At 44.1% G+C, this 72089-nt stretch overlaps 2 protein-coding genes across 2 annotated transcripts; one reads left to right on the top strand and one right to left on the bottom strand.

Annotated features, from left to right (window-relative positions):
* Positions 1–43776: 43776 nt before the first annotated feature.
* LOC136692866 (carbohydrate sulfotransferase 3-like) lies at positions 43777–59734 on the bottom strand. Its single transcript, XM_066666583.1, has 3 exons — positions 59613–59734; positions 46698–46879; positions 43777–45001 (listed from the first exon to the last, which is right to left on the bottom strand). The coding sequence occupies exons 2-3, from the start codon at positions 46781–46783 to the stop codon at positions 43777–43779; spliced, it is 1311 nt and encodes a 436-aa protein (XP_066522680.1). The 5' UTR covers positions 46784–46879; positions 59613–59734.
* A 776-nt stretch (positions 59735–60510) lies between these two features.
* On the top strand, positions 60511–71423 carry ghitm (growth hormone inducible transmembrane protein). The gene is made up of 9 exons (XM_066664532.1): positions 60511–60624; positions 62755–62912; positions 63378–63480; positions 64480–64591; positions 66387–66528; positions 66820–66928; positions 67781–67969; positions 68841–69012; positions 70838–71423. The coding sequence occupies exons 2-9, from the start codon at positions 62784–62786 to the stop codon at positions 70923–70925; spliced, it is 1044 nt and encodes a 347-aa protein (XP_066520629.1). The 5' UTR covers positions 60511–60624; positions 62755–62783; the 3' UTR covers positions 70926–71423.
* Positions 71424–72089: the final 666 nt, after the last annotated feature.

Genomic DNA, 72089 nt, shown 5'->3' with positions numbered 1-72089 from the left:
CGTGGAAACGACGAGAAACCACCCCAGAACACGGAGGTTAAACAGCAGGACGCAACGGCTCGGTGAAACGGCAAACGAGTAAGCTAGCAAATCTCGCACTTTTCCAGGAGCTGATGTCTAATTAAATCCCTTCATAATTTGCCATTAATTAAACCTTAGTTAGCAACAATTTAGTCACAAGCCAGAAGTGCCTAGCTCACCTTAAGGTCAAATTGGTTTCTCCTGCGGTGAGGCCGTGAGATTACAAGGTTATGCTATGTTAATCAAATTTCTTTCTTCTTGTTAATAAAACTTTCATTATTTGAAATCACAGTGTATGCAGTTTGTTCATTAATTTTCCTGAAAATCCTGACGTACTCACTTAGCTTGATTATTATTCATTCTCAAACTAATTATTAACGTTTTAATTGCTTAAGCCAATTATAAACTTTAATTAATATCAGATTAATAATTAAATATCAGAGATTATAGGAGTTTGAATAAGGTCAACGCTATAAACACAAACTATAAATATAAATATAGAAATATATTTATATTTTTCGGCGTATGATTAAAAACCCAACATACGCTACATATAGCATTTCTCAAAGTTTGGCTGTAACTTCCTCCAGTAATTTTTTTCTTTTCTTTAACAGAACCCAGTGCCAAATTAGAGGCTTCATAGAGCAAGGTAAACACAACTTCATTACTATTGAATTTTAATGACTTAGCCCAGCCTCCTTTCTCTCTCTCTCTCTCTCTCTCTCTCTCTCTCGCTCTCTCTCACATACATTTGTGTGCTCCTGTGAATTTCTTTCCAACGGTGCTTAATTAATATGTTTATGTCTTAAAAAGTGTCTAAAGCTGGAACATGGAGGTGTTAATTATGTGGTGCAGTAGCGTTCATTTTCTCCGATAGAGTTCTGTGACATCAGCTTTATGTTTGATGCTAAAATTCTCCCTGAAACATTTACTCAGCAAATCAAGTGATTCTAATGATCAAAACTACAAGTAAAATTAATGTAACAAGAATGATCTCACCAGTTCGTCATGCATATCACACTACACATTGTGTTATTGTCTCCCTCCCAAAAGTACAAGGACGTGTCAGCATTTTAAATGAATATACAGACACTGCTAATATAAAGCTAAATCCATTGCAGTCATCAGGTAAGTAAACTTGGGGAAATAGAGCAGAACATACCCATGTTACAAAAATGTTCTTCTACCTGTTTCTTGCCATTACACAGTTCTAGCCGAAAGAAAACTAATTATGTAGTTAATTTAATGTCAAAATGTGTCAATAAACAGAACTAGCGGCACAGTGGCGCAGCAGGTAGTGTCGCAGTCACACAGCTCCAGGGGCCTGGAGGTTGTGGGTTCGATTCCTGCTCCGGGTGACTGTCTGTGAGGAGTTGGTGTGTTCTCCCGGTGTCAGCGTGGGTTTCCTCCGGGTGCTCCGGTTTCCTCCCACAGTCCAAAAAAACACACGTTGCAGGTGGATTGGCGACTCGAAAGTGTCCGTAGGTGTGAGTGTGTGAGTGAATGTGTGTGTGTCTGTGTTGCCCTGTGAAGGACTGGCGTCCCCTCCAGGGTGTATTCCCGCCTTGCGCCCAATGATTCCAGGTAGGCTCTGGACCCCCCGCGACCCTAAATTGGATAAGCGGTTACAGATAATGGATGGATGGATGGATAAACAGAACTACCAGCTCCTCCACAAATTGGCCTACATAGTGCATTTTCTGCCATGCTGAGCCTGGAGTTGCCACGACAGACGCTCTGTTCTCCCCATTTAAGTTCAGTGCAGAATAAAAATGATTCTGAAGCTAAAATTTTAAGATTTAAAAAATACACTTGATATGCAGATTTGTGCATCTCTTTTACCAAGCAAAAAAATGTGTGTATACTTATAAATAAACCAAAACTGATTCTTACAAATACTTTACCCTCCAACAGTGTATGGCGCTGTGGATACACCTTAGAAGATGTTGTGCAGACTGCTGCTCTTTGCCAAAATCCACCCCGCCACCTTTGCGTGCATGGGGTGTGGGGAAAGAGTACTTTCCTGATATATGTTGTTTCTGTTTATAAACAAGTGATACACTCGGATTTTCCTTCACTTCAGGCACTAGATCAAAAGACGTTTTTCAGCTGAAACGTCTCTAACACACGTCAGGAACCAAGATGTGACCGGATTTTCAGAGATGGAGAATTCATTCTAAGACAGTTTTTAAACATGAAAATCTGGACCTGGCTCCGAATCAAAGTTCGTGTTTTTGTTACATTGTAGGCCACGTTTGATCCAGTAAGTGTTGGTTTCACACTGCAGTTTAGAGAACGGACTAAAGAATCTTGTTTTAAAACAGCTTCGTATTTGCATTTTCGAATCCACCATAAATGGAGGAACCCATTGTATTGGTTCCACCTTAAATGGACCAATGAGAACCTTCTAACAAAAATGAAGTATTTTAAACAGAAGTAACGTAGTGAGAATCGCAGCTGTGTTACTTTTAGTTGTTAGTTATGTTTACTACAGTAACGCGATATAAACCCAGGCCAGTGTCTGTGGTCTGTGTGAGACTGGAGACAGGTGTGATATTATTCTTCCTCCTGTGAACAACTCTGGACCTTAAATCACACAGAACACTGAGAAAAGTCTTATATCTGGCGATGTCCATTGTTCACTGAATAGAAGTTAAATCAATGTTCAAGTGGCTGCATTCATTCCATGAATCAATGTTGTAGTCAAATCAAATCAGGTTTAGTGTCACATCTCATTAGAGCACAAGTGTGTGTGAGAAAAACTTAAATGCAGTCCCTCACGGTAATAAATGCACAAAAATACAACATAATCTAAATAAAATGACAGTTTGCAGCTTGACTTACTGTTTACATACACACATTAACTATACACTAGTATTGGTTCATCATCACCTTTGCACCTTAAATTAATATTGAAACATGTAAATTTTAAGAAATAAACAGAAATCCAATTCTTTTAAAAATCCTTTTATTCTGGTAAAATATGTTTAAATCAAAACTGTTTTATGAGCAGCGAGGATCCTTTTAAACACAGAATTAGGAGAGAAAGGTTAAAGAGACTTTGTAAAATATGGCAGGTAGATATGAGAAGTGTAATGTCAGTAGATATCAGAAGTATAATTTAATATGCATTGCTATTGTCACGCCCTCGTCCTGCCTGGTCTGTTTTCCCCGACATGTGCTCTCTCAGCACATGGCTCTGTTTGGTATTGTTTTTGTCTCCGCCTTTGTTACACTTCCTTGTCCGTCACCCTCGTTATCCGTTTCAGGTGTGTCTCGTCAGTTCATGTATTTAAGTTCCCTGGTGTCACTTGCTTGTATCGGTGATTTGTTCTTGTTTTGTTTCCTAGCTCTAGTCATGTTGTGTCATGTTTGAATACCTAGTCCTCTTGTTTTGTTTTGTTCGAATTCTTACGCATGTTGCTTCTCATTCCTATTCCTAGTCATGTTGTTTCCTCGCTGCGTGTTTGTCCTCGAGTCTTGGTTCCCGTGTCTGTCCCTGTCCTGGTTCCGGTTTCTGTCCACGTCCCTGTGCCTGTGTCTGCTTTCGTTTTTGTTCCTGTCCCTGTCACTGTGTTCGTGTCTGTCTCTGTAAACGTCCTGGTCCCTGTTCCACTGCCAAGTCCGGTCCAGTCCCCGTTTCAACCCTCTGTCCTGCCTCATGTCCATTCCCAGTTCTCAATTCCGTCACCTGTCTTGTCTCCTGTTTGGTTCCAGCACCCAGCCCCAGTCCAGTCACCTGTCCTGTCTCAAGTTTAGTCACTTACCCAGTTTCCTGTCTCTTATCCTGCCCTGTCTCTAACTCAGTCCCAGTACCCGGCCTCAGTCCCGCTATCTGTTCCCACTCCAGTCCAGTCTCATGTGACCACTCCCATCCAGTCTAGTCCTTTCCAGTCCCAGGTCCCATCTCCTGTTAGTGTAGTCAATCAGTCGTCGGTCTTGTCCCCAGTTCAGTCTTCTGTCCCTGCTCAGGTTTTGTCTTCAGTCCGTTCTCCTCTTCATTCCAGTGCTTTGCCACCCGTCTATAGTTCTTTCTTGTCTCCGTTTCTAGATCCTTCACCGGTTTCTCCCCTTTGTCAGTCTTCTGTTCTTTCCAGAGTCTAGTCTCTTGTTTCTAGTCTTATGTCTCCAGTCTCATTTCCTGTGTCTGTTCCTGTCTTGTCCTGAGTCTTGTCTCCAGCTGGTTTCCGTGCTCCCTCCTGCGCCAGCTCCTGGGGGGTCTAGGTTATGCGCCCCGGGAGTTGCGCGTTCAGGAGGGGGCATCTGTCACGCCATCGTCCTGTCTGGTCTGTTTTCCCTGCCATGTGCTCTCTCAGCACATGGCTCTGTTTGGTATTGTTTTTGTCTCCGCCTTTGTTCCGCCTCCATGTCTGTCACCCTCGTTATCTGTTTCAGGTGTGTATCGTCAGTTCATGTATTTAAGTTCCCTGGTGTCACTTGCTTGTATAGGTCATTTGTTCTCGTTTTGTTTCCTAGCTCTAGTCATGTTGTGTCATGTTTGAATTCCTAGTCCTCTTGTTTTGTTTTGTTCGAATTCTTACGCATGTTGCTTCTCGTTCCTATTCCTAGTCATGTTGTTTCCTCACTGCGTGTTTGCCCTCGAGTCCGTTTGTGTTTGTTTTGTTATTTTCTTGTAAATAAAAGTCTGTGTTGTAGCGTGTGCGTCTGCCTCCGTCAGTCCGACTCAGCGTTCCTGATAGCTATAAATAAACATGTGCAGACACGCATGTCCAAAAACTATTTTAATTTGAAATGGGAAGGTATAACATTCTTTGAGGCTTGAATGCAATTGTGGAGAAGTTAAATCACAAGAAATGGACAGAAGCACCTTCCCATAATGCAGGCGATATGTCTCACTTCAAAAGGCCAGGTTCACCTTGAACATTATTGTATGTAAAGCCCATTTATATTTCCTGAGCACCACTCGGAAACCTTTGACCACAACATGCAGTAGATTTCAGCACTGAACTGAACTGGGATGGAGGCAAGAGCGCAGTACTGCCTTACATCATCTACGCTTATTTTCTCTTCATCATGTCTGAGATAAAGAATGTTGGGTAATTAGCTCAGTTTGTGCAAGTGTAGTGTCAATTTCATATTTGTAATTTTATCTAATATTTGTGTTACTTTACCAATGTTGATAAACCTTACTTTCTTTTACATTTTTCTCTTCCAAAACAGAAAAACATCCCTTTGCAAGTCTTTCCTGCTCCTTGTGTTTCAAAGAGCTCTACTGTTTTTCCAAAAGCACATCCAGAATCATCACCAAGTGAATTATATCACAATGCAGAAAGCAGGAACGATTAAATCTGGGGATACACTGTGTAGAAGATCCAGATTTCAGGAAACATCCTCAGCTGCTCCAAATGGAAATACATCTGGAGGAGAAACACAAAAACATAGCATGTTCACACAGGAGAGAAACCGTATTGCTGTTCAGACTGTGGAAAATATTTTACAGAAAAAGGTGCAGTAAAACAACACCAGTGCATTCACACAGGAGAGAAACCATATTACTGTTAAGAGTGTGGAAAATGTTTTACAAAAGAAGGTGCTGTCAAAAAACACCAGCGCATTCACACAGGAGAAAAACCGTATAGGTGTTTAGAATGTGGAAAGAGTTTCACTCAACAAAGTGCTCTCAAAATGCACCAGCACATTCACACAGAAGAGAAACACTATTCCTGCTCATAGTGTGGGAAGAGTTTCATTCAACAAATACATCTCTGGAGACATTGTCGTATTAACACAGGAGAGAAACCTTAATACTTTTCAGACTGTGGAATGAGTTTTACTCAATGAAGTCATCTCCAAATCCACCAGCGCATTCACACAGGAGAGAAACCGTATCAGTGTTCAGAGTGTGGGAAGAGATTTACTCAACAGAGTACTCTCAAAATCCACCAGCACGTTCACACTGGAGCGAAACCGTTTATGGAGTTATGAAATAAAAGTTTGGGAGAAGGACCACGCCCAGACCCCTCCTCTTCACCATTAGGTACCCTATAGAAACCACTCCTCTCTCCTCACCTTCTCGTGACGAAATTCGCACCGACGAACCTGTCTCCCGTTCAGCAGCATTTTCTCTTCCGCCATGGACCTAGACATCACCGCTTCAGATACCGAACTCTTCTCGGATAGCCAACCTATTCCTCCTCCTGTCCCCCCTTGTTCTACTCCGTGTCTGAGATCAGTCGTCTCTGTCCCTGCTACTCCCGCCTCGTCAGGATCCTCTTCCCCCCGTTCCCGTCTACCTCACTCCGGGTCTCAGCGCTCCCGCTGATCTTCACCTGCCTCCCCGGCTTCCCACGGCCGAACTGCCCGCCCGAGACGTTCTTCCTGCCTGCTCGACAGCGCCTCGCCTGCCTCCCAAGCCTCCTTGTGCTTCCTCCTCCAAATCTCGCTCCCCTCACATCACGGACTGGACGGTGGCTAAACTACAAAAGTTTCTGAGGGAACACAATGTTCCCTTCGCTCGCACCACCCTCAAGGCCGAACATTTTTCCTTTTTTTTCCTTGGAGGTAAACAACCCTTGCGCGCCGCAGTCCCAGTCGCGCAACCCAATGACATCACACCTCCCGCTCACTCTGGCGCAGTCAATACCTCTGGGCTCTTTTCGGGTGTTGTTTCGCTGCCCCCCCACTGCTGCGTCTGCGTTAGCACGGCCTGAATCTACCTCTATTACCATTCCTACCCGCACCATGCCTGCCTCTTCTGGCCCTCTGCCTGGTTCTGATGTCTTTTCTCTACTCTCTCCCCATCCCCTCTGTTCTCAATCATCCCAAGTCCCCTTCTCTCAATCATCCCAAGTCCCCTTCCATCAATCATCCTTCCCCTTCCCTCAATCATCCCTTGACCGCTTCCTTCAATCATCCCAGCCCCTTCCCTCTGTCTCTCTTCCAAGTCCTCCTGCTGCCATGCCTCCTGCTCCACCCCGGACTTCTTCCGCACATACTACATTCACCCTCTCCACTGCTTCTCCAGCCGTGCCACCCAGTAACGCCCGCATATTCAACCCACCCCTCGTCTCACCTTCATTACCGCAATGCATTATCCAAGGTGCAGATGTTGCTCTCCCCTCCTTGTTGCTCCCATCTTCCACCCCTTCTGCTCCCCGCACCATAGATGCCGGTGATGTTTCCTTCACTTTACAGCCTTCCGAACCATGAGTTTCCAAATCCCTCACAGTCCCAGAATTTGCTCTTGCCTTCTCCATCTACCGCGACATCTTGTGCTCCATCTTCCCTTCTTGTCGCCAGGAGTTGGATGATTACCTGGCCATAATTCTGTATCTGGCTGTTCGCTTCGGTTTTATGATAAACACAGTCTTTTCTCTGCTCAGGCCGCTGCGTGGCTCCAACAATGGAACCAACCTACTGGGATGCCTTGGACCTGGAACTCTATTGTCGTGTTTTCACAGGTCGCACTGCTCTCATGCGACATGTGCGGCTGCCCTTCCCATCCTGAGACTCCCTGCTCACTCAAACAGTCCTCTTTGTATCGACCCCCCACTCCGTCTGTACGTCCTGCCTGGTTTGCTATTCGTCTATCGTCTATCCACCAGTGCCCGCGATAGCCGTGGATGACCCGTTTATTTCCTGGATGGTCAAATGATCTGCAACAACTTTAATTCCACCAGGTGTTTTGCTTCTTCCTGCAATCTACTCCATGTGTGCTCTTACTGTGGCCAAGCGCATTCCCACTCCTGCCCCCAGCAGCCTCCTAAATTTGACTTCTTCAGTTTCTCTCTACCCCAGTTAATGTGTTCGCTTTAGCCTCTGACCTAGCCATGCATGCCGATTCCACTTTCGTATGTTACCTCTTGGATGGTCTACTTTTAGTTTTTTCTCCAGGCCTTGTAACACTGCCTACTTCCTCCTTCACCTGCCGAAACCTTCTCTCCGCTTTGTCTGAACCTGACGTCATTTCATCCCTTCTGGCTAAAGAAGTTTCTGACGGTTTCATGATCGGGCCTTTCTCTTCTCCCCCCTTCTCAACATGCAGGATCAACCTCATCGGCATCGCTACCCGCAAATATTCAGGCAAGAAGCAGATCATCATCGACCTTTCAGCTCCACGTGGAGCCTCCGAACCTTCCAGAAACTCATTCCCTTCTCATTCCCAGTTCTGAGTTCTCGCTCCACTATGCGACCGTGAACCATGCCATCACCTTAATCAAACTTGCCGGTTGTGGCGCCTGGCTCACTAAGGCTGACATTTTTTCTGCCTTCAAGATTCTGCCTCTCCACCCAGATTTTTTGGCATCTTTTCGGAATCTGCTGGAACAATAAATATTACTTTGCTGTCTGTCTTACGTTTGGCTGCAAAAGCAGTCCAAATATATTCGGTACCATCGCAGAAGCCCTCTGTTGGATTCTGCTCAATGTACAAAATCTGCCTTTCGTTCTCCACCTTCTCTGCGATTTTCTTGTTATTGATCCCCCTTCTTCACCTCCAGCTCGAGGCCTCACTACCCTATCCAGCACCTTTCACCGTCTTGGGATTCCTCTCTCCAGGGAAAAGACTGAGGGCCCTTCAACCTCTCTCGAGTTTCTTGGTATCACTTTAAACTCTGTCTCCTTCCAAGCTTCCCTTCCCCAGGATAAATTCGAACGTATCCCCCATGCTCTCTCTGCATTTATTGGCAATCCTATCTGTACAAAACAGTAACTTCTCTTCTCACCTCAACTATGCCATTCGAATCATCCCTCAGGGACACTCATTTATCTCCCATCTCCTTCATCTTGCCTCTTCAGTCTGCTCACTGCACCATTCACTCACCTTAGACGACTCTTGCCTCTCTGAGCTGAAATTCTGGCTCACCCTTCTTCGCCACTGGAATGGCATCTCCTTTTTTACAATGATACTATTTCCAACCCCTTGGATGTCCAGCTTTTTACAGACGCTGCTCCTTCCATCAGCTTCGGTGGTTACTACAGAGGCGATTGGTTCGCTTCTCCGAGGCCTGGACAATTCGTCAGCTTTGATGCCAAAACCAACAACTCTTCTGCTCTTTGGGAACTTTACCCCATTGTCATTGCAGCACTTGTCTGGGGCCACGAGTGGACAAGAAACACAATTCTAGTTCACTCAGACAATTCCGCAACTGTTCAAATAATCAAAAAAGTTGTTCCACATCCCTATCAATCATGCCCTTCATACGTTGCCTCACCTGGCACTCCATACTCCACCAATTCATTCTTTAGGCAGTTCATATTCCAGGCCACTCAAATGCAATAGCTGACTCACTTTCTCGTTTTCATTTTCAGAAATTCAGAACCTTAGCACCTCAAGCGGACCATCAACCCACTCCAGTGCCACCATTTTCGGAAACCATACACTACCTAACTCCCATCTGCAACTACTGATATCTCAAGCCCAGGAAACAATACTTTCAGCTATCTCACCACAAACACTCTCCACCTACTGGTCAGGAAGGAATCTCTTCCAGAATTTCCATACCCTGCATAACATCATCTTTCCTTCTAACAACCTCTCCATAACTGCGGCCTTCCTTACCTCAGCTAACACACAACACTCCATCCATTCCCAAATCAATGATCTCAGACTAGCACATGAGAAACTTGCTTCTCTCTGAACTGGAGCTTTTGGGGTCTGGCTTCACTCTCCACTAGCAGAAGCCGCCCAAAACTCCAGCCCAAGTCCTTCTGAGTTGCCCTGCGTACATCAGGCATGGTCCTCACCTTGCAAACAGTGCTTAAAGTGTGGGAAGAGTTTTACTAAACAGAATAATCTCAAAATACACCAATGCAGTCACACAGGAAAGAAACCGTATCAATGTGTGGCAAGAGATTTACAACAAATAATACTCTAAAAATCCACCATTGCATTCACACTGGAGAGAAGCCAAATTCCTGTTCAGAGTGTGGGAAAAGATTCACCACACAGAGTGATCTCCAAAGACACCAGCGTGTTCACAAAGGACAGAAAGTGTATTCCTATTGAGAGGGTGGGAAGAGGTTTACTAGTATTTTTCAGATACGTGTTTTTCAGTATAAAGTGTATATCATTTTATAAATGACCCAAATACAACCACCCCCCCACCACCACCACGACCAAAATGAGACCACATTCCTTTGCATTGAAATATCATGTGTAACTAGAGGTCTGCATTTCCAGGAGGAAACACGAGATGTTGCGCCGCCGAAAGCCCCGTCCCCCGATCCGCGTCTTTCCCGCTTAAAGCGAGGTCGGCGGTACGGAAAACCCGCGTGGGTCACTAGACCACGCTATGGTGAAGGAGTTGACTGCTAAGCTGTGGGTAGTGGGATGTTAAGAGAGCACTCTCCCACAGCAGTTTACATTGGACTTTATGGAGCTCCATATGTTGTGAAAGGAAAATGATACTGTAGGCGCCAGATGCCTATTTTGTGCCTAGTTTTGAATTTGCCCCATATTATGTGTATTTCATATTTTATAGTATAATGTCATATTGATAAGATATTTGATTTAAATTCATGCTTGATATATTTAATAATTTAAGTTAAAAACATGTAAAAGGTTAAAAATGTGGATTTAGAATAATTACAGGAAGTTACATAGTTGACCTTTAATCACGCAAGGTGCGCAGTGCACAGGAGACAGTATGGTTAGATTGACACGGGAGAAGGAAGGTTGGTGCCTCACGGTTTTCTGACCGTGCCATGTCGTGTTGTGTCCGTAGTCATGCTATGGAGTGATTATAATTTACATTAGTGGAAGCTTAAGAGGCACAATTTCGTTTGTATTCGTTTTTTTTGTTATCTTTTTTGTTTTATATAAAAATACAAAACGTGACTTTGGTTGAGGATATCGTTTTGTTTTCTTTTTGGATCCTGAAACACGCGTCAGCCACAAAGCTCCAACCTAGAAAGATTTTGTTTAGAATACCCTACAACTTTAGTCAGAAAACCTTCTGCTTCGTGTGGAGAAGGAATTGGAAAGGACAACGGACTCGTGGAAACTGTGGAAACGTTGGACAACGTTTTATCAAAGCGAGAAGAGTAGCTGTGAACACTGGATGGACAGTAACTAATCACGAGACGAGTGGATGATCATGCTGGTAAGCTGCAACTTGTGTGTTATTTCGGAAGTTTGCCATTATGCATGAAGTTACTGAACAGTTAACTAGTGGAAAAAGAGAATCGAAAATGACAGAGAAAGCCGTTGAAGACAAGCTACACCGCTTAACACAGTCAAGGAAAGCTAAGCTAGGCCATCTAACTAGCCAAATTAACCGGATTGAAACGCTAATGGAATTCGATGGTAACGTGGACACAGTTAAACAGAAATTTCGCGTGGACTTTAAAGATTCATTCGGTGAGTTGTGTAAGATAAACGATGGTCTGCAACAATTAATGAATGAGGAAGAGTTTAAGAGGGACCAAAATTCGTGGTTTAACCCAAATGCGAGCCGAATGCAGGGGTTCATTGAACATGCGGAAGTGTGGATTAAAGCAGCTGCGGCTCGCGCTGAGCAAGCAAGACGCTGTGACGCCGAAATTCGTCCTTCTGACAGCGCGTCTGCTGTATCGGTTGCCTCGAGCAAGAGGAGTAAAGGGCGCGAGACAATAGCTGGAAGCAGAGTATCCACCACTTCTTCAAAACTTAAGCTTAAAGCAGAGATGGAGAAAGCTACATTGCTCGCAGAGGCAACAACTTTGCAACAAAAACAAGATTTACAGTTGCAAGAAGCTGAATTAAAAGCAAAAAGGGAACAAATAGAAGCTGAATTAAAACGCCAAGAAGCTGAAATAAAAGTTAAAAAGGAACAATTAGATCTGCAAACACTTATTGCAGCAATGGATGCAAAAATAAAAGTTTTAGAAAATTATGAAAATGAACGCTTTTCACAAGTGAGCCATGCATCACGCCATTCATCACGTCATTCATTAACAATTGAGTCTGGATATATTCAACTGCCCGTAAGTCGAAATCCAGTCACTGACAATACAAGTGCACATGATCAGTTCATCCCACTGCAGCCTCAGCCTATTGCTGCACAGCACATTCAGTCCATTGGTGCACAGCAGCCACAGCTTATTGGCACACGGCAGCCTACAGCTACACCTGTAGCAGATGACCATGCAGTTGAAACACTCTGCAGTGTTATGACTCGTCAGAATACAATAACTGAGTTGATGGTGAAGCAACAGAAAATGATGACCCTGCCACCATTAGACATTCCCACCTTTAGTGGTGACCCCCTTGAGTACAACGCATTTGTAAGGGCATTTGAACATGGTGTAGAATCACGCACTGAAAGCCCTAAGGATCGTCTCTATTTTTTAGAGCAGTTTACGTGTGGTCAACCTAAAGAGTTGATAAAGAGCTGCCTTCATATGAAGCCAGACGAAGGCTACCCGAAAGCAAAGAGGTTACTGAAGGAACACTTCGGCAACGATTACAAGATTGCTGTAGCCTACATGAACAAGGTAGTAAACTAGACGCCTATCAAGCCGGAGGATGTTGACTCACTGAACGCCTTTTCACTCTTTCTGACAGCATGCCTCAACACCATGACTGAAGTGAGTTACATGGAGGAGCTTGATAATGTTGCGAATTTAAAGGCCATTGTTTTGAAGCTTCCTTATAAGCTAAGGGAAAGGTGGAGGGGTGTTGTATTTGGTGTGCAAGAGCAAGCTGACAAGAGAATCAAGTTCAAGGATTTGGTGGAGTTTATTAACAAACAAGCCAAGATCGCACTGCACCCAGTCTTCGGAGACATAAGAGATAGCACAACATTTAAAGCACCTACACCTAAGCAAAACAATAACAAAGAGCAGAAGAAAGGCATAATTAAGAAGTCATTCACTATAAGTGCTAAACAGTTGGACAAACAGGAGGAAAACACAAAGTCAAAGGAAAACATGGATTCAGAGATGACTGCCACAAATACGTGTCTCTTTTGTGCTGGTGAACACAACTTGGACTCGTGTACTAAGCTTAAAAGCAAGCCACACAACGAGAAGATAGACTTCCTGAAGAACAAAGGATGTTGTTTTGGCTGCTTAAAGCAAGGCCACATGAGTAAATCCTGCAAGGCAAAAGTCAGCTGTCAGGTGTGTTCGCTAACGCATCCAACGTTGCTGCACATAAAGAAAAGGGGCATCGGTGCTGAAACAAAAAAGGAGACACAGAGTTGTGAAACACAAACTATCCTCAGTGCCTTCATTGCTGCAGAGTATGAAGGTGGTGAGCTGATTGGGGCCGGGGAAGACGACTGTACGCTGGCTATCGTTCCTGTCCAGGTCAAAGCCAAGAGGAGAAACGCAGTGGTGCGGACGTACGCCTTCTTGGACCCAGGAAGCTCCGCCACATTCTGTACCGAAGCATTGATGAAGAAGTTGAAGCTCACTGGAAGAAAGACCAACATACTGCTGAGAACTATGAACGAAGAGAAACCTGTTTGTACTCACATAGTGTCAGGCTTGGAAGTCAGCAGTTTGTCCGGTGAGGAGTTCATCGATCTTCCAGAGGCTTTCTCGCGGAAAGCCATACCTGTTGGAAAAGAAAACATACCGAAACAAAAGGATCTTGAAAGGTGGACCTACCTTAAAGGAATACACTTACCTCATATCGAAGCCGACATTGGATTGCTCATAGGAGCAAATGTGCCCAAAGCTATGGAGCCATGGGAGTTGGTGAACAGTGTCGGTGAAGGGCCATACGCCGTGCGAACCAAGCTAGGCTGGACTGTAAACGGGCCTTTGAGGGAAACATGTAGCGGTGAAAACAAAGGAAGGCTAAAGAGGACAACAGCAAACCGCATATCAGTCAGCAGTTTGGAGAACCTGTGGCTACAACAGTTCAAGGTGGATTTTCCGGAATGTGGAAAACATGAAGAAGTGGAGATGTCCAGGGAAGACCATCAGTTCATGGACATGGTCACGGAATCTGCTGCACTGATTGATGGTCACTACTCCTTATGTCTACCACTCAAGAACAGATTGGTTCACATGCCAAACAATCGACCAATAGCTGAACAGCGAGCACAAAACCTAAAGCGGAAGTTTCTCCGAAACGACAGCTACAGACAGGAGTATACAGACTTTATGGAAGACCTGATAAAAAAGGGCTATGCAGTGCAACTTTCAGAGGACGAACTGATACACAAAGAAGGGAAGGTGTGGTATATACCACATCACGCCGTATACCACCCTGTGAAACAGACACTAAGGGTTGTGTTCGATTGTGCAGCATCGTATCAAGGCACATCCCTGAACAACCAACTCCTTCAGGGTCCAGACTTGACCAGCAGTCTGATTGGTGTTGTGATACGATTCAGACAAGAGCATGTTGCGATTATGGCAGACGTGGAAGCAATGTTCCACCAAGTTAAGGTGTCTGAGGAAGACTCTGACCTGCTCAGGTTCCTTTGGTGGACAGACGGTGACTGCAACCGGACGTTGACGGAGCACAAGATGACTGTACATCTATTTGGGGCCACATCCTCACCGAGTTGCGCCAGCTTCGCTTTGAGGAGGTGTGCTGAAGATCAGAGTGGGCAGTTCAGACCCGAAGTAGTTCAAACTGTCTTACAGAACTTTTACGTAGATGACTGCCTCAAGTCTGTCGCTACAGAGGAGGCAGCTGTATCCATATGTCAAGACCTCATGAAGATCTGTGCCAAAGGAGGCTTCCGTCTCACCAAATGGGTGAGCAACCGACGGAAAGTGCTTGACTCCATTCCCAAGTCTGAATTGGCGACAGAAATAAAAACGTTGGATCTGGATCATGACGAACTACCTATGGAGAGGGCTCTCGGTCTCAACTGGTGTGTTGAGTCAGACGTATTCAAATTCAAGATCAACATAAGAGATCGCCCATTCACTAGGAGAGGACTTCTCTCAGTCATTGGTTCAGTTTATGATCCATTAGGCTTTTTGACACCCGTAGTCTTGTCAGCGAAAGCTATCCTGCAAGAATTATGCAGATTGAAGATTGGATGGGACGACGACTTACCTGAGCATGTGAAGAAGCAGTGGACGGACTGGCTAGCTAGTCTTCCTGCCTTGGAGGATTTCTCAGTGGCCAGATGTCTCAAGCCCGAAGAGTTTGGAAGTTGCGTATTCGCGCAATTACATCACTTTGCGGACGCGAGTGAGGATGCGTACGGGTCGGTTAGTTACCTTCTCCTGCGCAATGCAGACAATAAGACGCACTGCACATTCATGATGGGCAAGTCCAGAGTAGCGCCTCTTAGGCCTCCTACCATTCCCAGGATGGAATTGATTGCGGCTATGTTGGCCATTAAGATGGATGGTGTTCTAAGAAGAGAGCTTCAACTGGATCTTGCAGAATCAATATTTTGGACTGACAGTACGGTGGTACTCCGGTATCTGCAGAATGAGAACACACGTTTCCGCACATTTGTGGCAAACAGAGTTTCGGCTACCCTAAAAAACTCTGATGTGGAGCAGTGGAGACATGTCAGCACTGACGTGAATCCAGCCGACTGCGCCTCTAGAGGGCAAAGAGTGGATCAATTCTTGAAGAACACCACATGGGTGTTTGGTCCTGAGTTTCTCCATGGTCCCGAAGAGAATTGGCCCAACACTCCATTGAGCCACACACAACTTCCATCAGATGATCCTGAGATCAAAAAGGTCATAGTGAATCGAGTGGAAGTGGAAGAGAATGTAACTCCATTCAAAAGACTAATCAACCACTTCTCATCCTGGATCAAATTGAAAAGAATCATGGCGTGGTTCCTAAAGTTGAAGGTCATGCTGCGAAGCCTCTGTCAAAAATGCAAAGAGCTGCGTGCAGTTGACACCGAGAACAGTACAGTTCAATGTGAACAGCTGATCCGAAGCCAGATTGACCGCTTTAAGGTGAGCATTAGACCTACTCAGCTTTTAGTGGAAGACTTGGAGCAAGCAGAACTTGACATAATCAAATTCTGTCAGAAAGAGAAATACTCAGAGGAGATTGCGGCTTTGCACAAAGGACAGAGCGTGAAGCGCAGTAGTCACGTGTACAAGCTAAACCCAGTACTTCAAGATGACCTGTTGCGAGTTGGCGGAAGATTGCGTCGGGCAGCTATGCCAGAAAGTAGCAAGCAGCCAGTCATCCTGTCCAGAGACTTTCACATAACAGACTTACTCCTTCAACAGATTCACTTGAAGACTGGACATGGAGGGCGCAATCATATGCTCTCTGAGCTGCGTCAAAGATTTTGGATTCCAAGCACCAACATGGCCATTAGGAAAGTGATTGGGAAGTGTGTGATGTGCCGCCGCTTGCATGGGAAAGTTGGACACCAACTTATGGCTGATCTTCCACAAGAGCGAGTGATCCCTGATGACCCACCTTTCACGCGTGTTGGCGTGGATTATTTTGGACCACTGGAGGTCAAGCGTGGAAGAACCATCTTGAAGAAGTATGGAGTCATATTCACTTGTTTAGCCATTCGCGCAGTGCACATTGAGTTGGCCTCGTCATTGGACACTGATTCGTGCATTAACGCGATTCGGCGCTTTATAGCGCGCAGAGGACAAGTGAAAGAGATTCGCTCGGATAATGGGACGAATTTTGTAGCTGCCAATTGTGAGCTGAAGGCAGCCATTGCTGATTGGAACTCCTCAGATTTTCAGCATCTGTTCCACCAGCATGGGATCAAGTGGACGTTCAACCCTCCCACCGCATCGCATCACGGTGGAGCATGGGAGAGGTTGATACGATCAATACGAAAAGTGCTAAATTCAACTGTGAGAGAACAGATCCTTGATGAGGAAGGCCTTCTTACGGTCCTGTGTGAGGCAGAGTCGATCATCAACAGCCGTCCGATCACCAAGGCATCCAACGATCCGAATGATTTAGAGGCTTTGACGCCTAATCATTTGTTGTTGCTGAAGACAACGCCCTCATTGCCTCCAGGATTGTTTGACCAGGACGACCTCTACTCTAGGCGCAGGTGGAAACAGGTGCAATATCTGTCCAACTTGTTTTGGAAGAGATGGACTAAGGAGTACCTACCTCAACTACAGGAGCGCCAGCGCTGGGCCACAGCATCCAAGAACTTTGAGGAAGGAGACGTTGTACTTCTTGTGAATGACTGTGCGCCTAGAAACTCCTGGATTATGGGCAAGATCATCGAAGCAATACCAGACAAGAATGGTCTGGTCCGCAGAGTCAAGATAAAGACAAAGACTAACATCTTGGACAGACCCATTACGAAGATCTGTCTGCTTGTGGAGTCTGACTAGGCCAGTGGTAAAGACTAAGCCCCTACGATGAGCCATGTGCTAGCAACCTCTGGCTCTACTTTCTCTGTTTATTTCTCTACCTTTCTCTCTCTTTCTTTTCTTTCTTTATTGCAGATGGAATGATTATGGACTTTATATCCTTGAAAGTTTTGACAATAGAACAATAGACATTTAGTGTACATTATTAATAGTATCTTGGTTATGGGACAGAAATTTGCATATTTTTTATACGTGGATATGATTCATATTTTACTTAGTAAGAAGAAGTTTGGTAATTGTTCTATGTTACTTTGTTATTAGAACAATTAGGGGCCGGTAATATAGGCGCCAGATGCCTATTTTGTGCCTAGTTTTGAATTTGCCCCATATTATGTGTATTTCATATTTTATAGTATAATGTCATATTGATAAGATATTTGATTTAAATTCATGCTTGATATATTTAATAATTTAAGTTAAAAACATGTAAAAGGTTAAAAATGTGGATTTAGAATAATTACAGGAAGTTACATAGTTGACCTTTAATCACGCAAGGTGCGCAGTGCACAGGAGACAGTATGGTTAGATTGACACGGGAGAAGGAAGGTTGGTGCCTCACGGTTTTCTGACCGTGCCATGTCGTGTTGTGTCCGTAGTCATGCTATGGAGTGATTATAATTTACATTAGTGGAAGCTTAAGAGGCACAATTTCGTTTGTATTCGTTTTTTTTGTTATCTTTTTTGTTTTAAATAAAAATACAAAACGTGACTTTGGTTGAGGATATCGTTTTGTTTTCTTTTTGGATCCTGAAACACGCGTCAGCCACAAAGCTCCAACCTAGAAAGATTTTGTTTAGAATACCCTACAGATACATTTTGAATTCCACCTTTAAAAACAATTCCACCTTAAGAAACCCAGAATTGTATTCAGATGTCCACATCGCAGGCCAAAAGAGTCTTAAAATCAAAAAAAGATGGCCAATACATTTTAAATACCACCTTAAGGAAAATTCCACCTTAACAAACCCACAATTGTATTGTGACGTCCACCTTTAAAAATGACCACTTGAAATAAAGCTTAAAATGTTGAAAAGACAGCCAGTATATTGTGAATGAGATATTCTAAAAAAATTCCACCTTAAGAAACCCTGGATAATTAAGACGTCCCCCTTAAAAATGACCTTTAAAGTGTTAGAGACTGCCTGTGTATTTCTGTGGCCCTCACACCTCGCCCCCTCAGTCTCTGCCTCTGCCACTGCCCCTCCCACCCCTCTCTCTGTTAGACGCACGCTCACAGAATACAACTAACAGACTCACGATTCAAAGAATTTCCACCCGGAGGACCCTCCAAAAAACCTCAAATATCTCAAAAACTTTTCCAGGTCCAAAAATGAACGAAACATACCGTAGCGAAAAGGAGAGTCTGGCGCTCGAGATGATGTAAAAGTTTTTGCACTTTGAGCGAGAATTGATGGTGTAATGATGAGTTAAAAACAGGCAAAGTTTTGAAAATCTGCGTGCCAAGCCGCTCTTAAAATACACTGAGCTCTATGGGAGTAAAACCCTCCCAAGTGTCAAACAAAAATTCATAACTCAAAAACGGTATTCTCAAACGGTCTGATACCTACAAGTTTAAGAAAGGGGAAATTTCTCTACCATTTAAAATTTAAATGAAGTCTGTAGGTGAAAGTATAAGGAAGTTATGTTGAAATGTTCGGCAGAAAATTGAAAAGGAAAAAAAAATCATTTCAATGGGTTCCTATGGGAGCGTACCCACCCTCTGAACAAAAGCTTATAGCTCGTAAAGATTTCCCCACATCACTTAACCGTATATACCGTTGCGACAAGGAGAGTCTGGGGATCAATATGTTATAAAAAATATGCAGATTAAGTGAGAATTGAGCATGTTATGACGAGTTAAAAACAGGACAAAAATTTAGAAACCGCACTCTGAGCCGCTCTAAAAATACATTGAACTCTATGGGAGCCAAAACCGTCCCTAGTGCCGAACAAAAATTCATAACTCAAAAACTGTATTTTCAATAATGTTCACAGTTACAGGTGCTAGAAAGGACAAGTGTCTCTACCATTTAAAATTTAAATGAAGTTTCTAGGTGAAAGTATGAGGAAGTTATGGTGAATTGTTCGGCTGAAAAGTGAAAAAACGGCTTTTGGCCAAAAATCCTAGAGTGTGGTGATGTCACGCACTGTATCCGTCCTCCATTCAAATGAATGGGGGGATTTTGAAGGAGGGATAGAAAGAGAAGGATGAGTGCAAGAGGTCCGAAAACGGACGTGATGGGACCCAGTACGCCCGGGTCCGATCGTCTGAAATCTCGTGTCCGTAGTTTGAAAAACGACCGAGTTAGAGCGCTTTGAAAATTAATTCCATAGAAATGACTGGGGAAAAACGGAGCGAAAAACGAGTGTAGCGGATGAACGAGTGCAGGTATCGGAAAGCTGTATACAAGCCCACATTGTCGCTATAGGACGCATGATTTCCAGGTGGAACGGAGTCGATAGCTCGAAAACTGCGGGACTAGTTACGCGGACAAGGAAACGCGAAATAATTTGAAAAAAAAACAAATCGGATAACAATATATTGCGCGCGCTGCTACTTAAAGCAGCAGGCGCAACATAATTATTTGCCAGAATAATTTACCCCATAATATTTTCTGACATCCCTTATTTAAAATAATGTTGTGACAAATTTTCCTCTGTTTTTAAGCAACATCTTCACTCGTGTTCATTCCTTATTTACACGCTACATCCACGTTTTTATAGACTAAAACTTATATATTATAAATTATATAATATATAAATTGTATATAATTAAATTATAAATAAACTAGGATTTGAAAGCTTTTTGTCTACAGCGTTTTTTCTGTTAATTTATTTTTCTAGGTTTCTATCAGTTTTTGTATTTTGATGTTAGATAAAGAGTGCCTGCAGGTTTATTATATTAAGTGCATTGTGTAAACTAACAATAATTCTGTTAGCACATTTTTCTTTGGTTATTTAAAAATTTCCTTTTAGAATGAAAAACTATGTCTCATCACCACTCAGTTTATTTTTAGATATTGCTTTTTGCATTTTTTCTTTTTATCTTGCAGGAGACTGTGCTTCTAAAAGAACCCTTGACTTGGCAGAGGGCTCACGGTTGGTCATTCTTGGTATGGTCGACTCGCTATCTTCCAAGACATACTACAAATTTATGTTTGAGTTAATGAATGAATAAAATGTTTTATTTTTTTAATCTGGATCTGAAATGGATCTTTGGAACTGAAGACCAGCTAATACAACGTTAACCTCCAGAATCAAGAGGGTGCTGCCTGTATTGCTGAAGTCATTTAAATGTAAAAATATGGTAATTACCATCCAAATTATTTGGTATACAAATACGTTTTATAACTTTTTGTGTGTGTAACATTTAATTGTAATTAATAATACAAACATACTCCCACTCTTTTGTCATTTTATGGTAACTTGTATATTATTGAAAATTACTATTGTCATTTTATTTATTTAAAAAAAAAAATTTATTTAAAAAATAAACTATTAATATGCTATGTTCACAGAGTATCATCCCCACAGACAGACCAAATCTATACACATGCTTTTTCAGCCCTTTTTCCTTGATGGAACAAATGCAGTAATGAATAAATTCTTATCACTCACCAACTCCTTAAATTTAGGCTAATATATGTAAATAAAATCACAGTATATACCATAAAATGAAAAAAGGCCATATTACATTTATAGGTTACACCTAAAATGCATTGAAACTTATTTGTACACCTAAAATCTACATAAACCCATCAGCCCTAACATTATGACCACTTTCTTTTTTCTACACTCTCTGTCCACTCACGATACTGGAATGCTGTCTAGTTCTACAGTTTCAGTGTATAGTCCATTTGTTGCTCTGCATACATTCTTTCTCCCTTTCAAACTGTTTTTTAATGGTCAGGACCACCACAGAGCACCTGATATGGGTGATGGGTCACTCTCAGTGCTGCAGTGACATTCCCATGTTGGTGTGTTAGTGTGTGTTGTGCTGGTGTAGAGTGGATCAGACACAGCAGTGCTGCTGGAGTTTAAACCCTGTGTCCACTCTCTGTCCACTCTGTGAGACACTCCTCCCTCGTTGGTCCACCTTGTAGATGTAAAGTCAGAGACAGTAGCTCATCTGTCGCTGCACAGTGTGTGTCGGTCGTCCTCTAGTCCTTCATCAGTGACACAGGACGCTGTCGGCTGGATGTTTTTGGTCGGTGGACTGTTCTCGGTCCAGACACTGAGGGGTTTAAAAACTCCAGCAGCACTGCTGTGTCTGATCCACTCTACACCAGCACAACACACACTAACACACCACCACCACGTCAGTGCCACTGCAGCGCTGAGAATGATCCACCACCACATCACACCTGCTCTGTGGGGGTCCTGAGCGCTGAAGAAAAGGGTGAGATAGGGATAAAGTATACAGGGAAACAGATGGACTACAGTCTGTAATTGTAGAACTACGAATTGCTCCTGTATTGACATTGGAGCTGATAAAATGGACGACGAGTGTAGATACAAGATAATCCAGTGAACATTCAGTGTACACTTAACCATCCTGTTTTGTGTTTACAGTTTCCTTTTTTATTTACACTTTTCTCTGCATTTAAACTGGAGCTGGGCGATATGATCAAAACGTATTTCTATATTGCTCGATATTTATCACAATATTATGTGACAATACTATTATATTGTCACATTGTGACAAAGGACATCCTTCTAAAAACATAGACTGAATGCACCAGATGTTCATTACTATACGGTCATTTCTAATTGACCGATACTGACGCTGAGTCTCGGCTGATATCGATACTGAATATTGAGTAATCACTGGCTGTGACTAAGCTTTTAAATTATCTGTTTTTAACGAATCTTACTCACACTAACCACCTGTGTTTCTACCCCCTAGCATCCAAAATTATGGTTCTACCAGGGTTCTTTATCAGTGGAAATGGTTCTGTATTGAGCCCTAAACACTTGTGCATGACTGAGTGGCCTTGTATCATGAAAGGTTTCTTCAGACTGATAGAGAATGTGCTGTTCATGGTTCTATACAGAACCCTTGGAGAACCATAATTTTTAAGTGTGCACCTTTAATACCATGGTCTCCAGCTAATAACCACTTCACAATCAGAGCTGTTAGCCTCTACTCTTCTGTACATGCTGAAACGTCACAGAATGACCCATAGTAATTTCAGTATCTGAGGAATGTTATCTGGACACAGCGAGTACTGGAGGCCCCACACACATCCTAAACACCAAATACCAGAGATCTGGTGGAATCTAGTGAGTGCTCTTTACGTGTTATTGTCTTTACTCACTCAGGGGCCGGACCTTCTGTGGGCGGAGCTCTTCCAGAAGTATGTCCAGGAGCTCACTGGCCACTTTCATCTGGACCTCCTTGTCCTTCACTGGATTATGACAAAGATATTAATTAATTAATTCAGGTCAATGCTAATATTGAACAGAATTCCCACTTTTACATGAATGTTATTGAAATAATGTCTTCTGCTACTTACCCAGGGGCTGGCACTGAATCTCCGCCTCCATCTGTTCCCTGAACAGTTTGGTAATGTCACGAATGACATCCGTTGCCATTACCATTATCATCACCCCCAGCTTCGCCATTGTCTTACCCGCTCCGAAATTTAAATATGAAAAAGTCTAAAACTGCTGTACACTACACATATGTCCAAAGGTGTGCAGACGCCCAGTGTAAAACACCATCTCAGTTGATTTAAGGTGCACCCATCATTCCAGTCGTAATCTCCATAGACCACCATGCATTACAATGACACACTCTGGAGCAGTTGCACATGAGCCTAACTGCACAATGTCCAATGGCAAACATAAGCAGTAGTAGAGGGGTACAGAGAATCCCAGTGTTGTGGAACTGTTTTCTCTGGAGCAATGGACCTCCCTCCAGTCCCTCTAGGATGAGTTAGACAATAGGCACCTGACCTCACTAATGTTTACGTGGCTGACTGCAATCATACCCTCAAAGCAAGGCCCCAAAAAACTAGTGTAAGGCCTTCACTGAAGAGCATAGGGTGATACGGCAGCAAACAGGGAACAAGCCCACTGTTTATCTCCTTAATTTCAGAGGAAACGATGGAAGGAGGTCTAAGGGCTTTTGACCATGTGGTGTAGCTTCTTTAAGGGTTGCTTTGGATGAAGAAGGTGGGCAAAGACACAGGGAGAACATCTGAGAGCTTCCAGTGTCTGATTAAAAAAGGTCCAATCCATAGATGCTTCACGGACAGTATACGTTTGAAGGAGGTACTTTTAAAGAAACACTATATGTAAACATCTGTATTTGTTCTCCGGAGTGCAGAATGTAATTCACTTTTACAGCACTGTCTGGAAATTAACTCAGTCACCCCCCCACCCTCCACCATCACCATCACACATTTAGCAGAAGCCAATGAGTCAAACCAGTCCAATATTTAATACTATTAATAAAAATAGCTTTATTTTTACCTGATAGTCTTTTCATCACTGTCCTCTGCTGAGTAAAGAGACCAGAGCTCATCTGCCGATGGCTGATGCTGACTCTCAACTTATCGAGAAGCTTCGGTCTATAACTGCACACCTGTGTTGGGTGAGTGGGTGACGATGAACCTGGAGGTGTCTCAGGGTCTCAATTGGGGGAAAATGCTGAAAAAAATATTGATTTTTAAAGAATTAGTTCTTCATTTGGATTCAGTTTGTTTCATTAAATGCGGTGCTTTTTGGTTTTATTTGTTTATTTGGATTGAATGCAAGGAATAAAATAATAAAGCTGATAACTCTCAAGAAATCTGATTTCACCTGACCCACGTGTGTGTGTGTGTGTGTGTGAGAGAGAGAGAGAGAGAGAGAGAGAAAGAGACAGAAATTAGACACACATTTGCATATATCCCAATGTGTTCTCCCGCAGTGTGTTGCAGAGGGACCACTCTCCAGTCTGTTTATGTTTGTGTGTGTGTGTGTGTGTGTGTGTGTGTGTGTTGAGGGGTCTGTGGTGGACACTGTGGTGGTGCTTTGCCAGTGAGAGCAGAGAGAATTAGAATGGATTAGAGAAGTCTTTTCTCCTGACTCATTTCCACTCGCCCCCACGGGACCATGAGTTGTTTGTGAGTGAGAATACCACCGCTCGATCTCCTCAGGGAGCTGTTTTCTTTCACATTTCTCCAGCTGTGTCCAGACTGGTCAGCTAAGTTTTAGCAAAACACTGCGCGGCTTCAAATCCTGGCATAGTTCTGTGGGAATGGTCATTCGTGAATGGTCAGAGTCCGGATAACACAGTGGTTTCCATGGAGTTTGCTCTATTTATACGTACAGACCCTCCACACCACACACACACACACACACACTCCCTCGTCTAGGGACAATGACAGGGCTCTTAGGGGCAGCACAGGCCTGAGGCCTGAGGGGCAGCGCAGAAAGACCACTCTGACAGGGTCACACTACTGAGGATAACTGGGGATTTGAGTTTTCAAAATGGAGAAGTATGAGAGGATCATTAGATTAAGATCTGAAAGCTGCTGTTATAATCTGAGCTGTTTGGGGATGAGTGTGTAAAACACACGGAGCTTATGTCCACTGCATGGTGATATTTTATGGTATAATATAAGCCTAAGGTGTATTATTTCATTCATAATCTTCGCTAGGGATCCAGTAGCACAGGAGCCGTCATGAGTCGTCTTACTACTTACCCAGGGGCCGAAAGCACATGATAGATGTACTTCCTTTACGTCAGTCGACGGTTGGATTGTGGTTAAATTAAGCCACTGCCGCCTACAGAAGATCACTGATTCATTTCCCACAATCAGCAGGAGAATGGGAAAGGAACAGTATGGTTTCATTCTTCCTCCTGTCCACATCTGAAGTGCACTTGACTTGAACAAGGCACTTAAACCCCAATTGGTCACTGGGTGTGTGTGTGTGTGTGTGTGTGTCTTAACACTGATGGGTTAAATGCAAACGTACAATGACAAATAAATGCACATTTCACCTTTCATTCATGTCATGAAGCATTTCTTTTACTGATTGCTATCGTGATGTAAAGAGTTTTTCAAGAAATATAACAAAAATGATCTTTTCTGCTTCTAAACTCTGAGATTCTTTCAGTCTGAAACCCAAAGAGTTACAACTGTGTCCTGCAAGCCCCGCCCCCCCAAAAACTATCCCCTCCCAGAACACAGAGCACTGCAGGGCATTAGGTGCCATGCTCACGGTCACCTCAGCTGTGGATGCTGAGGGAGGAGACAGCGCTGTTCCTTTACTCCCACTTCCTTTTCCTACCAGTGGAGGGGATTAAACCAGCAGTCTTTCCTCCTAGCGCTGAGGCCACAGCTGCCTCTGTATATATCTGAAATTAGATAGATCTACTGTGATGGGAAAATGCATCTTTATACAATAATAATTAATGATAATGTTAACCCATTATTACTCTGTAATGATTGTACCAGTACTTTTGATTTAATATTACTAGTATTACTGATAGAGATGTAGAACGTATTGTGCTTGTGACCTTACTACATTGTGTCCTAAGGCATGACCCAGAAGAGACCGTTGGAGGAGAGAACGTGCTGATCATTGCACTTTTGGAATTAGATTAGAGAAGTAAGGTCCTTAAATAGATCATGGAATATGGGGAGGAGCATACTGAGTGTAAAACTGGACCTAACCATCTGCAAACATTATGCTGAAAAGAGAAAAGCTGAGCTAATATCAGGCCTTGGCCCTGTCATGTGTCTGTTTTCCCCACCATTTGCTCTTACACATGGTTCTGTTTATTGTTGTTCCTGTCTCCACCCTAGTCCCACCTTAGTTCCACCTTCTTGTCAGTGTTTCCATCTGTGTCTCCTTTGTAGTCCTGCCCCCTCGTTATCTGTCCCATGTGTTCCTTGTGTGTGGTGTGTATTTAAGTTTCCTTGTCTTAGTGCCTCTCTTCCCTTTCACACCGGTACCCTTCTAGTCAAGTCTGTATGTGTCTCGCTCTTGTCTGTTTCCCCTTCTAGTCTGTTTGAACCTCCAGTTAGTCTTTGTACCTCTCTCTCTCTCTCTCTCTCTCTCTCTCTCTCTCTCTCTCTCTCTCTCGTGTCTGTTTCCCTTTCCCTTGCTCTTGCTTTGTCTGTTTAGCTCTCTCTGTCTAGGTTTAGTCTCTTTCTCTGTCTGTCCAAGTCTCTCTGTCTAAGTATTCTGTCTAGTTATCTAAGTCTGTCTCTCTTTTATGTTTTGTTTCAATAAACTTACTGTGTTATAGCGTGTGTGTCCGCCTCCGTCAGTCTGCCCGGTCCTGGCAGATAACAGAGGCATAGCATTAGATGCCAGTTTAGGAATGTCTGGGTTTTGTGCAATGAGACATGATGTAATAAGCAAACAGTGCACATGACACTTGGTGTACGTGCAAAAGGTGCACGTGACAGTTGGGTGTAGGTAACTGAGGTCTTATATTTACACTGCATCAAATGTTCTAATAAATCAGAGATTGGAGAAAATCCTTGAATCTGTGTTTTTATTTTTATTTCTGACTTCTCCTTGGGCCTAAGAATCATTTTGAGCATCGATCTTCTTTCCTGGTGGTGTTTAGATAATTGCCATAACATCCACAACTTAGAACTAGAGATCTGGAGGTTAGTTAAAATATAGGTAAATATGAGGTAAACCATACGCTATGCGACAGAGGAATGCAGAGCCCACCACCTGAATAATTATAGCCCAAACTCACAGTCTCTCTCTCTGATTAAATTACTGGGTACAGAGACAGACAGAGTGGCGCATCAACACGTCTATGAACCTACGGGGAAAACAGTGGCACACTGAAGTTAAGCTGCGTTCAGATGTGCACACCATTCTCACCTCATCTTTTCCGCTGAGTCTATTTCAGGACAGTGGTTGCAACAGCGAGCGAAAAACCTCGGACATTCACCATTCACCACTTCCTCCTGGTGATCTCAGACCAGTCGGGAGACATATTCCCTCCAGTGTCCCCAGGGTCGACCTCAGTTTCTCCTCTCAGTTGGCCGTGCTTCAATCAACTCAGCTTTGTCAATAACTGTGTTGAGGTTTTATTTTTATATTCACAACATACCTGAAAATATGTGCTGCTATTCTACAGTGTAACAGAACCAAGGGAACGAATGGCCGCTGTAAAAATGAAGATGATATTAAAGACAGTGTGAAATGACTGAGAATAACACTGAATACAATGGTAAGTGGAGATCAGGTAAATTAATTACAAAAGTGCACTGTATTCATATAATTATTGTATTTAATGTCCTTTGATATTTGATCTTGAACCTTCCAGTATTAAAGAAAGAGTCTTCATTATTGTCTTTAAGGACCTTAACACAACATATAGATGGTTAGCACACAGTAAATAGCTAGAAGGCTGTAAAGAGAACGTCTACGTTTGTGGGCAACTGTAGTTCTCTCTGGTTTGTTTATATTTAGAAGCTCTGCATGGAACAATGAGTTTGAGGAGAAAAACACTGTTGTTTTCTACTTTTCGAGGGCTCTCTTTAATGTTTTTCTGCTGTGAGCAGAGAGAGAAGAGACCTATGTCTAACAATTCACTTTTTCTTTACTCGTTTACTGACAGTGAGGCTTTGTAAATACATTAGACCACTTTCCGACTGGAGAGCAGCAAAAGGTGAGGGAACCATTTTTGTTTTCTGATTACAGTTGTGAACGTTGCCTTTAAAATAAACAAAAGCTGAAAAACTATAAACGATGCACAAATGCTACAATGGACCGAGAGATGTCAGGAGTGTGATGTGGTGCTGTGCAGTAGAGGTAGAGGTAACGTATGGCTACATTCACATTAATGTCACATGACCGTGAATCACATATGTGTCCAGTCTAGGAGCCGATATGAAAGAGACTTCAGCCTGATATGAGAAGATCAGATTTTACATTTTCACACATTCCTGAAAAAATAGGAAAAAAGTTGAATTTGAGTCACTTCAGCTTGGTCTCAGTTATTATTCACTCATCACTGCATCATTCTCTGTGTGTGTGTGTGTGTGTGTGCTTAGTAAGGATGAGGTTATTCCTTTTCTCAATTCAGTCACAGCTGAGACAACCAGCGGAATTCAGAGGGTCCTGTTTATTTCCAGAGGAAACACAAAAGTGCCAGTGTAACTGTGGAGAGAGAGAGAGAGAGAGAGAGAGAGAGAGAGAGAGAGAGAGACAAAAATAAAAGGTGAGATATAAACAGAGAGGTAAAGGGACATGAGGAGGAGGAGGTGGACCTGGTGATTATAGAGAGGAAGAGGGAGAGAAAAGAGATGAAAGCATGAGGAAGAGAGAGAGAGAGAGTGGTGTAGTGGGGACCTGCAGTTTAGAGAAAGCTAAAGTGAGACAAAGACAAAGAGTGAGGAAAGAGACACAGTAAGAGAAAGTAAGAGATAGAGAAGGGGGGGGGAAATGAAAAGAAAAATATGCAGAGAGAGAGAGAGATGTGGGGCGTGGAAGACGGGGGGAATAAGAAAAGCAAGGCTACTTAAGGATAGGAGAAGAAAAGGAGGCTGCTATGAAAAGCCCCGGGGTCTCTGCTCCGTGACGGTGGGGGAGGAGCTGAGAATATCTCCAGACTGAGTGACACTGATGTGCCGAGTCCAGGTCTGTGTTTGTGTGGCTCATTGCAATCAAATCCTCAGAGGCTGTTAGTGCAGTGAAGATGATGGAGTTTAGAAGACACTGCTGACCACTGAGTGTCTACAAAATAAAAGAAGAGAGCCTTTAAACTTTAACATTTTTTCATTCATTCATTCATTGTGTCATCCATTCATTCATCCATTCATCTTGATTCAGAATCAAGTGTTGCAAGTCAGGAACACACCCTCAACAAGGCACCAGTCACTCACACACACACACACACCCCTGTGGAGAGTTTCACACACTCACCCAGTCACTCACACAAACGCACACACCTCTGGACAGTTTCACACACACACCCCTGGGGACAACAGATTTAAACAAACACACACACACACACACACACACACACACCTGTGGACAGTTTCACAGACACACACACACCCCTGGGGACAATGGTTTTAAACAAACACACACACACCTGGAAACAGTTTCTCTCTCACACACACACACACACACACACACCTGGGGACAGTTTCACCCACTCACCCAGTCACTCACACACACACACACTTGGAAACAGTTTCACTCACTCTCACTCTCTCACACACACACACACACCTAGGGACAGTTTCACCCAGTCACTCACACACACTTGGAAACAGTTTCACTCACTCTCACTCTCTCTCACACACACACACACCTAGGGACAGTTTCACCCAGTCACTCACACACACACACACACACACACTTGGAAACAGTTTCACTCACTCTCACTCTCTCTCACACACACACACACCTAGGGACAGTTTCACCCAGTCACTCTCTCTCACACACACACCTGGAAACAGTTTCACTCACACACACACACACCTGGGGACAGTTTCACACACTCACCCAGTCACTCTCACATTCACACTCTCACACACACACCTGGAAACAGATTCACTCACTCACACACACCTGGGGACAGTTTCACTCACTCACAGTTGGGTAAAATAAGATTGTCCACAGTGTCTGGACAGTCTTTTGTCCCCTCAGATCCAGAGCCCTCACTGCTGCGGGATGTCCTCCGCCGTTTCACTGTGAAATTTTTACAGAACCTCAGCCGAGTCGAGGAGAAATGCCAGCGTCCCCCGTGTCTGGACAGTCCGACCCTGTCATTTCCTCTGGTTTGAGTCTGGCTGGACGCTGGAGGCTGTCTCCGTCTGGACACCGGGAGGAATGTTCTCGCGTGTAGAAAAATCTTGAACAATAACAGTGTTTACTCAGGCTCTGTCCGACTCAAATAAGCTCAGCTCTGGTCACTTTGTCTTCCCTGTGCCCACACATCGGTCAGTCTGAGGTCCAGGGGATGAGTTGTTAAAGGCTAAATGTGGAGGAGGAATGAGAGTGGGGAAAGAGCACACATTACACACACTCCAGCCATAACATTACTCCTTGTTTTTACATGCCCTGTCCATTCTCTCAGCTCCACTGACCATCTGCTCTTCACCACTCAGGACCCCCACAGAGCAGGTGTGATGTGGTGGTGGATCATTCTCAGCGCTGCAGTGACACTGACGTGGTGGTGGTGTGTTAGTGTGTGTTGCGCTGGTGTAGAGTGGATCAGACACAGCAGTGCTGCTGGAGTTTTTAAACCCCTCAGTGTCTGGACTGAGAACAGTCCACCGACCAAAAACATCCAGCCGACAGCGTCCTGTGTCACTGATGAAGGACTAGAGGACGAGCGACACACACTGTGCAGCGACAGATGAGCTACTGTCTCTGACTTTACATCTACAAGGTGGACCAATGAGGGAGGAGTGTCTCACAGAGTGGACAGAGAGTGGACACAGGGTTTAAAAACTCCAGCAGCACTGCTGTGTCTGATCCACTCTACACCAGCACAACACACACTAACACGCCACCCTTATGTCTGGACAGTGTATGCTTGTGCTTGTTTAATCTCTATAGTACAGCAGTGGCTGATTCTCTGGAACAGCTGCACATGAGCCTCAGATCATGCCCAATGCCAAGCGTGGGCGAGAGGGGTGTAAATCTCCAGACATGGAGACGAAGAGCTGGAGTGGTGTTTCTGATCCAGAGCTAATCCTCCAACATCAGCACCTGTCCTCACTGATGGCTATATGGCGGAATGCAACCAAATCCTCACAGCAGTGTATTCAACATGTAGTGTAACTCCTTTGCAGAAGAGTAGAGGCTTATTGAAGCAGCGAGGGACCATCTTCTTGAAGGCAGAGTGTCTGGAGACGCCTTTAATAGCAGGCTGTGGTAAAACGGTGGACAAAGCGCTGTAAATAAAGGTGTAGTCATAACCACGCTGCAGAAATATTAAACATGTCATTAATAAGAGCGCCATCAAAGTGCAGCTGCTGCAGGACGTTCCAAACGCAGCTCTGGCTGAGCCTCAGGGTCTAATTTTCCTGCTCTGGTCTGTATTTAGTCTGAGGCTGTGTTTAGTTCCAAGGAATGGGAGCAGAGTCGCTGCTGTTCAATAACACACATCATTAAACGTCTGCGGAGCATGCGCTCTGTCTGCAGCTTTAGCGTCCTCTTCTGAGCCCTGAGCCCCTCTGTGCTTGCTGCGCCGGGGGCGGTCTGCGGTGGGGTTTTATTGATTTATTATTACCTTCCAGTATAAACCTTTGCTGCATTATTAAATGTACAGGAAAATTAATAAAGAAACAAGCACAGAGTCAGCGGTGATGAATTTTAAAGAGGCTGTTTGTAACGAAGTGGAGAATGGAGCAGAGCAATGAGCTGCTGAAGAGCACTTTTTTGCACGTTGTATAAACAGTGTCACCGTAATCAGAGGGAGAGGAGTCATCTGGAGTTTACAGCGACTCTGAACAAATCAGTGCAGCCTCGACCCTCCAGTGTAACTTTACAGGATGAAAAGGTCGTAATGAACCGTCTAAACACAGGTCTGCGGTGGGGTGTGTGAGTGCGGCCGGGGCTTTATCTCGACGCTGTGCTGGTGCCGTGCACAAATCCGGAGGATTTTAAAACAGGACGCGAAGAGCTCAGTGGGTTTTTTCCGGAATCACAGCTCTGCTGTCTTTCATCTTTCATCCGCCACCACACACACACCTGTCTGTCTCTCTGTCTGTCTGTCTCACCATCCTCATCACACCCCACTGCCACACACACACACCTGTCTGTCTCTCTGTCTGTCTGTCTCTCCATCCTCATCACACCCCACTGCCACACCCACACCTGTCTGTCTCTCTGTCTGTCTGTCTCACCATCCTTATCACACCCCACTGCCACACCCACACCTGTCTGTCTCTCTGTCTCACTATCCTCATCACACCCCACTGCCACACCCACACCTGTCTGTCTCTCTGTCTGTTTGTCTCTCCATCCTCATCACACCCCACTGCCACACCCACACCTGTCTGTCTCTGTCTGTCTGTCTCTCCATCCTCATCACACCCCACTGCCACACCCACACCTGTCTGTCTCTCTGTCTCTCTGTCTCACCATCCTCATCACACCCCACTGCCACACACATACCTGTCTGTCTCTCTGTCTCTCAGTCTCACCATCCTCATCACACCCCACTGCCACACCCATACCTGTCTGTCTCTCTGTCTCACTATCCTCATCACAAACCCCACTACAACACCTATAACTGTCTGTCTCTCTGTCTGTCTGTCTCTCCATCCTCATCACACCCCACTGCCACACCCATACCTGTCTGTCTCTCTGTCTCACCATCCTCATCACACCCCACTGCCACACCCACACATACCTGTCTGTCTCTCTGTCTCTCAGTCTCACATCCTCATCACACCCCACTGCCACACCCATACCTGTCTGTCTGTCTCTCTGTCTGTCTCACCATCCTCATCACACCCCACTGCCACACCCATACCTGTCTGTCTCTCTGTCTCACCATCCTCATCACACCCCACTGCCACACCCATACCTGTGTGTCTCTCTGTCTGTCTGTCTCTCCATCCTCATCACACCCCACTGCCACACCCACACCTGTCTGTCTGTCTCTCCATCCTCATCACACCCCACTGCCACACCCACACCTGTCTGTCTGTCTCTCCATTCTCATCACACCCCACTGCCACACCCACACCTGTCTGTCTGTCTCTCCATCCTCATCACACCCCACTGCCACACACACACACACCTGTCTGTCTGTCTCTCCATCCTCATCACACCCCACTGCCACACACACACACACCTGTCTGTCTGTCTCTCCATCCTCATCACACCCCACTGCCACACACACCTGTCTGTCTCTCTGTCTCACCATCCTCATCACACCCCACTGCCACACACACCTGTCTGTCTGTCTGATTCTCCATCCCCTTCATACCCCACCACACACACACCTGTCTGTCTCTGGGTCTGTCTGTCTCTCAATCCCCTTCATACCCCACTACACACACACCTGTCTGTCTCTCTGTTTCTCCATCGCCTTCATACCTCACCACCACACACACCTGCCTGTCTGTCTGTCTCTCCATCCCCATCACACCCCCCAATCAACAAACCTGTCTCTCAATCTGTCTGTCTCTCTGTCTTGTCTGTCTCTCCATCCTCATCACACCCCACTGTCACAGGCACCTGTTTTTCTGTTGATTTCTCCTTCTTCATCACTCTGCTGTCTGTCCATCTGTCTGTCTATCTGCCTGTCTACATATCTGTCTATCTGTCATTCTTTCAGTCTTTTCTGGTGGTAATTATTGGGAGTGTGTGCCACCCTCAATGGTAGACAGAGAGACAGACAGACAGGTGTGTGTGTGGTGGCGGGGTGTGTGTACCACCCCCAGGCACAGTTTTTTCGGTCATAGAAAGGCTTTAGGCTAGAAACTGGAACATAGCTGTGAGGATTTAATTGGTGCTGATGTTGGACGATTAGTTCTGGATCATAAGCACCACTCCAACTCACCCAGAATACACTGCACAGAGCTCCATCCCTCCAGAAAATGTGTGTGTGTGTGTGTGAGTCCACACCTAGAAAATAGGAAAAACAACTCTAATCTGATCCTCTATTCCCAGGTTGGCTGCCTATTAGGAGCCCTCAGGAACAGTGCTGTATAAAGCCTGTGTGAGTGGTTGTGATTGTGATGTGGCAGTGTGTGTGTGTGTGTGTGTGTGGTGCTGCAGGGCACAAGGGTGGAGCTCAGTGCCCTTATTTCACAGTGAGGGGGAAGAAAAGGGCCTCTAACTCTGTGGAAAGTGGTTGGGACATTCTATATTTGCCTTAACCAAGCGCTAACCCCACCCTCGGCACATGGGGCTCTTTTAGACGTCCTGGATCTCTGAGGTTCTCACCACTTCATACACATCTGCAGCTGTTTCCTCACAGGATTAATGTGGAGAAGAGTGGAGAAAGGATGTACATGAGATGGCAGAACATTTCTGTGTGTATTTGATGGTGTTCAGCCACAGGAACATCAGTGAAGTCAGGTTCAGATGACGGCCCAGAGAAAAGAACAATCAAAAAGGAGTTCTCCTTAATATGTCAGTAGTTTCTCATAGACAACAATGAGATCAGATTGAAAGTCTCCTGCTGCTCAACTACGTCTCCTAAGGCTAAGACAAGACTGAGACTCTTTAATCTCACATGTCTCACATGAGTTTTAGTGGAGGTCTCAGTAAAGTCAAAAACCATGCTCAGATTGGCCTAATGAACATAAACATACACTCTCCTTTGTCTCATTTATATCTCTCTGATGTCTCCTTTTGGTCTCATTCTTTTTCTCGTATTTTGGAGAAATTTGAGAATTAGGATCAGAAGCAGCACTCCAACTGGCCCCAAAGCTACTGAATGGAGCTCTATCACTCCAGAGAACAGCCCCACCGCCCCACAGCCTCCCAGCCCCTTCCACTCTTTATACCCCTCTAGCTGACACTTAGCATTGAGCATGTTGAGCTTAGTCTAATGTGCACCTGCTCCAGGTCAAACTATATAGTCTCATTCATTTTCCACAGAGATTATACAAGCTTTATGTGGGAAGATGAATAAATATCTGCTTCTATAATTAGTGCAGAACCTGACCTGACCGGCTGAATGCAAACAAAGGCTCACAGCAATGTAAGAAATTTAGTGTAAGGCCTTTGTCTGTGAGCTGTAAGAAGCTTTGGTGTGAGGATGGTGTGTGTATGTGTGTGAGGGTGTGGTCCGTGGAGGTTAATGTTTCCTCTGGGTAATGACTGAGTTGGTGTTTTGTCGCTGTTGTAAATAGCAAAGTCAGAACAGTAGTAAACACTCGGGCACTTCTCTCAGCCGCTCCTATAATCCTGTGCTTCCTCGAAGGCAGCTCTCTCTCTCTTTCTCTGCAAAGCACTCTCTTATGGTGTGGACAGGGACCAGGAGAGAGAAACACAGAGGGAGAGGAAGACAGAAGGAGCCAATGGCCAAAATAAAAAGCAATTACTCCAAAGACGTAAACCACAAAGTTCAAAAAGCTGGAGAACTGGCAGCGTTTGGCAGCGATGATGGTGCCACTCTGAGGTTTCTGCCCATTCCTAATCTGGAGCTTAATTAGCAGTTCCAACAGAAGAGTCAAACTCCAAGATTAGAACGTGTCGTTCTCGTGCGAAGGCTGTAAGGGTGTAACACACACCGCAGTCGATATGTGTATCTTTTCAGAGTGCGTCATAGTGCCAAACGTTTGTGGATATTTTCTCACTGAAAACAGCCTCTATTTTTCAAAATAAAGAAATGTAACTTAGGCCTGGGCATAACACCACATAATGAAATATAGTCCCGCTTTAGAGCTTCACTCGGCTTGTGGCATACAAGTACTGAGCTCTGCTACACTTACGTTTACGGCATTTACCAGAACCTCGTCTCCAGAAAGACTCACAAAAGTGATTTGTCACCTTTAATAGACAAAGGAGAGAAATGAGAGCTGTACCAAATAAATAATAAGCACAGCACCACACTAAAATCCTGAGGCTGCACGGTGGCTCCATTCATTAGCTCATGCGCTAACTCGTGCATACACAATAATAAGGGCACAGGAGTTAACCTGATGGGGGTGGTCTGGTCTAATTTGAGGTATAAAACTGACAGAATGAACTGTAGCTTCGCCAAGGAATGTAAGTTAGATGTTGTTGTGTGTTCTGCTGTTTAAGGCTTCATTCAGGACTTTTATTTTGACATGGCTGAATGAATACAGAGCATTCTATTTTGCTGCTGTGAAGCCTGGAAAAATTTTGTCTAGAACAGTCTAAAACCTGGGGGTCAGCCCTGCTGCAGACAGCGGCAGATTCATAGCCAGAGTCCTAATGGTTAGAGAAGAGGGTTCGATTCCCACGAGCAGCAGAAAAACTGGGGGCAGTGGGAGTGAAGGAACAGCACTGTCCTCCTCCACAATCCACGGCTGAAGGGCCCTTGAACAAGGCACCAAACCCACAATTGGATTTGCGATTCAGCCCTTGTGGTTTAGGGAGGTGTAATTGCAGAGCGATGCAGACACCAGTGCACAAGTGTAAACACACACAACGGTGCAGGGCACTTGCTCAGGCCTCGGTGAAGACACTACTTTGGGTCAACATAGAAGAATAAATCGACCTTAATTATAAGGGTTATGTATAAAACATTGGTCATACGGTGTACACAACATGGGCAGAACACATAAAATTTTGTTCACTGTTGTATAAATAGAGCTACATCTCTAGAAGTCCAGGCCATGTGCTCACACTGTGATGTGAATCTGTTTTCTGAAGCAGTTTATGGTCCAGCGTGGGCTGGTCTAACCTTAATGACCAGGCATGGACAGCCCCGTAAAGTCTGTGGTGTGGACAACAGCGTTTAAAAAGGGACGTTATGATCGGCTCTAGTAAAAGTAGCCCTTGTAGTGTGTGAGTTTGTGTGGATCTCTTGTGGCTTCTCTGGGTTAGTTCCATTGTACTTACGGCCTTTACAGTTTCCTGCTGGAGTCACACAAGGCTTTGCTGAAAAGTGTGTTCAAATGCCTGCTTTGGGAGAAAGCTTATCATTACGTGCAATAAAAAGAAAAAGTGAGACATGACCGAAATGTGTGTGAGTGGACTGCTCAGAGGCCAGTGTTACTGCCGGGAGTCTAGTAACCAGTAAGCTGTAGTAGCGGCAGATGAAACAGCAGAGTGTATTTACATCCGCACAGCCCACCTCCTGAACCATTCCGGCTCGAACTGCCCGAGGCATCGTCCCTTCCCAGGTTAAATTACTGGGTACAGAGACAGCGAGACAGATCAACATGTCTGGTGTCTCTGTGCTAATTAAGGAAGGGTAAATTAGTCACTTTCCTGCAGTGCTTATCTAAACTACACACTGTGATCTGCAATTTGTGCCTCAGGCTTCTCATTCAGTCCGACTCCACCAAGAAGTAAAGACACTACACTGTGCAAAAGTCAAAGACCGCCCTTAGTCTGTTTAGTTCCAATTCAGTTTCCATGTCAAACAGACGCTAATTACAATTTCAGTTTAAAGGCACGTGTAGAGTTGGACAGTGTAATTAACTTTCACAGCACTGCCCTTAAATCAAGAGCGGGGAGGGGGTGGATCAGGCCCCTGAGATTTCAAAGGTGAGATAAGAACACAGGAAAATTATCCACACTGTGTAAAGCAACAGTAGGATTCTCTTCCAAAAGTGCAGTTACATTGTGCAGTTTCTGCAGTGCTGAGCTCAGAGCAGCAAGGACAAGGGCTCTATTTCCCATGTTACAGATCAGTGGTAGCGATGTGTGGATCGATACTGAAATATGTTGTAAAATTGATTCTCAAAGGAAAATATCGATACTTTTGATACTTCAGTCATTTGAGGTAATGTATATCATTAACAGGAACACAGTTGAATGTAAGGAAACTATTGAGATCTTGTCTAAATTATACGCGGTTGGTGGGAACTACTTTTTCTTCTGCCTGGGCAGGTGTGTAATGTGTAAGGGCAGCAGCAGTCAGTCACAATGGCAGAGTATAAATGGACTTGTGTGGAGCTATTTCAATAAGTAACAAAATAAATACATGCTTCAACAAATAGCTGCATGAGTTCAGCTTGGAGTAATAATGTGTTTATCACATTATGAGATAATCCCACACAGGCAAAAAAGCATAGATTAATTTAGTTAAGGTTTCCTAAAGAATGGATAATTTAAAGTGGATTACATAAACTATGTGTCATTAAATTGAGTGGCTACATTATAAATGAGGCCCCTACCTCAATATACTTCAGAGTTTTAAATAAATAAATAAATTACTGTGTTCTTTATGAAGCTATGATTTGAAATACACCCCTAATAACTAGGAGACTGTGGCCCACGGTTGGTCCACTGAGGGCAGAGTTGGATGTAACTCCTTGGCATTTTGCACACGTTTTCTGGACGGACCACTGGTGATTAAACAGAATTTTAGACAAAATCCCACATTTTAGCACTTTTCCATTCGCAATCAAATTTACTAATTTTTCATTCATTAGGTTCTCTTTTTATTCTTTATGAATTAGATTAGTAAATCATTTTAACCTTCCTCCTGTGTTATGTTTCTGTGTCGGTTTTGACCCGTGTCTTAAATCAGCCATAAGACCCCCCTAAAAACAATTAATCATCAACCAGATTGTTTCTTACCTCTTGTTGACCTTGTTAATCTTGTTTATCCATGAATGGATTGGTTTTAATTGTTCATTGTTGCAGACTGTAAACTGGAGATGTACACGATATAAAACTCCAACTCTACACTGGGCCTTACGTGTCTGGACATGTCTGTCTTTCCTTGTTTTGTGAAACAGACAAAGATAGAAGCCCTTAACTGAAGCTCGAGTGGTTGTAGGAGGAGCCAGCTGTAGGCTGTTGGTGTATAGTGTGTTTATGAGTCCAGATTTGGCACTTGTTTTTGTTTTTTTCTGATTTAAAATTACACACAGGTCGAAATTGACCCTAAAAACAGAAAAGGAAAGGAAATCTGTGGTATCGAACATCACTACTCAGTGGAGCATCACAATGATTTTGCTGTTATTTTAATGTAAAACCAATTAGTGTTCCTTTTAATGTCATAAATTGATTTTCCAGTTTAGATTGTCAAATCTTTTTATTTATCATAGCTTCTGTTCCTTTCATTAAGTGTTCAAAGAAATCCATCCATCCATCCATTATCTGTAACCGCTTATCCAATTTAGGGTCGCGGGGGTCCAGAGCCTACCTGGAATCATCGGGCGCAAGGCGGGAATACACCCCGGAGGGGACGCCAGTCCCTCACAGGGCGTTCAAAGAAATCTGCAAGAGTTATTTTTCCCTTCCCATTCCCATTTATAATATTTAGTAGATGCTCCTCTCCAGAGTAATTTACAATATTGTTTGGTCGTCATAGAGAATACAACCTCACCAGGACAGATAAGATTGGAGTCCAGACACCACTAATGCCTCACTAGATACATGAGTCTGTGCTGTACCCTAAAAAAGGAAATACACAATAAACATCAGTGCAGCCCTACATTTGGTTCTGAGACCTGAGAGAGACGCAGACTGTCCACTGCTCCAAGGAGGACCAGCAGCGTGTCTGAGTTTCCATTTTCTCAGTGTGGACTTCTCTCCTGCTCCACGTCCTTCCAGACAGAGTAGTACTGAGTTGTTCTTCTCATAGGGGAAGGATGGAAATGAACATCTGATCTGATCTGAAGAGTGAGTGGTGAGGTTTGGTGCCACACTAATTCATGCACGTCTGTTAAGAGTCCCATTTTCTTTCTGCCTTTAATCAGTTTATCATAAAATTTAGGGCTGGACCTGAATGTTTGTCTATTTGGGTACTTGTTCATTGGGTAAACATTATTATTTATTTTGGCTTTCACTAAAGGTGAACTGTATAATGTTGTAATGTTTGGTGTTCCTGAGATAAAATATGATGAAGTTGAGGTCCAATAAAATGCAGTTTTATTATTATTTTGCTGAAAACAGAGCCAAACATGATGAGAACAAACACAGCCTCTCTAACGCACTTCAACATGAAAGTCCTTTATATTTATTCTTTCTAAAAAACACAATAAAATTTGCGACACCACAGTTGTACCTCCATTTGAACTAACTTTACCCCAATAAAGCAAACACTGTGCCCTCGCGAGAGGCAACTGAGTGAAGCCATGCTGTGAAGAAAACAGCCTGGAGATCTGAATTTTTAAGAATCGTCAGATCTTCTGAATCACTTTCTGACCAAGCTAAAAGGAGAGCTTCAAATAGTCACCAAATATCACTGCTGAAGCTCCAGAGCCCTCCAAAGAGTACTCTGGATATCCCTAATAATATTCCTCTTTTGTTACAAGTGGATTAGGTTATAACTGTGTTTAATCTTTTCCCAATAACATTATGGTGAATTTGAATTGGAATCAAATTCTCTACGTTCCCCTAAGTGCCAGAAGCAAAAAAAAAAAACAGAGACAAGAAGAAAATGTTTCCTTTTCCTCAGTTTATTTCACAAAGGTCTGGACATAAATAGTAGAAACCAAAAACAAAGTCTGAAATAGGAAATGGAGAAAGGCACTGCTTTGAAATAAAGTTGTAGCCACAATGTTTGGATCTGTTGTTTAGGATATGAGTCCACCTCCCAGCTTTTGGACAAACTCTAAAATGGAGGCAGCAGGTTAGAAACATGTAAAACAGTTCACAAGCTAGTCCCTGATGTTTCTCGGGCCTTTGGCTTCCATTATTCATCATCCAGTTGCCAGCGTTTATAGCCTGAACGCTGAAGATACATTTACACACAGTTCTGCAAGCCAGCTGCAGGAAGAATGTAAGAAACACACAGAACTACACACTGTAAACATCTGCTCACACAGGAGACCCCCCACTAAAACACACACACACACACACACTCGCAAAGACTTCAAACACGTAGCCAGTCACAGAACAGACTCAAGCTGAAGGTAATGAGAGATAGATATCGCTCAGAAGGAAAAGAGAAGAGTGTTTATTTAGTCCCAAGTGTTCAAAACAAATGTCTTGTTGTCTTTTATTAAAGAAACACACTAGTAAATGAAAATGTCTGAGTCTGTCAAAAGCTGATTTGAGATTCTCACAGCTGGAAGCTGCACACATTGTAATATGATCAAGATATTGGTAGGTACCAGCGTATTTAATGTTTTGTCTGATTTTGTGGATATTCACAGACAGTTTATCCACTCTTGACTGCAGTAAAAGTTTTTTTCTATTTACCTGGGAAGAGTTTACACTAGAAACATTTCTGGCTGAACATTTCTGTTAAGATATCATGGCATTTAGAAATGAGAGCATTAAGTTGCTGTCACATTAAACCTTTGTGGTTCATGTCATTCTGTGAAACAGGAGCACCCAACGTGGGGCTGGAAGATAGACGGTTAGCTAACAAAAATGCAAAAGATAAATCTCTCAAATGATGTTGCTCCAGGCCACCTCATATATATATATACATACACGTGGGTTAGACAATGAAACTGAAACACCTGTCATTTTAGTGTGGGAGGTTTCATGGCTAAATTGGAGCAGCCTGGTGGCTAATCGTCATTAATTGCACACTGCACCAGTAAGACCATGTGCATCCAATGGTTCAAACATTGGATCCTAAAGGCGGTGCCGTGTATCAGGACGACAATGCACCAATACACACAGGAAGACTGGTGAAAAATTGGTTTGATGAACATGAAAGTGAAGTTGAACATGACCACTGTGCAGGACTTGTATATGTCATTCCCAAGACGAACTGACGCTGTATTGGCTGCAAAAGGAGGCCCTACACCACACTAATAAATTACTGTGGTTTAAAACCAGGTGTTTCAGTTTCATTGTCCAACTCCTGTATATATATATATATATATATATATATATATATATATATATATATATATATATATATATATATATATATATATATATATATATATATATATACACCATTTCTTAACCTGCTCTTTCAGTGCTATATAAAGTTTCATGCTCAAAAAAATACAATTACAGTTTACCCTATTAGAGTCTAAAGTAGTGCTGTACTAACCCGCCCCTTTAGGTCATATTGGACAAAGAAGAAAGCATCTCTTTTACTTGTACTCAACCCAAATGTCTGCAACGCAGAATCACACATCATGCCAATCTCTGTTAAAATAAATGGGATTTCACTCGCAAAACATTCCTGAGTAAAATGTGTGACCACAGCTTTAGTGATTTCTGCCACTGGAGCTCCATTACTACACAATCTAATGCCTAGAGACTTTATACATCTCAAGCCAACATCTGGCATTCAGGTACAGTTAATAGTGCTGAAATCATCACAGGGCTATGAAAATGAGAATTATCTAAAATAATGAATCAAATTTTGACAGCACCAACTATTTTCAATTCACTGGTTACTCATGACAGAAAGTATGCAGCAGGAGGTCAGCATACCTAATGGTGCTTTTCCACTGCATGGTACCTACACTAATCTACTCAGTTTTTCTGCTTTTCCATCAGGTGAATTTGGTCCTCATCTCTGGAATGCGTTCTTTATTAGTCCCTGCTCTCTTGTGGTTCCAAGTGGAAAAGCTCCATAAGGAAACTGGCCTCCCCTGGCTTCCAGTCACAGTCTTTGAAGAAACTCAGAAGTAAAAGGTGTTAACTCTTTTGCACTGGGGTTTCTGATGTGTGTTCTATTTCAAGTCTCATCTCCTGGTAAGAGAGCAGCATTTGTGATAAAAACCTGAACTGGCCTCAGAGTAGAAAAGATAAATATGAAATTCTCTTTATAATATGTGAGCTATATCTCTGTTAAAAATACACGATCATGCTATGCCAATGCAAACAATGTCTTGTGTTTTGTGTAGAATACATTTCAGACAAATTTCTTGTTCTCAGTGTGGATCTCGCTGTGATGTGATCTGTATTAGACTCATGGGGCCAGAGGTGATCAGAGAATGGGCACATCCTTGAAAACCAGGAAAACTTTCTGGGTAAATGTGACAATAAAAGACTTAGATTGGGAACAAATCCTGGTGTGACTGTGGTAATCACTTATTCATTAATTCAAAGCACTTCATCCCAGTCAGGGTCACACTGTTTCCAGAGCCAACCTGGAATTATGTCTGTGGGCATGTCAAGGTAAAAAAAGAACACAGAGCCTCAAATAAAGCGTTATGTTGCAGTGGAGCTGGGTGGGTTATTTACAGTGAGTTATATGAATAAAAAAAACACAGCAAAGTGCTCTATTCGTGTGTTTTCTTGGGCTGTGGTTAACACAACATAAGGAGCATCGCCTGCTTTTCTCTGCTGTTCTTACTCTTCACAAGCTCAGGAGGACGGCTCTAAACTTGGCCTCAGTGTATCATACCCCTCTGATCTGACTTCACTGTAAACAACGAATAAACCATGACTCTGTGTCCTGACTCTGTCTCTTAATCTCTGGCCCTTCAGCTGAATTCAACCACAATGACATAATGCTGGTTGACGTATCCTTGGTTCCTTGGTGGACACGCCAGGGGATCTGGGTCATTTCGTGGAAAAGAGCTCACAAGAAGAACACGCCACACTCCTCACAGACAATGACCTGAGGAGAGGATACCAACCCAGAACCCCAGGCCCTGGAGCTGTAGGGCAGTGACATTATCTGCAGCACTAGTAGAATAGCACATACATGTTTTGTGGAACTTGGGGCAGAGTTAAGACAGAAATGCTCTTGCTTGTGAAATTATGTGCTACGTTCTGATAGCACAAGTTCGCCAAGTTGTCCGCAGTTGTAAATTCTTCATACAAGATCATGTCTGGCCCAGTGAGATTCTATTTGAGCTTTCATACCTGGTCAAACAGACTGAGATCAAACAGACTGAATAAAGTATTATGGTGTCACCTTCTTAATTTGGGTAAACATCCCCTGAATAAATATACAGCACAATATATACCATGACATCCAGCTTAGTCTCTTAAAGAGGCATGTTTTAGCTTAAAAAAGAAAACAACATACATGGCTTTTCAAGGTCACAAAAAATTCATGTCTTCGATCAAACTGACAGAGAGGTCACTCAGAATCTCTTCATTTTCTACAAACTTGTAGCCAAACAGAGTCATGGCAGGGCCACAAACCTTCTGCACCACCTGGGCTAATTTGAAGGGCATAGTGACCCTCCACTTCTCTATCTGCTGGGAGGAGTTCTTCTGGGTAGAGTAGACTCCACTAACCTCACTAGAGGCATGAGTGTTCTTCAGGATCCAGTCCTTCACTTTAGAAGTGAAGGGGATCCCAGTGAACTGATACATCTCTGCAGCTTTCCGCATGGGAAACCTAGCAATGTCTTCATAGCGCACTAGCATGTAGCGTCCATGAAGCCAGGCGGGACGTTTCAACCCTGTTTCTGCAGACATACGGATGTTGTCGCAGTTTCCTTTGAGCTTCCTCACTTCATCGTCATCATCAGGAATTTCGCCGTCTGTTGCCCACCTCTTCCAGTTCTTGTAATTCTTTGAAAATGCCACCATCCTTGAAGCTAGCACGGCCCGTGGGTCCCGGACTAGCTGGATGAATTTCATGTCCAGACGAGGATCTTCCACTAGGGGGCGCAGCGTCTCTAATTGCCGAACACGGACAGATTTGATGGCCCTGTGCTGCTTTTGAAGGCAGGATTGCGAGGCCAGGGTGAAGTTTAGTGGACCACAGCGGCGGTTGCGACAATGGAAGCGTTCAAAAACCTTTTTGACAAATGGTGTGCAGACAGGATCTTCACAAAGGGATTGACTGGATTCCCGGCGAAAAAGGGAAGTTGTGACATGCTCCTGAGGCACTGGCTCGATGAAGCTTTCCAAAAGAGAAAAATCACATAGGAAGAGTTGCTGGAGGACATCCCGATAGGCTGAAGCAGAAACTGTCGCGTTTGTCCGGCCACCTTCCAGGGTTAGCATGCGTTCCACGTGCCACAGAGGCTCGAACAGGTAGAACATATTCGCCCCCTGCTGGTTAAAGAACTCACCCACGAAGGATGAGCCTGTCCGTGTGGTGGCCAAGAGAAGGATGTGCTTCCTGCCATTTGAGGCAGAAGCAGATAGCAAGCCTCCCTCGAAGAGTTCAGTGAAGTTTTCCAGTCTTCGATTGGTGTATCGATATAAAGGGTCTGAGAGAAGTACATTGGAGCCATTTCGTCTGACACTAATCCAGTCTAAGCTGCCGGCCTGGAGTGGAGGCTGCTTCAAAGAGAGCTTGTCTGAGACCCTGAAAAAAAAAGAGAGGTGCAAAACTAGTTAAAAACTGCTTAGAGCATATACTCATTAAGGCCCACAAGATGATCCATAGCTTTCTAACCCAGGTCATGGCATATCCACCATAAAATGATCACACATTCATTAAAGAAGATGCATATCCCCCTCGTCTCCACAGTGGAACACAGTTCTGTTTCTTAATGAAGCGTCTGTGACCTGCTTTGGTCCAAACCCCACGAGCCCCACAGCAGTGTTCTCCCCCTGTGTAAACAGCCCTGTTCAGAACGCCCGCTTTCAGCACCTGTTCCTTTAAATGATAATGAGCCTCTCGCTGTTCACCCCGACCCCGAGCGCACAGCAGTGAGGAGCAAGGGGTAGAAGCTCTGGTTTTTAGCCGTTTTCACTCAGTTCTCTTTCTTCTCCATTCTTGTTTTCTCAGGTTTTACTCAGTGCTCTTATTTCTCCGTGCTAGTTGTGTCTATTTTGCTGCATTTAACCTTGGACGAGGGGGTGGGGCAGAACCATAAAGGCTCATTTTATCATGTGTTTTATGACTTAGGCAGCACAGAGAAAACTGACTGGGGGGGTCTTGTTTCACACAGTGTGGGTTGGTGTACTCCAGATCCACACATTAATGTGAATATGCACCAAACAAGGGCATTTTCATAGTACATCACTGCACACACAATCTAACTGTCTTCTCTTGCCTAATTTAATGTTATGTGAAGCCTTCCTGGATCTTTAGTGTTGTGTATCTGCAACAGTGGCGGATGCTGGTCTTTCAAGGATGGGAAGCTCAATTTCGGCCTACATCATAAAATGTGTCGGTGTATTTATACATAATTCTACCCTCCGTTCCTTTTAAAGAAAATGATCTGTGACCCTGTCGTACCAACAAGGCGTCTTTTCCAGGGACTTGACTAGTGTCCTCTCAATGGCCAGCAGAGCTAGGCTGCTTAAACGGCCTTGGCCCATGTGAAGTGTGTCCGTCTGTGCTCCCACGGATCTTTACATCAAAGGCTCACTGATTTGCTCATTTCGCTGTCAATCAAAAAGGGATTCAGCCTCAGACAGATCATCCAATCATCATGCAGAAGCTGAGCGTCTGGGCCAGCCGAGGCCAGCCCACTGCCCCATAGATCCCCAGAGACGCTGAGCGTCCGATCGGCGGGACAAAGCCCAGCGTTTATCCAATGACTCGTCTCGTTTCGCTGCACTTCTCTGTTTCGCTATTGAACTCTGGACGCTCAGCGTCTACACTGTTTAAAGCACCGTGAAGCTGCGGGAATGATTGAGAGGAAAGCCGCGTCTTTACCAGTGATAAGAAGCTGATTCTGAACAAAAGTTGAGCGTGTTGTAGTGCATATTTATTCAATGACATGTACACACAACAGTATATATTTGATCACTTATTTTTTGACATTTTAGGGGAAGCTGAGTTTCCCTTGCAGTCTTAGAGCAATCGCCTCTGATCTGCAATTGTTCTGTCTAATGTCCTGGCATTTTTTGGTTGTCCTGGCACCATGGACCCAAAGAATGACATTTCACACCAGTGAATACAAGTTACACTGAGGAGAGACAAAAAAAATTAACACTTGATTTGACAAACGGACCTGTATTTTTATCCAGTTTGATGAACCGAGGCATTACTTCTGACACACCTTGAAGGCAGCAACACAAAGGAAACACTCACTCCAGCCCTGACTTACTTTGAGATGATGTTGTTCTCCTTCTCGATGACGACCAGAGCCACGAACAAGATCAAGCACAAAAAGATGGTGTATTTATTCCTCATTCTTGTGTGTGACTAGGTTCAGGTTATGTTTCCACAGACAGGAAAGTTTCTGCAGGCTCCGGCTACCCTCAGTTCTCAAACACTTCTGGGTTGACTCTGAAATACACAGATAAACACACATTCACACAAACAAACGTTAGCTCACACTAGTAACACTGAGGACACTGTAAGAGCACTGACCATTGGCTGTTTGTTGTGCAGTTAATTTCCAGACCGTGTTATTCATAGCTACAGACGATTTTAGCCTGCTGTTATTATGATGGACGTTTCTTTGAAAAATAGCTCCTTATGTACACCTTCTTCTTTTTTGCTGCCATCTTCATTCACTTTTGAGTCTTGCAGTAAGTCTCGCATGTGACTGGAAAGTTTTCCTTCCAGTTTTGGCGCTGCTCACAACCAAACTCCAGAGATTCAGGCGACAGCAGGGAAAGGCACAGCCAATCACAGTGGCCATGTGTGGCCTCCAGGAGGGAGGACTCCAATAGAGAACCTGATTTAACCCTTTCTGCACCTCTAGGTTAATTAGACGTTGACAGACGTTGGGGATCAAATTATTGGTGGGGACAATTCAATTCAACGATCGCTGGATATTGGTGGGGACATATCACCTCCATCCATGATAATTCTATGCCTACAATTCCATTTGCGATTGGGCAAGACTCACTGGTGTGTATATGGTAGTTGGTCCAGTTCCCAGCCATTTGCTATGAAATAAGTGCCAGTTCCCATTCGACTGTGTGTGTATGTGTGCATTTATATTCCTGATCTGTGTGTATATGGCTAGTCTTGGCAGTAGTTACAGAAGCTTCATGACTTCATCATTCCTCACTCAGTCCGATGGCACTGTTTTGAATCAGCTGTTGTGTGGAGGAGGTGTGATGAATCTACTGGTCCCAATCAGGTCCTGTAGCCAGCCCACCCACACAGAGCAACACAGACAAAAGCAAATGTCCCTTTCTATCTGTGACACTGTGTTTTATCACAGCATCTAACTTTCTGTACTCTTCAAGCCGACTCAACTCTCTCTGGCTCCGTTTACAGAGAGAAACTCGCTTGGTTTGGTTCTTTGCTGATGGGGTTCTGACAAATAAAAAGCAACGCTTGAGCTTTTAAGAGAGTGTCATGCTGATGAACGCTGACTTTACGCAACACAGTGTTTGCTGAAGAGTGAACCTTCTGACCATAGAAGAACAGTCAGAGTGATCCGACTGAAACTGTAGCCGCTACAAAATAAACACACCACAGGAATGTTGATGTTATAAGTAGCTACACACTAAATTATGAAGATAAAATGAAAGGGTTTAAACGCATGAAATAAAAGGGGATTTTCCACCAGGGAATAAAAACACAGCACTGTTAAAGGACAGAGGGAAGTGTGATTGTGAGTTAACTTTTTTTTATCACATCAGACAGACAACACTTTAAAGAGGAAGTTACGATGTGTGTGTGGGTGTGTGTGTCTGTTCCAGATTATTATCAAGTTGTTAAATCTATGCCCCACAAAGTAATTATTGTTTTTTAAGGTGAAAACATGTTTAAAGGTTAGGTTTAGGGTGAGGTTTAGGGTCCCCTCCGAGCAAAAACTCTTTGGGCAGTTGAGATTTGGTTGAAAAATGAAAGGTGAAAAGATGACTAAGTAAAGAGACATCCCTCTGCGTCTAAATTTGGTTGAGAATTGATCTGATGCGGTCTGATAAATAAATCTGTTTTGGGTTACATTTGGACCAAATATTCCAGACCAAACACAGCCCAAATTTCAATGTCGATATTTGAAATAAATAAAGACCATGACGGACCCACCAGGTTTAGTTGACGTCTGGGGTTTTGTAAGGGAACGGGTAGGTGTTAGGGTTCAGCTGATAGTAGTTCTGGTTAAATACGGGTAAAATCTCCATAAAATAAATGTGTAAAATAAAAGTGTAAGGTCCCCACAATGCAATAAAAATAATGTGTATGTATGTGTGCATTTGTGTGTGTGTGTGTGTCTAAAAGTAAACACCTGTCAGATGTTACAGCCCCCTCTCTCTTCATCAGTGAGAAAGACATGCGCCACCTGTTCTTTCGTTCGTCCAGAGACGAGAAGAGAGACACTCCTTTGATCACTTCCATGAATGTATTTATATATTTAAATACACACAAACGTATGGAAAATGTAGAGAGTCTTGGTCAAAATGACGTGTTTGTTGATCTTTCTCCTCCACAGGGAACAATCTCCGTCATCTCCCAACAACAATGAGCAGTTTCATAACGACTGTGGTTCTTTTACAACGTGAAGAAGAGTCCGTGGAGAAAACGCCTAATTTATTCTTAAAGACTTTTTCATTTTTTTAAGATTTTGAAGTTCAGTTTTTCAAATTCACTAAAAGGAAATATAAAATCTGTGGTGATTTTTAGACAGGCCACATTTTGGGTATTTTTTCACACTGCATTAAATTTCCTCACATGTTTTCTGATGATAAGATGAGATAAGGTTGCAGTGCCTGGCTGACGGTGGAGTGGACGGGTTAAGTCCCTCTTCCTCACACGTTTATCAGATAGGAACAGAAACCACACTTCAACCACACGGAGTGACGGGTTTCACTGCTGTTTTTGCTGAAGCGATACTTTGAGAAACAGCTGCCTCTAAACGTCACACAAAGACAAATGGCCTGTGGTTGTCTTTTCTACCTCTCACTTCAGTGTGTGATGGTAAAAATAACAAAGAAAAATTCAAATACATTAAACAGTAAAATGAATATTGTTTGCATTCAGTTTAACATTTTTTTACATTTAATAAAATGTAATAAAACATATATAACATACCATCCTCCCACAGCCGTTGGTAACACACATTGGTAGGTGGATTGGAGGCTCAAAAGTGTCCGTAGGTGTGAGTGAACGTGGGAGTGTGTGTTGCCCTGTGAAGGACTGGCGCCCCCTCCAGGGTGTGTTCCCACCTTGCGCCCAGTGATTCTGGGGAGGCTCCGGATTCAGAGCCCCTAAGGTGTCGTGGTGGTTGTTTGTAATAAGGCGTGGCCATGAAATAATATTTTGTGACCACAATATATTGAGATCTGTGAAATAATAGAGCAGTGAGTAAATAATATATATAAGCCAAAAGAAAATATATTACTTTGTGGTCCCAGTATATTATTTTGTGGCCACAGTTTATTTTCTTGTGCACTCAGTATATTACATCTTGATCTCAGTGTATTTTCGGTAGTCATGGCTCCATAGGGCTAAGGGCCACATCTGAGGCTGAATTGTTCTCTCCGCCTGAACTTCAGGAAGTAAACAGTAATTGGGCGTTCAAATCTGCAGAAGTGTTTTCACTGTTGAGGAGATGTAACTTCTTTATACTTCAACAAAATCGACTGATGTTTGCACACAGCTGTATGTAGGTTACACTGTGGGAAGTCAACCTCAGATGCTCTTCTCACGCAAAGCTTCTCCTAGCATTTGCACATAAAGCTTTAGCCCACAGCTGCAGAGACCTTTTCTGCTAGGTTCTGAACGATACTCTGGGTTAAACACGTTAAAATAAATCAAATAACCTTGTCTATGACTATTTTCAGCTTCTAAACCTCGATGAAAGAGAGGGAAACTCTGGTCTTTAGCAGTAAACAAGACAAAAGCAAATGTGGACCACACAGCTTTCAGCCAATCAGAACGAACAGCAGTGAGGACCACATAAAAAATTGCAAATTCCACCAGGACTGATGACGGCTTACCCTACCAAACAAACCGAGAGAGGAGAAGGAAGGGTGGCAATTTTATAAGAGAAGGACATGATGGATCTTTAGAAGAAACCAAAATGAACCGTGGCGTGGCGTTCCCACACAGAAGAGCCAGATGAGTTTAGAGAGAAGAACACTTGCTCTACACAGGTGCAGGACAGGCCCAGACTTTCCTTACAGTGATAATCAGGGATTTCCGCTTTTTAAAGGGGACATTTCATGAAAAAAATCCCTTGTTCAGAGCATGTTCACGTTAAATTGTGGATCTGGAGCCCACCAACCCACCCACTGTGAAACTAGACCACTGTGTGCTGAACATCAGAAGACACAGGATAAAACGAGGCGTTCTGATTCTGCTCCGCTTCTGACTTCAAGGGCAGAGACTTTAGAATCTCCAAGCACCCTCGTTTGCATAAAGTACATAGAAAAGCATGAAAAGAAATGAGACGCATTGGAGTGGTGCACTTTAAAGCAGGTGAATTAACTCAGAATACGGGGTGATTACAATTATCTACAGCAGAGGAAATGGAAGAGATAAGAATTCTCAGTAAAACAGAACAGTGAATAGAAAGTAAAGAGAGATCTGTGGTCTCTCATGCGCACACACACACACACACACACTCCTGCCACTTATCTCTTTGTTTCATGACTTTAATCTCACAAGGTTAAAAGTGCCACCACAGAAACCAAGCGCCACCAAATACTTTTAAAAATACACTTAAAATAACACTTCTCCACCAATGAGGAACTGCATCGCATCCCATTCACGAACCTAATTTGGCCACATTCTGTGTGTTTCCTTCCGCAGAAAATGATTCGCTAACCAGACAATTTAGTCTGTGTGGGCGAGTCGAGATAAAGAAGTTCCAGAAAGAGCTCAGAGCCTCAAATAAAGTGTAACAGCGCAGTAGAGCTGAACGGGTGATTTACAGAGTGTTATAGAAATAAATAAACGGAAATAAAAACAGGAACAAGCTCCATTTGTGTGTTTTCTGGGGCTGGGTTTAGTGCGACTTGAGGAGGGTTGGTTACAGTTCTTCACTGTTTATGAGCTCAGCAGACGACTCATATCTCACAGCAGAGCTGGAACACAGCCTCCACAGCGCCCCCACTGATGACGTATCCTTGGTTCACATCTAAACTGGTGAAAACGCTCCAAGAATCAGCTCAGGAAAGGAACCAGCTCAAGAATCAAAGCTCATTCGTTGGAAAAGCACTATAACAGAGCATTATTATTACAGCTCAACACACTTGGAGGAGAACACTAACAGATGCCCCTGTTAATTCCCTGTTTTAGTGGAAGGCGTGTGGCCAGCTTTGGCTGTGAAACAACAGACACTTTCAAATAACAGCGCTCTGACCGAGGTGTGTGTTAGTAAACTCTGAGCTGACCCTGGTCAGTCCTGCGGTGGTGTTTCAGTCGCTGACCACAGCGCTGACGGACACACACTGGATTTATCAGTTTGAGAAACAAACAAACACACACAGAGGCTCTGGCTTCCCTCTCTCTATCACACACACACCTCCTTGTATCTACACTCACTGTCTACACGCTCCACTGACCATTCAGGAGCACTGTGTGTTTCTACAGTGATCTACAATCTGTTGTCGTTATCCGCTTTTTCACCTTGTTCCTCAATCCTCAGGATCCCCACGACCAGGAAAAGCAACCAGGCAGGACGTGAGTAGAGCCGAGTAGAGTAGGTACAAAACGGCACCATGTGGGTCATCTCTCCAGCTGCTTTAGACTCATCTTTATTTGCATTGAGGTACAAACCAATTAAATTCAGTACCTTTCTCTTTAAATAAACCACTTTTATTTGGAGGATGAAGTTAGACTCTGTGGTTTCCTCTGGAGGTGGTTTCTGAGACGCTGCGACCGCAGTGGTGCTGGGGCTAGCTTCAAAACCTACCAGAGGGGATTAGATTATTCACACCACACTAACATTTCAGTGCGACTCAACAGTGAAACTATACAAAACACAGGGCAATTAACATTCAGGCCCTGACTGAGAACACAAACACAGAAGGAGAACATCTGCAAAACAGAGAAGGTGCTGGTGGTCTCAGAAGAATCAGATCTTTGAAACTGGAGGAACAGCAAGACAAAGCCACTGCTGAACATGAGTTACTTGAGCCGAATGTGTCACAGCAGTTCTTCCAAAAACTGACGCTCCTCTATATGAGGAGACAAATGAGGTCTCAGGATCCTGAAACTCCAGTCGCACTTGAGTAAATTTTTTACTGAAGCATTAGGCGTAATCGCCCTTCAAATTCAAACAGATCTTTCAGGGACACGCTCCAAACGGAGGATTATGACGCCTTGTGAATCATATGCAGTGCAGCGCCCAAAGAAGCCCATAGATGTCAGTGTTTTCTCCTTTAAACTCTATGATCCCCAGTGTATTATCTCAGTTTAATGTAGTTTCAGTGGATTACGGCGCTTTATTTAAGAACGAGCAGAAAACAGCAGGAGGAGCAGCTGAGGTCTCTGGAGTTAGCTGTAAATGTACAGTTCCACCTTAAATGGTGAAGCAATTACACTCTGGTGCCTGAGGCTACTGCAGCATTTAAGGTGGAGCTGGAAGTGTGAACAGAACTCTGCAGAATGAGAATCTGAGCTGAGCTCCATGTCACAGAAGAGTGAGGAGAGGGGGGTGATTTCTGATTGTGGAACTCTTCTGAAGGAGAACGAGGCCCTAAATGTAACTAAAGTCCAGCAGCTCCTCTGATATCACTGCAGACTGGTGCAGAGCTGCTACAGAGCGGCGCTAGTCACCTGGGAATGAAGCGCTGCTCTGTTTTATTTGTGTTCTGATGATGTATCAGGGTCTATTCGTAGGGGGGTAAGTAAGGGGTAAGAGGACACTCAGAAACAAGGGGGTTGAGGGGAAATAAGAAATTGGACGGGGCCTAACTGGGACTTCAGGTCTCGTGGCTTAACCCAGCTATACTCTGTGTGTGTGAGCAGGGAGCCAAACACACTCGATGCTATCGATATGATACAATATTGCCCACCTCTACGTGGGCTCTAGTCTAAGACCCAAAGGGCTGCCTCAAAGCAGCATCCTCAGCCTTGAGTGAGTGTGTGTGTGTGTGTTTGTGTGTGTGCGACACAGGTGCTGTTAGGCGAGTGCTGGATGTTTGTTCAGTGGTTTCTCTCAGCGTGAGAAGCCCACTCAAAGCCCCTCTGTGTGACATTCCCAGCCGAGTGTGAGCACACAAACCTGCAGAGGAAATTTCCACCAATCTCCAGCCGAGTCTGTTCTCAAACTCCCTGCTTTACTCGAGGCAAACAAGCACAGAACACAGCGTTCACGTCCAGGAAAATCAGCCCAGCTCAAAGAGGTCTTACAGCACTGGCCTGGGGTCATCTGATGAGATCGCTGTGTAAACTGGAACAGGGCCGGCCCGTGTGTGTGATGGGGTTTATACGGTGTTTGATCAGGGCTTGGTGCCGTAGCCTTAGCCAAACAACAACACAAAGAGAAATACAGAGAACCTCCCTAATTCCTGAGAGAGTGAGCTGTGGCCAGTGGAAATTCTCAGATCATCCAGCCTCCGTCAGCACAGGAGCTGAAGTGTGGACCGCTCTGTTCCTCTTTTTCTGGATCATTCTGCTCTGAAATTAAAAGCTAAACTGAGAGAGATTGGTGTGACCTGATCTCAGAGAGCGCCTCAGCATCTCACACACACACACACACACACACACACACACACACACCTGTGGACAGTTTCACACACTCACCCAGTCACTCACACACACACACACACACACACACACACACCTGTGGACAGTTTCACACACTCACCCAGTCACTCGCACACTCACCCAGTCACTCACACACACACACACACCTGTGGACAGTTTCACACACTCACCCACTCACTCACTCACACACTCACCCAGTCACTCACACACACACACACACACACACACCTGTGGACAGTTTCACACAATCACCCAGTCACACACACACACACACCTGTGGACAGTTTCACACACTCACCCAGTCACTCACACACACACACACACCTGTGGACAGTTTCACACACTCACTCACTCACACACTCACCCAGTCACTCACACACACACACACACACACACACCTGTGGACAGTTTCACACAATCACCCAGTCACACACACACTCACACCTGTGGATAGTTTCACGCACTCACCCAGTCACTCACTCACACACACACACCTGTGGACAGTTTCACACACTCACCCAGTCACGCACACACACACACACACACACACCTGTGGACAGTTTCACACACTCGCCCAGTCACTCACACACACACACCTGTGGACAGTTTCACACACTCACCCAGTCACTCACACACACACACACACACACCTGTGGACAGTTTCACACACTCACCCACTCACTCACTCACACACTCACCCAGTCACTCACACACACACAAACACACACACACACACCTGTGGGCAGTTTCACACACTCACCCAGTCACTCACACACTCACACCTGTGGACAACCACTCCAGCTACTGCATGACGAAGCTGAATGTACTGCCCCTCAAATTATCATGGCAGCGTACAGTGTGGTGAAATGCATCCTTAGATCTTCAGTCTAATCCGTATGTGCTCTACGTATCTGATGTAAACTTAACAGTATGATATTTAAATGTTTAATGTTATAAAGCAATCACTTGTTCAGAGAATGTTTAATGTGTGAATCTGGAATCTGGATCACAGCATTGGACCCGCGTTAATGTGAGAGCGCAAAGACGAGGTTAAACTCAGCAAAACAGACACAACGAGTGCGGAGAAATAAGAGCACTGAGTAAAAACAGAGAAGAAAGAGAACAGAGTGAAAACGGCTAAAAACCAGAGCTTCTGCTCCTCACTGCTGTGCGCTCGGGGTCGGGGTGAACAGCGAGCGGCTCATTATCATTTAAAGGAACAGGTGCTGAAAGCGGGCGTTCTGAACAGGGGCTGTTTACACAGGGGGAGAACACTGCTGTGGGGCTCGTGGGGTTTGGACCAAAGCAGGTCACAGACGTTTCATTAAGAAACAGAACTGTGTTCCACTGTGGAGACGAGAGTGATGTGTGTCCTTGAAAGAATCTGTCTAGAAGTTAAAGATTAGATGCTGCAGTGAAGGGTGTGTGTGGTAATTATTCACTGCTGCTCGGGGTCATTTTTATTACAGAGAAAAACAGAGGAATGTAACACTGACTCGAAAACTGTAAACTCAGCAATCACAGCCACATCAAAGTGTTCGACACTAATCACCACTGACCTCTCCATTATTACTCACCTACTCTCTCTCTCTCTCTCTCTCTCTCTCTCTCTCTCTCTCTCTCTCTCTCTCTCTCTCTCTCTCTCTCTCTTTCACCATCTCCCATTCTTGACCAACCCACCCTCTCTTTCCTTCCTTGATTGCTGTCTTTCTCCCTTTTTCTTTTTGTACCTCTCTGTTTCTCACCTTCTATCTATCTATCTATCTATCTATCTATCTATCTATCAACCTGTCTACCAGTCTTGACCACCCCCACCCTCTCTTTCCTTCCTTGATTGCTGTCTTTCTCCCTTTTTCTTCTTTTTTACCTCTGTTTCTCTCTCTCTCTCTCTCTCTATCTATCTATCTATCTCGTATTGTGCCTACGCTCTGAACAGTTTATACTTTACACTTTGTCATTTCTGTCTTTCACCTGACCACATTTCATCATCTCATCATTTCATCTTTACTGCTCATTACTGCTCATTACTGCTCATTACTGCTTATTACTGCTCTGACGAAGGAGAAGAGGTGAAGAGAGTTATAAATAACCTGTTACTGACCCCTGGGGGAGTTATAAATAACTTGTTACTGACCCCTGTGGTCTCCAGTCCACCTCCTAATCAGTCTCAGCCTCGTTACCTCACACTGAGAGGGCGGGGAGCGGTGTAAATGTTAATGGAGGGCTTTCCCTTTAAACCGCTGCTGTATCACACAGTTATTAGATTAAAGGGACTCTGTGTGGTCCGAGCAGCAGCGAATTCAGACTCGGTCGAGATCAGGGATGAACTCTGTTGAAACTGTTGACTGGGTCAGAGTACAGTGTTTATCTGTCGTCCAACACACGGGGTAAGGCTTCTCAAGTCCAGACCCGATTCCTAAAGCCCTGGTGCCCAGACCCAGTCTCTCCAACCCAGAGGTGTTCAGAAGGTAAAGACAAATCCAAATGCATCCATAAGCATGGGTCTATGTTAAACATAAACAGTTATTAACGAGTTGTTTTTTAATGGAAAGCCTGTTCAAACCAAACTACTGCCGTACTGAAAAGACTTTCCAGTTCCATTTACTCGATTACTGGATTTGCAGTTTGACGGTGATGTTTTTAATTTTGCTAAAAGCAAGCACCACGTTTTTTCAACCGGGGATTTAATAAATACTTCATTAAGGATCAGAGCATCGCTGGGAACCAGACATCTGTAGAAATACATCTCCTATAAAGGTCTGGCCGATAAAAAGGTGCTGTGTGTGACATAATCACAGCCACAGCTCCCTGGAGTTCTGACTTCAATAATCCAGAGATTTCACCAGTTTCATGTGATGTTAAAGAACATTTTTATTTTCTCAGAAGACGTCTCCTCGCCAGAAAACCAGTCTAATGTGTTCACAAAGCCCTGTGTCTGTAAACAAGTAACAAACCAAGTGTTTTGGTCAAACATGGTCGGCTTCTAAACGCTGAAAATCTTGAAAAGAGATGAGGATGAAAGTAAACGTAGAGGGAAAGTGCTACAAAACTAAACAGCTCGAGTTACACATGAGTTTCTGTGGGAATTCAAACAGTGAATAAACACAGACGTGTTACACATACAAACAACAGTTGTTTTATTTTCCCCCTCAAACACACCGTTCCACCTTAAAAGACGTGGAGCTTCTGAACGTAAACAAACGACAGAACTGCAGCACAATCGTAGACGTCCCCTTTAGGTGGAGCTCAGGTGGAAACCAGTGAGTTGTGTTTAAGCCGTAGAGGATTACACACTTGAAGGCGCGGGAAGTGAAGTGTGTCCAAATCCAGGTCTCAGATCCGACCCCTTGAACACTTGAACTCTCGTGCCCCTCTTGCCCACCTACAACAACGTCATCAAAGTGCACACTTAAATGAAGGGTTTAGGGCAAGAATTGGGACGGGGAAAGACTGCGGAGGGGGAAATCCTGGACATTTTTTGCGATTTAAAAATCCTGGACAGATTTTTTAGGTCCCAGATAGAGGACGTGTCCAAGCGACAAGACAATGTCTGTTTAACGTCTGTTACCAATAGCACTAGCGCGCTAACACTGCTGCACATCTAACAGACACAGAGTGAATGTCACTTTACTGCTTTAAGCACAGCTTTATAACACAGTGTCTCTCAGACTGTGGCCCGTGAACGTCAGAGGAATGTTACCACCACAGTGAAGCTGTCTGAGGGGGATGGGGGGTGGGTGGAGGGGGCTTCAGGGAAAACAACACACACACACACACACACACACACACAGAGTTAAGCCCAGCATTCACTGACAAAGATCCATGTATATATACTCTCTCTCTCTCTCTCTCTCTCTCTCTCTCTCTTTCTCTCTCTCTCTCTCTCTCTCTCTCTCTCTCTCTCTCTCTTTCTCTCTCTCTCTCTCTCTCTCTCTCTCTCTCTCTCTCTCTCTCTCTCACACACACACACAGAGTTAAGCCCAGCATTCACTGACAAAGATCCATGTATATATACTCTCTCTCTCTCTCTCTCTCTCTCTCTCTCTTTCTCTCTCTCTCTCTCTCTCTCTCTCTCTCTCTCTCTCTCTCTCTCTCTCTCACACACACACACACACACACAGAGTTAAGCCCAGCATTCACTGACAAAGAACCATGTATATATTTCTCTCTCTCTCTCTTTCAAACACACACACACACACACACACACACTATATCTCTCTCTCTACGTACACACACACATATTCTCTGTCTCTCTCTCTCTCTCTCTCTCTCTCTCACACACACACAACACACACACACAGAGTCTCCCTCGCTCTCTCACACACACAAGATTCAAAATTCAAGTGGCTTTATTGGCGCAACTGTTATGAGAATAATAATTCTCTCTCTCTCTCTCTCTCTCTCTCTCTCTCTCTCTCTCTCTCTCTGAAGCCCTATTGCTCTTGTACCCCCCTCCTTTCGCTCTCTCTCTCTCCCCCTCCCCCCCTCTGTCATTTCATTCTCTCTCACTCACTGGGTCCATTGTGGCCAGGGTTTGGAAGTTCATTTGTGTCATCTACCCCTTACTGACCACCCCTCCCCCTCCCCCTCCCCCTCCCCCACCCCGAGGGCCGTGGTGGGCAGATGTGGACGTTTACCATCAACACAGGGGTTTTCATCTCTGGGAATGAGCAAGGGACATTTGTTTATAAATAAAGAACTGGCTGTGCATGTGTGCGTGTGTATGTGTGTGTGTGTGTGTGTGTGTGTGTGTGTCTAACCACAGCACAACCAGCAAATTGGTTGGTTTGGTGGTGGTGGGGGGCCGGGGTTTAAGGGACCACCAGGAATAGCACACATAGCAATGTCCTGAGACCTTTTTGAAGATACACTGTACCCCCCCCCACAGACACACACACACACACACGAGCTCGGATCATTTCTGGGATTCACTCATTCATTCACACTCTGCTTTTTCTGATCACAGCCACTCAGTCTTCTTTAAACACACGAGGACAACATCAGTAATGCCCTTAGAAACGTGCTGTGTTTAACACAATAAAACCTTTATCGTGATATTTACATATCACTCTGTCACCGACCTGTGAACAAAGTTTCTTATTTTCTCAGTTTTACTATTATTATTTTGTATTTTCTTAATACATTGTTTATAATAATGTACCTTAGCTATTATAAGGGCTCTTTTAAAAACGAATTTATAATTATTTTAATTATTTAATTATTCAAATTCTTATTTCTTTATTATTTTTATTGCATTTACTTTTTTATTATTACTGTTAAAACTATATTTTATTGAAGCCAATGGTAATATTATTATATTCTTGTACACACACACACATACACACACACACACACAGTAAGTATCAAAGTTAATTAAATATTAATTAGCAGGTATTATTACCGTCCAGTCCTCCTCCATGTGCTGACCACAGCCTTCTCCGGACGGACACTTACATCCCTCATGGTCCAGTCGCCGGCAGCGCTCTGTTATCCTCCTCCAGCTCGTAAAGGTCTGTGTCTGTGATCCATCACATAATGTAATAATCCCCGTCCGGTTCTGTCAGAAATAAAGACCTACGGAAGACCCCCTCTTCACTCAGAGCAGGGGGTCTGAGAACAGGGCTCTGACATTGCTCCCAGCCTCAGGAGCAGGGGGTAGGTGACGCTGTTCTGACAGAGACCCGCGGCTCTCCTCCAGCATCTCCGCTCTGGCGAGGACTCCGGAGCAGGACAGGAGCACAACTAAAGCGTGATGACGTGAGCGGGTACTACAGCCCTCCACCAATCACTGTCGTACAAGCTGAGGCAGACCACGCCCGTTTCCTTTTCATTTTGTTATATGGAGAGAATTCTGCAGTGTCTTAGAGAGCCACTAGAGGGCATCAGAGACAGAACGAATAGAAGCGAATAGAGTATAATTAAGTTAATTGAGGATGTTCATACTCAGCAACTCGGCACAGAGTTAACTTTATTTTTTTTTAACCACAAAAACAAAAATAAATAAATTTAAAAATAAAAATCAAATAAAATAAAAAATCTGAAAGATATTTTACCTCCAGAATATTGTCCCTATATTTATTACTTTTACTCAGTTTTGTTTAGAATTTTTATCGGCATTTGTAACTTACAACAGTTGCAGAATTAAAAATAAATTATATAAATGTATTATAATTGTTAAAAAATAATAAGTAGAATCAATACAAATAAAACGAATTTAAATGAATACTAAATAAAAACAAATAAAAATGAACAATTATTTACTTTTTGTAGTCGTTTAGTTCGATTAATGAACTACAAATCCCACAATGCAAAGCGCGCTCTGATGTAACTCCCGACACACTTCAGAAACCTCCGGAAGGTTGTGACGTAGTTTTCTCCGAAGGTGACAGAAGTAGCGAGGCTCTAGAGTTCAGGTGAGTTTCAGCGACTTTAACTGGGTTTTACAGCGGCTTTCAACACTTTTAACACCCCGCAGCCCCTCGCCTTGGAGACCCCCAGCCCCGCAGCAGGTTAATGCACACAGCGGCGGAGGAACAGCCTTTTTAGCCGTTTGCTAACCGCAGCTACATGGTCAACACGGCTCGGGTCAGGAGTAAATAACGCAGCGATTAACAACTAATAATCTCTCTAATATCCGACTGTTAAATCTCCTCACTGCAGTTTAGGCCTTAACAGCTGCGTTTACCTTTATTTAGTAGAATATGGCTCTAAATTGTGAGGAGAAATTCGAGTTTAGCATTAAATCAGGCGGCATTTTTACGTTTCTGCATTTAGTGATACGTTTTGTTCAGAAAACAAGCCAAATAAACACTGGACATTTTTTTCTCTGGGTTATTTTGTGTGGGGGATGTTAGGATCAACGGCTGCTGTGTTATTACTCAGAATAATGCAGGGATTTTAAAAAGTTAAGTCTGTTATCGCTGTCCAGAGCAGCTCTGACAACTCAGACCCAAGATCCACAGAGCGACCTCGTACTGGCTCAGGCTCAAACCCCTGGACATGGTTCAGTAGTTTGGGCGAAGGGTGCAATAATCACATTTTAGGTTCAGTGCCTTTCAGAAGAAATGCCCAGTCATTGTATGTGTAGTTACCTGAATTAGGCTACATCAGATAGTGGGTAAAACATTTCTTGTCGATGTGGGGTCCACAAGCTACTCCCCACAGCCTAAATCAATGGATTTAAAGGGGAATATGTGTTTAAGTTGAGGGTTAGAGTAAGGTAACGTTAAGGTTAGGGATAAGGCCGCCACACAGTTAAGTAGATGTGTGGTGTTCAGCAACTCCAAGCACCATTCAGCGAGTCTCAGCAGTGTTTTTCACTATTACCACAGTTTATTAAAGCCATATTGAGTCACAGTAGATCACATATGGCCTGAAATGTACAAAGCCTAGGCTTTTTCAGCTTGTATCTTTCAGCAAGGTAGGGATGAACCGATTATGGGAATTCGGGGGTGAATTCTGATTTACAGATTTATAAAATACAGAAAGACAAAGTTATTCCAGGATGTTCATTCATGATCTGTAACCGCTTATCCATTTCAGGGTCATGGTGGGTGCAAGGCGGGAATACACCCTGGAGGGGGCGCCAGTCCTTCACAGGGCAACACACACACTCACACATTCACTCACACACTCACACCTACGGACACTTTTTAAGTCGCCAGTCCACCTACCAACGTGTGTTTTTGGACTGGGAGGAAACCCACGCAGACACAGAGAGAACACACCACACTCCTCACAGAAAGTCACCCGGAGGAAACCCACGCAGACACAGAGAGAACACACCACACTCCTCACAGACAGTCACCCGGAGGAAACCCACGCAGACACAGAGAGAACACACCACACTCCTCACAGACAGTCACCCGGAGGAAACCCACGCAGACACAGAGAGAACACACCACACTCCTCACAGACAGTCACCCGGAGGAAACCCACGCAGACACAGAGAGAACACACCACACTCCTCACAGACACACAGGATAATATTTTAGCTTTTAACCGACTCCCTGCAAACAAAGTTGGAGAAAATAGTTACCTATTGGTTCCTTAAAATAAAATTTTAAATAAAATGCATACAGCTCATATCCATGGAACTGGATATTGGACCTGTGGTATCTTTTAGTTAGAAAACAGGGAGTTAGTGAAAAGTCCCTGATACAGTCACTAAAGTATGATCCTAAATGACTTCATAAAGGAAAAGTGTTAAAAGCAAATGCACGCATCATTAATCCTGGTTGAAGTTGAACAGGATATTGGTATAGAATGTTAATTGGTGTTCTCAGTTCGATGTAGAATTGGGGCGCTGTGTGGCGCGGCGTGGTCAGTGTACAGTGGCCTCTAGAGCAGAGGAGATCTATGAAACGTCTCAACAATGTTTGCAATCAAATATATATGTGTTTTTGTGTCCCTTCCCAGTTTCCTCCTGATTCCTGGTATAACCCTTGACAGTGATATTTCCGTGATGTTCTGAAGTGGTTAAACTCTCACTAAGGGCCGTGGAGTTAGAGCTGAACAGTGTGTGATTCTCTTTACCTCTTTAGACGTAGGTGTCCACTGCAGAGCCGTAAAGATGTTGGTGGCGAGGCTGGCGTGTGTGAGGACTCTCCCTGTGGTCGGGTTGCGGTCAGTGCTGACCCCCAGCCCCGCCGCACTGAGGAGCTCCCTCAAATCCTGCCCCCCGCTCCTGAAACCTCAGCAGGTGAGGAACAGGATCCTGCACCTCATTCAGTCTGAATATAACAACAATGCACACGTCTTTTAACTAAGAACTGCTTGTTTTTTATTATTATGTTTATTTGAAAAGTCGGACGGAGATGCTTTTCATGTGGATGTTTTGCCCAATTTAAGTCCAAAGCACTAAAACACTGCTGTAAATAATAAAGCAACAATGTGTAGTATTTTCACCTTAAAGTTACAGCTTCAAAAACATTGTGATGCTAAACTGAGCTGTAACAGGGGATTAGACCCTCAGTCATTGCTACTCTGGGCTCAGCACAGCAGAAACTACACTATGTAGCTTGTCTAGTAGGATAGGAACCCCCCCCCCCCCCCTTGTGTTCCTGGGGCCTGGATGTGGGCCCCCACTTTTATTTTCTCTCTGTCATAACTCTAATATCTCTGTTTGGAGGGTCGTGCAGTAAAAACGTGTCTTGTTTCTTGTCAGGGTTTCTCCAGCAGGGCCAGGTTTGGACTGCGGCGGAGCAAAGCGTCCAGAGACCAGCTGCAGGAGGCAGCCTTCGAGCCGGCCACCGACACAGCCATTAAAAGTGAGCCGATCTCTTACTGTGTCTCCTAGAAATGTCCTTGTGGTAGATCTGAGTGTGTTCTCTGTGCACGGGCAGTGGAGGGTGGTGCTAATGTTTTGGATCATTGTCACTGATCATTAATGCAGTAAACATTACACAGAATGGTGCAGATTGAGTTTAAACGTAGAACTTCACTAATCACGCCCTGCCCCTTACTCTTTTTTTTTCTTTCACCCCCTCTTTCTCTCTCCTTCCCCTTCTCTCTTTTTTTTTTTTTAAATTGAAAAATACATTTTTTTTTTTATTTTATTCCCCCTTAATTTTTTTTCACTTCCTTCCTTTTCTAATTTACTCCTTTTATCTCCTCTACTTTACTTCTGCTGTATCTCTCTCACTCTCTCCATCTCTCCCTCAACCATTTTCGCTCCCCCTTTCCCTCTTGTGGCTGTTTTTTTTTTCTCCTCCACCTTTCTCTCTCTCTCTCTCTCTCTCTCGCTCTCCTCTATTTTCTCTCTTCCACCAAATCTCTTGTTTATATTCTCTCCCCCATTATCTCTCTCCTCTCTCTCTCTCTCTCTCTCTCTCTCTCTCTCTCTCCTCCCCTCCCCAATTTTCTCTATCTTGCTCTCTCTCTCTCTCTCTCTCTCTCTCTCTCTCTCTCTCTTCCCCAATTTTCTCTATCTTGCTCTCTCTCTCTCTCTCTCTCTCTCTCTCTCTCTCTTACTCTCTTCCCCAATTTTCTCTATCTTGCTCTCTCTCTCTCTCTCTCTCCCCCAATTTTCTCTATCTTGCTCTCTCTCTCTCTCTCTCTCTCTCTCCCTCTCCATATTTTCCCTCCTACAAAATCTCTAATTTTTATTCTCTCTCTCTCTCTCTCTCTCTCTCTCTCTCTCTCTCTCTCTCTCTCTCTCTCTCTCTCTCTCCCTCTCCATATTTTCCCTCCTACAAAATCTCTAATTTTTATTCTCTCTCTCTCTCTCTCTCTTTCTCTCTCTCTCTCTCTCTCTCTCTCTCTCTCAGTTGATAACATGGGGAGGATTCTTCTGGCTGGAGGCGCGGCGGTCGGGCTGGGGGCTCTGTGTTATTACGGCCTGGGCATGTCCAGCGAGATCGGAGCGATAGAGAAATCTATGTAAGAGAACCTGAGCAACATTCCAATTTCTCTTCACCGTGTCCCTGAAAGGGGTTTTCTGGAGTTGAAGAACAGACGGGGTTCTATCACTCGCAGCATTTCTTTGTGCTTTTAATACTTTTCCATCTCACAAGGAACAAAGGCTAAAGATAAAAGGATTAAATAGTCCCATAGTTTTCAGCTCAGAGTAAAGCGTCTGCAGTGTGAGAGGAGGATGACATCAGCACGTTGCTGCAAACATCCTGAGCCAGTAAACTCTGTGTCACTCTGAGAGAACTGCTAATGGATGAACAGCCCCAGTATTCATTCTGAATTACAGCTGCACAACTACATTCAAGGGTGTAGAATTAGCATGGACGGAGGTGACGTGTCCCCGCCAATAGCCAGTGATTATTGAATTGTTCCCACCAGCGGAACAATTATATATCTGTCAACGTCTAATTAACCTAGAGGTGCAGAAAGGGTTAAATCACGTTCTCAGGAGTCCTCCCTCCCTGTAACACACATGGCCACTGTGATTGGCTGTGCCTTTCCCTGCTGTCAGTTATCTGCTGAATCTCTGGAGTTTGGTTGTGAGCAGCAACAAGACTGGAAGGAAATGTTCCAGTCATAAGACAGTATTACTGCGAGACTCAGGTGCAGCGTGGGTGACACACAGGGGTCAAAAGTGAGAAAAATTATTTTCATAGGTCCCCACCAATGTCAGGAGCAAATCTACACCTACATTTCCAGGTTATAGAAGTAATAGGGCTAAATGACTAGGGGAAAATATGTAATTGTGCTTTATCTGACCAACATGCATTAATCACCATTGAGTGATAAGGAACAGTGAACACACACACACACACTCCTGGACAAATATATTGCCTGGATTCCCCAGTGAATTTTAATAATTCATTTATTAATTCATTCATTATCTGTAACCCTTATCCAGTTCAGGGTCGCGGTGGGTCCAGAGCCTACCTGGAATCATTGGGCGCAAGGTGGGAATACACCCTGGAGGGGGCGCCAGTCCTTCACAGGGCAACACACACTCACACATTCACTCACACACTCAAACCTACGGACACTTTTGAGTTGCCAATCCACCTACCAACGTGTGTTTTTTTTGGACTGTGGGAGGAAACCCACGCGGACACAGAGAGCACACACCACACTCCTCACAGTCAGTCACCCGGAGGAAACCCACACAGACACAGGGAGAACACACCACACTCCTCACAGACAGTCACCCGGAGGAAACCCACACAGACACAGGGAGAACACACCACACTCCTCACAGACAGTCACCCGGAGGAAACCCACACAGACACGGGGAGAACACACCACACTCCTCACAGACAGTCACCCGGAGGAAACCCACACAGACACGGGGAGAACACACCACACTCCTCACAGACAGTCACCCGGAGTGGGAATCAAACCCACAACCTCCAGGTCCCTGGAGCTGTGTGACTGCGACACTACCTGCTGCTCCACCGTGCCGCCCTTTTTAATGATTCAAGTTTTGAAATTTATGAATGTGTAATTTCCTCCACTTAGTCTTCTTCATGTAACTATCAACAGCCATTACACTGACACCTAGTGGCCTGGATGTGTCAGAGATATTGTATTGACCTTGTTACACTCTGGTTTAATAAAATGGTTTGTTCTGGGACTAGAGTGGCCCCACACACACACACACACACACCCACACACACAGTAGAGTGGTGCTGGAGTACTGAACTGGAACAAAGTCACTGACTGAGCTGTTCACACTGAAGGCGTCTGACGTCCTGCTCTTGTTGTCTCTCAGGATCTGGCCCCAGTACGTGAAGGACCGGATCCACTCCACTTACATGTACTTTGCTGGAAGCGTGGGTCTGACCGCTCTGTCCGCTCTGGCTGTCAGCAGGACTCCAGCTCTGATGGGGCTCATGATGAGAGGATCCTGGCTGGTAACAAACTCAAAACTGTGCTTGATTTTTTTAATAAATATATATGGCTTTGTTTTTAACTAAAATCTGACACCAGAACAGTTTTAGCAGTGTTTGGTTTACAATATAAACCATATATTTTGCTCTTTGAGGCAGAACTAATCTTTTAAATCCTTAATTATAGAAAATAGAGCATCAGACCCATGATTTATGATCGTGCAGTGAATCTCTGTTTTCATATCATAATTTATATAGCATTGATCAGCCACAGCATTAAAGTGCAGTGCCAGTGACGTTGTGTTCTGTTTGAAGGCCATTGGTGCGACGTTTGCTGCGATGATTGGAGCTGGGATGCTGGTGAGATCGATCTCCTATGAACACAGTCCTGTTCCCAAACACCTGGCCTGGATGCTGCACGCAGGTAAACGCACCTACACCTCAAACCCCACGTTTACACTGGAGACGGCTGAATCTGCTCCACCGCAGCATCGAGTGGTACTGCCTTGTAGTACAGCGTTAGTCCACTGGGTGGCAGTGGTGTATTGGAAAGGTTTGTAGAGGCCCATGCCTCAGTGTTTTCACTGTCCTTTCCACAACATATTGGTGTTGGTACATCATTAAGCTGTTGTAGAGGGTCCAGGGTTTTGGGCGAGAGAAGGGCCCTAATGTAGTCTTAGTGATGATCATTTTCACAGTCGAGGTGGATGTGACCAGAGTGTGTCCCAGTTCTGCTTTCAGACCTCCAGCACCTTTTTGAAAGCCCCCATAATTTGTGATAGGAGCAGAATCTCTGGTTTATAGCTGTTTTCGCTCTGTTCTCTTTCTCTCATAAACACGGGTCCAGCGCTGTGATTGGACAGGCTCAGATGAGTGGGCGGAGTGAATTCTAAAGTCTCCGCACTTGTCGCTTTTTATCCCACGTGTTCTGTATCTCAGTGTGTGTGTTGGTGGGCTCCAGATTCACACATTAATGTGAACATGCACCGAGCACTTTATTTTATTTATTTATTTTTCATAAAAAGTCCAGCAGATGAGTGTCACGTTATTGATATTTCTTTAAATATAATGAAATAGTAAATGAATCCCTTAGACTGCAGGCTTTTCAGGTGTTAACTTTATTATATAATATTGTCTGTAAGACTAATATATATTTAATTAGAATGAGGAACTGAAGTAAGGACCATTTTTAAACAAAACACGTAATAACTTTTAACATTGTTTAATCTGTATCGGCTTTGTATAAGATTGTGTGTGTGTGTGTGTGTGTGTGTAGGTGTGATGGGAGCTGTTATCGCCCCCCTGACCCTGTTGGGTGGTCCGCTGATGGTGCGAGCGGCCTGGTACACAGCAGGGATCGTGGGAGGACTGTCCACTGTGGCCATGTGTGCTCCCAGTGAGAAGTTCCTGAACATGGGGGGACCTCTCGCCGTGGGCTTTGGGGTGGTCTTCGCCTCCTCTCTGGGTTTGTATTAATCTTCTGTTAATTGTGAGTTTTTGGCTGATGCCGGGGGCAGACTTTTTGGGTCCAGTTTATATTCAAACAGCATTTTGTCAAAGTCACAATTAAAATAATTTTGCTGTTGAACAAACAAAACAGGCTTTTAACATTTGTGACCAATACATTTAACACAGTTAAACTGAAAGTAGGCGTTTATCACGATCTTTATGATCAAGGTACAACACTTGAAGGAGTAGCAGCAGGATTTAAATAGGATCTAAATGCACTTTAATTTACATCTAAAACATCTACACACTGATAAATAATAACTTGGGGGTTTTGCATGCAGCAAAAAACATCTGTGAATTCTAATCCTGCATTCCTAATTGAAAGCAAATAAAGTGTAATGTTAATTATTTCTTGAATAGTTTACGTGGAAATATTGTTGTTTGCGTGATGATTTTATGTTGTGAATCATCTTTAAAGAGTGAATCTAAAGGGAGTATCTCAAACTCTGGAAACAGTTGGTGCAAGATTTTCATGCTCCATCTTAAAGAGCAACACCGGAGGGAGGGAGGGAGGGAGGGAGGGAGAGAGAGAGAGAGAGAGAGAGAGAGAGACCTCTGCTCCATGTGAGTGTGTGGGGAGGTGTGTGTGCGCATTCGCTGTTTGCTACAGTGTGTGTTGTCCTCTGTTATACGTGGGTTAATGCCGTTTGATTGCACTGCTGTTTAATGTTGTGCTTCAGAGACCTGCTCACATCACGCCACGTGACTTCAACCTTTTCTCACGTGAGCAAACACAAGAGTAACGTCCAGACCACGCTGTGATTCAGAACAAATGTTATTTTCTGTGTTTGTCTAAAGCCTCGCCGTGTCTCTGTGTTTCCGACCAGGCTCCATGTTCCTGCCGCGCACCTCTCCGTTCGGAGCGGGTCTGTACTCCGTAGCCGTGTACGGTGGTCTCATCCTCTTCAGCATGTTTCTGCTCTACGACACTCAGAAAGTCATCAAACGCGCAGAGACACACCCACTGTACGCAGTGCAAAGATATGACCCCATCAACGCGTAAGTCTTCATCAGCGTCCGCTCCCAGCACCACACTGAACAGGAGGAGGTGCCTACTGCACATGAACAATGACAATTCTGTTACGTAGAGTAGCAAATATACAGTGTGATTTATTTATTTAATGGGCTTTAAAGGCCATGATCATAGCTATGAGATGGTCAGAATCATGAGGAAACAAGGGGAAATATTATGCCCTTTTTCCGTGAGTGAGTACTGTTCTGGGCTCTTTTTCTTTTTTTGCCCTGTCACGTAAACGCTGGTCCTGTGCCGTGATTCGAGACTCAAGCTCCTTTCACACTTACACAGTCACCCAGAAATGTTCAGCTGTGTGTGCGAACCCAGACATTACCCAAACGGTATCGTGTCAGCCCCAATGTACAGAGTCTGTGTAAAGTCTGAGTGAGCCCCTGTGTGAACCACACAAACATTGCCATCTCACACAGACACCCTCTGCCCTCTGGATATTTTCCGGAGTTCAAATGTGAAAACGGCCTCAGACGAGGGGGCGGGGCCATTCTAAAGTCTCTGCACTTGACGTCAGAAGTGAAGCAGAATTAGAACGCCTCGTTTTATCCTGTCATTTCAGACTTATGTCACACCAAAAATTTCCTGTCAAACCCTGACATTGTCTTTAGATGTGAGAGGGAGTCACATTTGAATCTTTTTAAAGCCTTTTCAGAGTCTTCTAGTGTATGGTTAGCATTAGGCATCGCACAGAAAACTGACTGGGTGGTCTTGTTACATTACAGAGGGGATCTGGAGCCCACCAACCCACACACTGTGAAACATGTCCCTTTTAAAGGCTAAGCACCACTTAATGGACCTCCATGAATATTTCACATTATTGTAGTTACTGACAGATATAAGTATGAATTAAAATGAAAATAGCAGCTTAATTTGCTTTAAAACTGACAATTTTATTAAATTGACGGAAAAACCCGAGCTCGCTACGGAAATTCTTGAACGCAACCGTGACGTCACTGGTGGACAACAGCTGAACAACGCCGCGGTAAAACACCGTTATGACTGACTGTTATGACAGTATCTAGCTAAATAACCAACATTATTCATGACAATAGCCTAGCAATAATCTAAACTCAAATGTAGAGGTACCGTTATTCTTGTAAATGTGATCGAAGTCGAACTCGAATTCATCCGACACTATAAACCTCCGTAATGCAGCTACGTAGCCGAGTATAATCTGAGCCACCGAGTTTAGCGAGTCAAGCTAACGTTAACTAACACCAACTAAAACAGGCGAAGTGAGTGTCCTTACCCTGTTTACCTCCATGTTACAGAGGCTCTTGAACACCTTTCGTTGGTGTCCTTACATGCCCATATTGTTGGAAAAGCGCCAGTGAAATGAGCTACAGATAACGGAGTGAGCGGATGGTCCTGTCCAAAGTGCCCATTTAAAGTGGACAAATTTAGTCCATTTTCTGGATATTTTGGGATCTTTGGGCCATTTGTTCACAGATGTCCCACTGTACATTGAATGATTGCAGCCAAAAACAACACACCTTTTCCTCATTTTGCATTAAATTAAGTGCAGCTTCTAGAGTTGTTGTCCACCATCTACGTCACAGGCAAGACGCCTATTAGAGTTTCCCAACACCGTTGGGGTTGACACCTTATTCCTTGAATTAGTAAGAAATAACATGTTTTCTGAGGATCAATAAACACAAGTTAGGAACTCAAACTCCACTGTATTTATTGTTTGACACTTTCATGGAGCTGGTGCTTAGCCTGTAAACCCACTTTCACATCAGAGCACAGTGTGTTGAAGCTGATATAACTTTTTTTTATGTGTTTCTCGTGTCGCAGGTGTATGGGAATTTACATGGACACGCTCAACATCTTCATGAGGATGGTGATGATTCTAGCCAACGGCGGTGGAGGGAAGCGGAAGTAATGGAGTGGAGGAGGAGGAGGATGTGGATCTGAGGTGGATTTACGAACTGTTTGAAGGGGAGAGGGTTAAAACCAAACTGAATCAAACTCGTTCTTTTAGTTTTAACTGTTTAACAGAAACGTCGTTTGAAGGCAGATCCAGCTGAAGATGTTGGAGATGATGTGCTTTACCGAGGAGGACGTGCAGGGGTCGGGTCCGAAGGGGAGTCATCCCTCTCAGCTCTGAATTCTTAAAGCTTTGCTTGGCTTTCCATCAGTCGACGTACATTAGAGTGGGGGCACGTTGCAGCCGTCGTCTCACTGTGATAAAAGTTAAAGCAGTGGATGCAGTATCTATTTATTTTAAGAGATCGGGGTGAAGCTGCTGTAGATGTTGCTCCTCCTTCCAGTCGACTCTGTATTGAGGCACTCTGTGGTCCAGAGGAGGTGATGAAGCTGGGGGTGATGTCTGTGCATTTATACTTAACACTTCTGTTCTGTTCAATAAACAATAAACTCATCAGCATCTGTGTTTGTCGTTATTTACCAAAGACAAAATACAACAGATCATGACTTTAAAAGCTCTTCAGCTTAGTGTTACACAGTCTCTGTTTACTTAGTTTTCTCCTCCTCCACCAGGTGAATCAGGTCCTGGTTCTGGAAGCGGGTTCTTGTTTAGTGGCTGTTCTCTGGTGGTTCAGAGCGAGTCGAGTAGGGACTAAAGTGTGTAAACCTTGGAGAGCGCTGATTGTCCCCTGTGTCTCATATCCCCACTACACCTGTGTGTATTTTGTGACTCCATTGTTTCTGCTCTGTCTCATGATTCTCTCATGCCTTTAACAGTGTGTGTGTGTGTGTGTTAGTGTGTGGTGGGCTGCAGGATAAAAAGAGAGAGGGTCTGGCGCAGAGAGGAGGAGTAAACCCTCTGACCTCAGTGGGAGAGAGACTACACCACAGAGGCAGACAGGTGAAGACCCTGATTATCTACCTAGACTTCACTCACTACACACACACTCTGAGCTGAACAGCTTCTGAATCCACTGAAATTGTGATGTCACAAAAAATGTGTCAAAGATGTCATCTGCATCAGGACTTGCACATTCTCTCTCTCTCTGTCTTTCTCTGTTTCACTCTCACACACGCTCTCTAACTCTTGCCTGTCTCACTCTCAAACAAACACACACTC

The sequence above is a fragment of the Hoplias malabaricus genome, chromosome 3 (genome assembly GCF_029633855.1).
Source record: "Hoplias malabaricus isolate fHopMal1 chromosome 3, fHopMal1.hap1, whole genome shotgun sequence".
In the NCBI taxonomy this organism is placed as follows: Eukaryota; Metazoa; Chordata; class Actinopteri; order Characiformes; family Erythrinidae; genus Hoplias; species Hoplias malabaricus.
The sequence above is the reverse complement of the archived record's forward strand: the minus strand, read 5'-3'. Positions and strand labels throughout refer to the sequence as shown.

What these genes read in the sequence shown, in the direction of transcription:
- LOC136692866 (XM_066666583.1), bottom strand. Translation starts at nt 46,783, where the DNA reads ATGAGGAATAAATACACCATCTTTTTGTGCTTGATCTTGTTCGTGGCT. An exon ending in GAGAACAACATCATCTCAAA is followed by an intron (nt 45,002 to 46,697) that starts GTAAGTCAGGGC and finishes TTTTTTTTTCAG; the next exon opens with GGTCTCAGACAAGCTCTCTT.
- ghitm (XM_066664532.1), top strand. Translation starts at nt 62,784, where the DNA reads ATGTTGGTGGCGAGGCTGGCGTGTGTGAGGACTCTCCCTGTGGTCGGG. An exon ending in GGCCTGGATGCTGCACGCAG is followed by an intron (nt 66,929 to 67,780) that starts GTAAACGCACCT and finishes GTGTGTGTGTAG; the next exon opens with GTGTGATGGGAGCTGTTATC. An exon ending in AGATATGACCCCATCAACGC is followed by an intron (nt 69,013 to 70,837) that starts GTAAGTCTTCAT and finishes CTCGTGTCGCAG; the next exon opens with GTGTATGGGAATTTACATGG.